This window comes from Ammospiza nelsoni, chromosome 16 (genome assembly GCF_027579445.1).
Source record: "Ammospiza nelsoni isolate bAmmNel1 chromosome 16, bAmmNel1.pri, whole genome shotgun sequence".
NCBI lineage: Eukaryota > Metazoa > Chordata > Aves > Passeriformes > Passerellidae > Ammospiza > Ammospiza nelsoni.
In genome coordinates this window covers 16,728,008-16,795,437 of record NC_080648.1, presented here as the reverse complement: position 1 = coordinate 16,795,437, position 67,430 = coordinate 16,728,008, and the positions used below count along the sequence as shown (strand labels likewise).

Here is a 67,430-nt window from a genome sequence, read left to right as displayed (position 1 = left end):
CCACCATGGTTAAAGATCATCCAGTGCCACCCCTGCCATAGCAGGGACACCTTCCACTGTCCCAGGTGCTCCCAGCCCTGTCCAGCCTGGCCTGGGGCACTGCCAGGGATCCAGGGGCAGCCACAGCTGCTCTGGGCACCTGTGCCAGGGCCTGCCCACCCTGCCAGGAAGGATTCCTTCCCAATATCCCATCTAACCCTGCTCTGTCAGTGGGAAGCCATTCCCTGTGTCCTGTCCCTCCATCCCTTGGAAAGGGTCTCTCTCCATCTTCCCTTCAGCTGCTGGAAGGCCACAGTTGGGTCAACCAAATCGTTCTCTTTTCCAGGCTGAACAGTCCCAGCTCCTTCAGCCAGAGAGAGACCAGAGACCACCGTGCAGTGGGACAGAGAGAGAACCAGAGTGGGGCCAGGGCAGAGCCCAGCAAGGCAGGGACAGGCTGGAATACTCTGTAATTGTCTCACACTTGTGATCTAACAGTAACACAGGGAAGGCATCTGACATTTTAGAGAACTTGCTTGTTTCAGCCTTTAATCTAAAATATTTAAACTTGAACTCTCTGGAAAGTCTCGTGAAGAGTTTCTAACTTACAGATCTGCTCTTCAAGGACTGTTCAACAGGTGCTTAACGAATGCCAGAGTTGTGCTGCTAATCTGGAGAGCCATCACTGAAAGAATTGTGGTGCAAATGCTCAGTGGATGGTGAGTCTCCTTCCTTTGTGTGGGTGCTCTGGGAATCGCAGGTCCTGCAGCTCTGATGGGATTAGTTCTGCCAGCGCTGATCCCTTCACTTTCTTTTGCCTTCACTTGGTGCACGTGGAGCAGCTCCTGCCTTTGGAAATGGGTTTTTGACAGAATTGCAAAGCTTTGCAGGTGGTTCCACACAGATATTCCCAATTCCTTGCCACGACTGAATAGAAAGCTGGGATCAGGAGTGGCTGGAGGTGCATTGCCTACCCAGTGAGTCAGGAATGCCTCGGTGCTCAGTGCCAGCCAGGCAGCACCAGACACCCTTGACCAGCTCCAGCTGTGACTTGGCTGGGAAACTTCATCCCTCTGTTCCCTGCACTGGGGTTGTTGGGAAATAGCCACAGTTCTTGACATTGTTTTCAAGTGCAAATGGTCTTTCAGACAACATGGGCTTATTTATGTGTTCATGTTTTTTCACAAGTGTGACAGGCTTGAAATCTGGTCCTGGAGTATGGAAGTTTGAGGCTTTGGATGCCGTGATGGTGGAACCAGCAATGTCCTTCACAAATGGGGCACTCCCTGCTTCACCCCAAAGTCCTGCAAACTTAGAGAGTTTTTCAGAATCCAACATTTCATTTACAGTTGGGGATTACAGTGTATATTCATTCTAGAATTCTCCTATTCTGAAGAATCCTTGGTGAATATTTTTTTATTACTAGGCAGAGTCTAAAACCTTGAAATCAATAAGGGAAAAGGTCTGGATCATTCAAAACTCCAGATAATCTGTTGGGAGTGATGGGCTGATTCTGAATTGCTGGTAAGTTTCTTTGGCAATGACACAACAAACCCATTTTGGCTTTCTTTTTGCACTGAAGCTGTAAGTAAATGCTACAGGCAGACTCCAGAAGATGGAGGTAAGCCCTGCTGGGAGAAATTCCAGAATTCCCAGTGTGTGATTCCCAGCTTTTTCCTTCCAGCACAGCTGCCCCCATCACAGTCCCCATGAGCCCTCTCAGGTGCCACTGGCACTGAAGGAGCTGCCACATTCCAGGCTGGTGCAGGAGTGGATGGACCCAATCTCCCTCTAATCCAGAGGCTGAGCTGATCTCCAGGAGGGCTCTGGGCTGTCAGGTTGTTGTGGGACAACTCCTGCCAGTCCTGACCCTCCAGCTGCCGCTCCCAAAGCGCTCAGTGCAGCTCCAGGGAATCTGGGACAAGCCATAGCCTCGGAAAGGGGAGATGAGGAGAAAAGCTGCCATCCCTTCCTCTGTGTGAAAAAAGCTGATTCAGTTTGTCAGAGTGAAAAACAGCCTGTGGGATAAGAATATCCTCACAGCTGTCTGTGCACTCAGAGGAACTGAAGGGAGTGAATCAGTGCTCTGAATACACCACTGAAAGTCTTCCTGCACCCCCATGCTCTGATTGATGCCATCAGATATCACCTGTTTTCATGGCACAGGAACTATAATTTCCTGACTTCTTGTGGGGCTTGTCAGAGAGACAATTTGATACTAAATGCTGGTTTGTTTGCATGCATCCCTCCTTAAGGGAAGCTGCCTCTGTCACTTTGTTTATGGAATGTGGGAGACCGTATTCTGGTAAGGTTCCTCCATGAAATTTGCTGGTCCAAAGTTCTCAGTCCTCCTGGTATACATAAAATATAGAGATGTATTAAGTCAGTGCTTGATTGCATTTTTCCTTCTGAAATTTAATTTGGTGAGTCATAAAAGCTGAGATTAAATCCTCTGAGCACAGCACAGGTCAAGGATGACTGTGAGGACACATTTTGAGTTTGTATTATTCTTAATGTTTAAAATGGATGTAGTTTTATTGCTGTCAGTCGTGGGGTATTTTTTTATCTCAAAACTTTGAGTTGCTTTGCTTTTCATGGGAGTGAAGAACATTGCTTTGAAATGGCAGTGATGGGGTAGATGCAGTGGACACACACTGTGTGCCTCAATAACTCAGACCAGATCTGAAATCCATGGAAGGAAAGCAATGCATTAAAAAAAAATATCTCTGCCCAAGGCTTGAAAAGAATGTTTGCTTGGTGTAAATCACCATCTGACATTGCTGCTGACTCACAGCCCAGGATCAGTTTGCTCAGGGATTGTTCAGGCCTTGCTGTGCATTAAGTTGTCACTTTGGCCAAGTGTCACTTTGTAAGGCAATGCTTGTGCCTTGAAGCTGCTGCCCAGGGTTGGGCTGGGTTGGGAGCACGTTCATGCCAAGTGTTTCTGAGTTTAAATGGGATTCCTCACGTTTCTGAGGCATTCTCCTGGAAGCAGCAGCAGCAGCCCCCAGCTCTGCTGCAGTGGGCCAGCTGTGCACGGACAGATGTTGCTCTGTACACACTGGCAAGATCAGCCCAGCTCTTCACTCAGTGCAAAGGGAATTTGCTCAGGCGTTGCTTTGGCGGGGGGTGTCTGTGGAGAAACAGAGAGCAGAACAAAGCAGTGACTGCTTCCATTTTGTCTGCAGAGGAGCGATCCAAGGAGACAGAGCCCTGCTCTGCTCCTCTCCTGGCAGCATCCTGATGTCTCTGGCGGAGAGAGGGAGGAGGGAATGCTCAGTGCCATTATGGGGTGGCCCTGCTGCTGAGAATCCCAGAACCTTTTGGGTTGGAAAAGACCTCAGTGTCCATTGAGTCCCAGCTGTGCCCCATCCCCACCTTGTCCCCAGCCCAGGGCACTGAGTGCCACCTCCAGGGATGGGCACTCCTGCAGCGAGGTGTGTTGGTGGTCACACTTTGGCCTAGATCCCATTGGATTTCAGAGGAGAAATAAGAAATTGTGAGCTTTCTGTGCCTGGTCTTGGGTTACCTACATTACTGGTGAATCTGGGGATGATTTAGTGATTTTTGCATTTTACATCCTGCATGAGCCAGGATTTTTTCAGCATCTGGAGGGTTATGGCAGGTAGGGCTGAACTTTCTCAGCTATGTATTCTCTCAGGATCTAACTGCACATTTCTCTGAATAGGAGACTTTTAATCTTTAATATCATAGTCTCTGCAGCCTAAAACTTGGAAAAGTTTCCCTGTCTCTAATTTGGAAACAAATACCGAGAACTTGCACATTTAGTTCATTTTTCATTTGGAAAAATGAAATCAGAGCAAGTGAAGTCCTCACCTGCCTTCTGCTTCATCCACTTGGCTACCAGCCTTTCCTGCAAATCAGGCTGTGCATTCTGGTGTAATCTCAGGGCTCATTTTTTCTCCCTGTCTTCCCCATAGTTTTATTTCCAGTTGGCAATCTGTTGAAATGCTGTAACACAAAGTTCTGCTAAGCCAGGGGTTTTGATCTCCTTGATGTGGGTTTTGTTGTAAAGCCCATGGATCTTCTCAGTGATTTGGAAATCTCTCCAGGGGAGGCTCAGGCTTTTATGTAACACAGTTTATACTCTGCTAAATATTTTTATGCACAGCATGAAGAGATGGGAGAACTGGCTTCTCCTTATGAGTGGTGTGGAGGAAGGGATCCCCATGTGTGGTTTGTAAAGCAGTGGGAGCTGGGCAGGTTCACTGCTGTGAAATGCAGGTGCTGTTCCATTTTCTCTCTCTGCTGCCCCATTACTGCTCACACAATTAACTGAGAGCCAGGCTAAATGATGAAAGAAGTAAGAAGAAGCTGAAAGCAAATTCATTGCTTTGACTTAGCAGAAGTCATGACTTTTGTTTTTATAATGATTCCTGGTTACACTAATAAATGGTCCCCAGTGCCTTTTGTGCAGTAACCACATACTAATGAAATCCCTCACTCCAGTGACTTATTAAATATTCTGTGAAAATGAAGGTGATAGAATAATTGTTTGTGCTACTGCTGAGGGTATAATTAACAAGGATTGAGTGTAGCTGTTGTCAGAATGAGCACACTTTTCCCTGTTCAGTGTCAGAGTCCCACCTCAGATGTATTCACCCTTTGCAGTTCATCAAGGTAATGTTACACTTAATGAGCATTGGCCTTGCCTGAGTTATGCTGAATTTTAGGATAAGTTTAGGTGAGATGTATGGAAGAAATTGTTCCCTGTGAGGGTGGGCAGGCCCTGGCACAGGTGCCCAGAGCAGCTGTGGCTGCCCCTGGATGCCTGGCAGTGCCCAAGGCCAGGCTGGATGGGGCTGGGAGCACCTGGGACAGTGGAGATGTCCCTGCCCATGGCAGAGCCAGACTGAGATGATCTTTAAAGGTCCCACCCAAGCCATTCTGTGGTTCCGTGAATTCTGTGGAATCATGTGAGTACTTTCCACTGCAAAGAATTCTCAGAGAACCCCAAATCTCCCCCAGCAGCAGAAGGGTGGGTTTTTTCAGGGAATCTCTGACCATGCTTGCAGCAATGTCCCAATGGCTCCTTCCTTCCTTCTCCCTGGCGTCAGCTGTAGGCACCAAAAGCTGCCTCATTTTAAAAGGACTGTCATGGATGGTGACACATCCTTGGCCAAAGCAAAACTGAAACAATGGAATTCAGGAACCAAGTTGTGAGATGGAGGAGCTGCCATGGGAGCACACAGCACACACACAATGAGGTGCAGGCTGAAAACTGGAATCTGGGCTATTTTTAACCAGACAGTTGCAGCTGTGGTGAAAAGCTGAGATGTTTGTTCAGGGTGATTAATACAGAGATAGTGGCCAGCTGGTAGTCAGTTCACACATGTGGAAAGGTGGGTGAAGAGCAGCGTGCAGCTAAAATAGCTGAACTTGACAGATCTGCAGAGAGATTTTAGGTGGCACTGATTTTTCTGGGTAGCAGCAGATCCTAAAAAGGATCTGAGCTGAATTTGCATTTGAGATCAAAGTGCTGGCAACGTGCTGTTTGGAAAAGTGGACAAAATGTGCCCCACGAGGTCTGTGTGTTTGCATTAGCAGGGTGGAAGCATTTCTGTGAGTACAGGTGCTGAGAAACCACTGCCTTGGCAGCCGTGGTGCCCCGAGGAGGCCGGAGGAAGGAAGCAGCTGCCAGCTGGCACCGGCAGCTCCTGCCCTGGCAGATACAGCAGCGAGTGTTCCTGCACAATGCCGAGACAGTCATGGAATGAACACGGGGCTCTTTGGGTTTGTGTGCCAGCATTCACTGGGGGGTTGTGGTGCGGGCAGCACTGCAGCTAAAGAAGGGATTTCTTTACCAGGCCTTTGGGATGGATGCACCTGGGGAAGTCTGTACACCAGGACCAGTTTTTAATGAAGCATTTGGGTTTAATATCCCAAATTGAACTCACTGGCTGCTGCCTCACTGGTACAGTTGGTTAGTGCAGGTTTTGACAGAGGAGGGAGTTTGGGTTTGTGGAGGAGTGGAATTGAGAATTGTAGAATCACAGAGTATCCTGAGTGGAAGGGACCCACAGGGATCATTGATCCAGCTCCTGTCCCTGCACAGGCCCAGAATTCCACCCTGGGCATCCCTGGAGCGCTGCCCAAACCCTCCTGGAGCTCGGGCAGCCTCGGGCTGTGCCCATTCCCTGGGGAGCCTGGGCAGTGCCAGCACCTCTGGGGGAAGAACCTTTCCCAAATATAGGAGATCACAGTTGATATTTGAGGTCACAGTTGATATACGAGGTCACAGTTGATCTCAAGCCTTCTGACCCGGTGGTTGTGTCACACCTACAACCTCCTTTTCAGTCCACACCCTTTGGACCCTGCAGCAGATGCCTAACTAACTACTCTGTCAGGCCGTGCCTCTGCGAGTTGTTTTCCCTCGTTTGCGGCTGCATACGCGGCATGCCTTTAGCGGGCAGTGTGTACAAGGGCCGGCGATCCAGGGATGCTGGGCAGGCCGCGTTCGCTGCCGGCCGGAGCGGCGGCCCCGGGCAGCGCCGGTTCCGCGGGAGCGGCCGCCACCTGGCGGGGCCCGCCCGCACTGCGCCCGCCGGGCCCGGCCGGGAACCGCTGAGGGGACAAGCAGCTCCGGGACCACCCGCGTCCAGCCGTGCCACATCCCCACCGTGTCCCCAGCCCAGAGCACCCAGTGCCACCTCCAGGGATAGGCTCCAGTGCCTGAGCACCCTTCCCATGGGGAAATTCCTGCTGATGTCCACCCTGAGCCTGCCCTGGCCCAGCCTGAGGCCGTTCCCTCATCCTGGGTGCCCACCTGGCTCCTGTCAGGGAGTTGTGCAGAGCCAGAAGTTCCCCCCGAGCCTCCTTTTCTTCAGGCTGAGTCCATTTCCCAGCTCCCCCAGCTCTGTTCCCTTCTGTGGACACACAGAGGGACCCTCAGCCTCTTCAAAGCCTGGGGAATGACCACGGTTGGCTTTGCATCCATTCCAGAGCGTAACACAATTCATGCTGCCAGTGCTGCTGAAACAATTAGGAAAAATAGGTATTTTCATAGAATTTATTATTTCTAATTTGCGACCCTGTGCAAACTGAACTCTGGGAAGTAATCTGGAGCAATATCTTAGTGACAAAGAAAACATCAGTGGGACTTGACGTAAATTCTTCCCTGTGAGGCCCTGGCACAGGGTACCCAGAGAAGCTGTGGCTGCCCCATCCCTGGAAGTGTTCAAGGCCAGGCTGGATGGGGCTTGGAGCAAGCTGGGATAGTGGGAGCTGTCCCTGCTCATGGCAGGGAATGGAACTGGATGGTATTTAAAGTTTCTTCCAACCCAAACCATTCCATGATTCTATGACTGGAGTCATAGTCATAGTCTTCAGTGCCTTGAGAATGCCAGTTGTCACCGTCCATACCCAACAAACCCATGGCTACAATGGGACCAAGAGCATCTGCATGGGCTGGACTGACCTGCCAGGCATCCTGTCAGCGTCACACATCTGTTGCTGCCTAAAGGACAAAAAGGTATTTGATGTTTCATTATTTTTCTGCACATGGCACGTGGCTGGAGCGGATATACTGCTTGGAGAAGAAATCCCTGTTATCAGTGCAGGTACTGCAGCAGCACCCACACCAAAGGGATGCCCAGGGTTCCCCTGCTGTGGAGACAAACAAGACATCAAATAACCTTTAGCCCGGAGCCCCCTTACCACTGGTATAAACAGATCAATACCTTGCATGAAATATATCAACACATGGCTTCGGGCAGCAGCAATGTGTGCTAAACTCTAGCACTGACCCAGGGACAGGGGGACATGCAGCCCCTCAGTCCCCGGCTCCCCTCAGTCCCCGGCTCCACTCACCGACCCAACTGTCTCCCGCTCCCCTCATCGACCTCCTCTGTCCCCCGCTCCCCTCGCCGCCCCCTCAGCTGCGGCTCCTCTCAGCCCCCGATTTCCCTCACTTAGTCTCAGACCCCGGTTCCCCTCAGCTCCCGCTCCCCTCACTGACCTTCGCCTCTCCTCACTAACCCTCAATCCCCGCTTACCCTCACAGCCCCCAGCCCCTGTTCTCCTCATGCCCGCGGCCCCGCCGCAGATGGAGAGCGGCCGCCGCGCCCGCCCGCCCGTGCCGCTGGTGTACGTGAACAGCTTCGGCTCGCACCGCTGCGGCACCGTGATCCGCCTGGGCTGGGGGCAGAGCCGCGGGCAGAGCCCCCCGGGCCGGGCTGGGGCTCCGAGGGCCGCCCCGGAGCCGCGGGCCGGGCGCAGTCCCAGGCCGGGCGGCAGCGGGAGGCGAGCGGGGAGCGGCGGCGAGGCGAGAGCCGGCAGCCGCACCAGCCGCGGTACGTGAGACCCCGGGACAGCCCCCTTGGTTCTCCGAGGGCTGGAGGTGGCTCAAGCGTTGTCTTAATTGTACTAGGAATAGCGGGAACAGCAAAACCCGGGGTGGGGGGTGATTCTTCCCCTGTTCTGGGCACTGGCACACCTCGATTGCCGTGCCCAGTTCTGGGAAAGAGAGGGAATTAAAAGCTCCCAGAAGCCTGTTGTCTGTGTGGGTGCTGTGTAGTTTTGCAATCTGTTTTGTGGTGTTTGAAAGACGCTCACTTGCCCCATGGTTATAATGGAGTAAAGAAGAAGGGAACAAGCTGCAGGGTGTAAGGATTGATACCCTGTACGGTGACCAGAAATAAGGATCTCTGTGGAATCATAGAGTAGCTTGGGCTGGGAGGAACCTTAAAGATCATCCAGTTCCACCCCCTTTCTAGGGACACCTTCTGCTAGATCAGGCTGTCCAGAGCTCCATCCAGCCTGTCTTGCACACTTCCACAGCTTTTCCGGACAGCCTGTGCCAGTGATCAACACCTTCCTTAGGAACATATTCTAAATACTCAAAAAATGCTTTCTAAACTCTTTCTAGGTGATGCTCGAGAGGCTAAGACTGACGCCTTTGACTTTCCCATCCCTTCAAGAAACGTTGATAAAGTCATTAAACGAAAGAAGAAAAAGGTATAAATTGTGGCAGCTCAATTAGCTGCCTTGGCATTTGAGAAAGCTGCTTGTTCTCTGTGTGTGAGAGCATGAGGGAGATGAAAAGATGGAATTGGTAGCCTGTTACTGAAAACCTTACTTACAGAAAAGAAAAAATGGTATTATCTTCCCCCTCTGGAGGCTTTAAAATTCTGGCTCTTATTCAATAAAGCACTTAAGTATGTGCTTACCTTGAAAAATGAGAGTATGCTGTTGACTTAAAAAGCCTGTACTGAAATGCTTTGCTGGATTTTGGCCAGGGTGCAGCACACCTTGGGGTGAAACCCAGCAGGGAAAAGCTCTGCAGCTCCTCTTCCTCTCATGTTTTAAACAAAGAAATCCCATGAGTTACAAATAAGCGAAGGCAGGAACCTGAGCTATTAACACCATCCTTGGAGCAATGCAGAATTACTTTCTGCTTCACAAATGTGTTTCTGTTCCTGTTCAGTAGTTCGACAAATGCCTGAAATTTTAACAGGAACATTTGTTAAGCAGTAACTCATTATGAGATCCTGTAATGTGTGAAGTACAAGTAATCAGCTGGACTAGAACAGAGCCATATCGTAGATACTTGATTTAAAAACAGCAAAATGCTACCAGCTGCAGAGGAACAGCTAATAACATCCTGGAATATGGCTCTCCTGGTGCATTGAATAGTCTTCAAAAACATGAGGAATATATAGAATGTTTTAGCAATAAATGTCCTCGAGAAAGGAATTATCTTTAGATTTAAACAAGTTTCTCAGATGAGGTCCAGCAATAGTCCAAACATCAGCGTGTCAACAGCCATTTCTATTTGTTAGGCCACCTCTGCCTGAATGCTTTTGCCCACAATTCCAATTTAATCTTTCCAATGCACAAATTTGAAACGCATCCACTATGGACAGAGCTTTATGCCTCTGAAATAAAGGCTTTCAACATCTCTAAACGAATTAATGTGGATTTGATATGAGATAGGCAAGAGCATTGCTATTCTGGAATCTGAGTTTGGGCCTCAGTTTTGCTGCTGTTTGGGTTGGAAGAAACCTTAAACACCATCTAGTTCCATTCCCTGCTATGTGCAGGGACACCTGTTTCTCACATGGGAAACATTTTGCTCCTGGAAAACTACACAGTCTTTTCTTGCCCACCATTTTGGATGACTTTGAAAAAGCTTAATGGCTCTACACATGTTTTCATGAGCTTTGCTCATCTAGAAGGGCACTTCTCAAGTCCTGGATAAACACAGGAGTTCTAGGCAAGAAAGGAGGTGGAGATCTCATGTGAAAAATCATGGAGGAATTTATGTTTCTGACTTCTAAATGGAGATGATTCTTCCATATGTCCCACATTCCTTCTTCCCTTCTTTCCCAGTCCTCAACAGAAAAACCCAGCTGCACTTCATAGTCATTGTGCGGAATTCAAAGTTCTGCCCTGTAGATGTTTTAATGCAAACTTTTTAGATGCTTCACATTTTATCTTTCAGTCCAAAGTCTGGCACAAGGTCTGGAAAGTGATTTCAAAAATGCTTGAGGAAAATGAAAGGTTCAGAAGTCGACTGTTGACCTGCAGCCAGTTGGATGGAGAAGGTAGGAAATTACCTGCTGATGTTTTATTTTACTAGAGAAAACAAATTGTTAATACAAGTGAAGATCCCAATGTTTAAGGTCCCTTCAGCTGGTTTTTTGGTAGTAGGTTTTACAACTCACAAATGGAATTCATTCCATACTTTAGGCACTTCCAGCTTTTTTGGAAAAAAACCTTTTGTTTCATGGAGGGTCTTGTACGTGTTAATTTGGAGGAAGGATGGTGGAAGTGTTTGCTGCAGTCTGACATTAAAGATATGCACATCAAACATCTGCAAGTTTTTCTGAACATGTGAAATACGTAATTAAACTTATTCACAGATGGGTCCAAGGCAGTAGTTGTATGAATAATAATTTATTTTTTCACGTAGGAAAATAGTGGTTGATTTCATACATACAATAAATAAATTAGATGCTCCCCAAAGGTTGCTGTGACACAATTTAACAAAACCATGGAACATGTTCTCACTCTGTGCCCTGAATGCAGCTCTTTCATTACTGGAAAATGACTTGGGAATTAAAACTGGTGTTCTGCATTCAGCCAATTTCAATTAGAGGCATTGTAGCTGCTGCACAATTTAAGATAATACAGTGTATGCTTACAAATGGAATTGGAATTTCTGGCTTCACAGTTGGATGAGTTATTAGGAAAAAGAATATACTAATCCATGAAGAGCTACCAGGCAAGTTTAAAATGCCACTTTCAGCCACAGCACTTTTTCTTCCCTTTCATTGGTGCTGATGGAAATTTTCCACATGGGGGCATGTTGGGGTGAATCCCAAAATGTAGGACCATTCCAGGCAGTGTCTTATTTGGTAAATGTTGGATTAGATTTCCACACACATGGCAAGAAAATAAACCCTCAAAAATCTTCTTCATGAGAAAAGAGGTCCAATTCTGGTTCAGAACAGAAATCTCTACCCCAGTGGATGTTATTGAATAGGAGAAATTCCACTGAAATATGCTTCAACAACTTCTGCAATTATTGTGCAAATATTTTGCATTGTGTGCAAAAACACTTCTTCTGTTGGCTTTAAACCCAATTCCTGATTAATTCTGGAATTATGACATGATATTAATTATTCATCATGTGCTATTCATATTCAAGGTTCCATTGGCCTCTGTCATATTGCTGTGCTAAGTTCCAATCTAATAAATCTCTCCTCCCATGGAAGCTGTTCCATGTGCTTTCTCCCAGAACTGAGATCATTGCAGAAGTGTGTGTGCAAAGCTATTAATTTATATGTTGGACATATATCTATGTGGAAGACACACATCCATGGATATGTAGGACAGTGAATTTTTTTTAAAAAAATCTTCCTGGATTTGTCTGTTTGATTTCAAGAAAAAGAAGAACAAGTATCAAGAAAAAAGGAGGAGAAACCTTTACTAGGTTATTAGATTTCAAGTAATTGTAAGAAAAAAACCCCCAAATTCTGTTTATATATGATTTCCTGGGTGGATTTGCCATCTTACCCTAATGGCTGCTTTTCTGTTTGTGATGGATCACCATGTGCTGTTTAACCTTGGATTTCTGGACAGGGCCTGTCCTCTTTTCAGCCACTCATTTCTTTTAGAGAAAGAGCATTTTCTTTATATATAATTGCAGTGACTTGAAAAATCTCACCAACCAACCAATCCCTTCTCCTCCCCTCTTACTCAATCCTTAATTGTAATTTTACCCTCTTTCTCAGGAGCTTTAACTGAGAATCTTCTATTGAGTCCTATTTCAGTGAAAACCCTCAATTCTAATACCTTCTTTCTAATTAGCTGATTTTGCACAACATCAAATCTAGGAGATAAGTCTCCTATTGATCTGAATTTTTCATTAATCAAGAAGCAAATGGAATAATTCTAGAAGTTATTTAGATAGGGATCAACAAGTCTGAATAAACTGGGTTCATTTTTATCTTCTTTTTTAATTTTCCCTAGATTAATAAATCTATAAAATTAATGCTGCATTTTATTGCCTCTATAAATAGGGTTTTTGAGAGAACAAAAGTCTACTTGAATTTTAATGCTACCTATTTACTCCTTGCACTGTTGCAATTAAGATTAGATTCCATGTGACTGCAAATGATGATTTTCCTCCACCTGATGTTCTCCTGCAGGCTCTGACAGGACCCAGAGGTCACAGAATGGGGCATACCTGGACAGGGTATGTAGACAGTCTATTATAGGTCAAAAAACCCCTAAAATATTAAATTAATAATATTAAAAGCATGCACTGGTCTTTTTTAATGTTACTATAATAAGTGGCAGTTATTTTTTAAAGTATTACTGACATGGAACTCAAATATTTTCAAGATTTCAGATTTGGGGCCAGAGAAGCTCCATCCTCACAGGGAGGGCTCTGTGCTTTGCCAAGGCAAAGGGAGGATTTTGCCTTCTTCTTGATCTAAATCCTTCCCTGGTGGTCTAAAGTACAAGCCTCACTTGATATAGAGACTTTTTTTTTAATATTAATGGGAATGTACCAACTCACTTTTATCACTTTTTTCCTCTAGGATGAGTCCATCTTTGGCTGGGTGTAGCAAGGAAATAAAGGAAGATCCAGCCCCAAAGGAAATATAAGCAAAGTGAAAGCTTTTATTTTGATCTAGTTCTTCCTGGAGTCAGTGCAAGACAGCAAAGTGACTTCAGGGAACACAGGTTCTCTGTTGTTTTCTTGGTGTTTGTGCTTCTGCTGTTTAGGAGGTTTGTTTTTACAGTGGCTTAAACAGCTCTGTTGCATGATATTTATCTCAAGCCATTAAGTCTAGTGTTTCACTGAGCTATTAGTTTTAGAAAGCTTTTTAATGAGCATAATATTGTGACAGTTTTCTTGCAAAAGAATAGATACACATTTACTGTTGTCTCCATATTTATATCTTTTATTTTTGTAGCCTGTCAGAATAATAAACACAAATTCAGTAAGGCAAAACTCCACACAAGACATAAACCCCATTTTCCTTTTTTCCTGGTTTGCATAAATTTGCCTTTATGATATTAAAATATTACACAATAACCCTCTCTGTTCTTTCATCCATTTATACATGAATCTCAGCAAGTATTTGGAATATGAAACCAGGTGAATGTTTTCTCTCTCTGTTCATCCTGAGGCACATAATGGTACCATCACAATCAGGAGGTGTTGTTTATCTACCTGACTTCAATAACACAATATAATTTTCTTCTGTTCTGCGGCTTAATACTTGAACCCTTGATTGACTGTTAAAGCCTTTTGAGCCAGCAAATTGTGTAAATGGAACATGAAAACTGCATAAAAATAGTTATGTATATGGGGTTCATCTTGGGAGTAAAACATTCACCTGTCACAATGAGACCTCCTTGCTTTCAATAAAAGGATTGTTTTCTCCTGCCATAATGTCTTGGTGTTTGCAGATAAAATGACTGCAGTGTCAGAGTGCTGAGCTTTAATAACACGCTGGTGATGGTGTCATTAGGCAGCAAAGCACTTGGAAAGGTTTCATCTCTGTTTTCTTCATGGTAAAACTGCAAGTGTGGGACTGGAATGCACCTTTGCAGGGACAGCTGCAGGTTCAAGGTTTTCTTCTGGTTTGTGGTTGGGTAATATTTGGATTTTACTTAAAATAGTTGACATTTCAGCTTGGAAAAGGAAATGAGAAGGCAAAGTATCCAATCAAGATGTAATCATTTTTCTGGCAGAACAAAAATGTCATAGTTCTTTGGTATTTTCAAAACACATGTTTAGAGTCACACGTGGGATTTTGGGGGGGGGGGGGGGGTTGAGGTTTTTTTTACTAAATGAGATGATCTCCCTGTCCCCACAGTTCTATCAATGAATTGTTTACATTGGGAATATTTAGTTTATAATCCTGGTTTGTAAATTGTAGAGTTGTTTCTCTAACTTTTCTTTTCTTGTAAATTGCAGCTGCAGTTGGTGCTTTACTGGCACAGACTTCAGGGGCCCTGGAAACCCTTTTCTTCCAGATGCATAATTGCTACTTTAACAGGATAGATGAGGTGCATTAACCTAAATCTCTGCCTGAAGTTTAGCCAACACATTAAGATTCTTTGGATAAATACAGACCTCTGTCTGTGGGGCTGTTTTAAAAGAAATTATAAAAGATAAGTATGGCCTTAAATCATCCCTATGTACCTCCTTCAGTCTAAAGGCTCTGTGTGGTGATGAGATAATTAATTAGTTGGGATCTACTAATCCAGAACTTTCATTTGGCAGTACTTTGAAAGGCTCTTACATTTTTCAAATCACTTTGGGCCAGAACAGCTGTTGCATTGGGGAGAAACTGCTGATTCAGGTTTGATTTTTGACTTTTTGGGTAAGAAAATCTGTCTTTCTGCTGTACTGACCAGATTTCAAAGGTACAGTTGGGAACAAAGGTCATGAGAGCAGTTAAATTGCTGAAAAAGGGGCCTGCAAACCAGATCACCAGCCCAATCCACTCAGACCTCTGTGCATTCCTTTAAGTGTAAAATGCAAAATAAATGTAATTACAGTGTTGCATTAAAATATCTCCAAGTAAGTAATGTGCTCTACAAAGACAAAAAGGGTTGGATAAACCTAAAAAAATTCATTGAAACCCTCTTTGGTAAAAGGGGTGAGAAGTAAATAAGGGACCTTCAGGGCACTGGATCACAGAGTAGAGATTCACTGATTCTTCTTTGAGGACTTTGATCTTCACTGCAGAGCCAAGAGCAAGTGTCACACTGTCCTGCTGTGGCTCCTGGGCACCACTGCTTCTCCTTCACATTCTTCAAAATGCAGATCAGTTACCTGAAGTTTTTAATAACAAATCTCCCTTGGAGTGTGAACTGAAGCAGATGTGCAAATACAGAGGTCACATTTTGTCTTTGCTTTGCCTTGCTCTCAGTGCATAATTTACCTTTCTATACAGAACAGAAACTGCAGCTTGTTCCCAAAGTTTGACATTTCTTCATCTCAACTCCGTGAACAGTTGCCAGGAGATCTGAGGAGGCTCCTTGGGATACAGAACTGGAAGGGAACAGTCAGGGCACACAGAGCAGCCAAAGGCATTGCTGCTGAATTTGTTATTTGTAAATAATGGTGTCAGACACTTATCTCATGATCCAAAAGCTGGTCTGGATAATCTGTTTTCCCTGTGTGCCATAAATACAAAAAACTTTGGATGAAGGTAAGCAGTGGAGAGTAAAGCCTTTGGGGTTTGTGTCACTTGTCCATGCTAGCTGGAGATCAGTTGGTCCAAGTTCAGCTGGAAATAGCACAAAACATCCTGACGTGTTTTGGTTGAAGTTATCCCATTTGAGGAGTTCTTGCCTGGTTCCTGGAGCAGCTCAAGCCAGGCAAGTCTGCCTTGGAGTTCTCTGCCTGGAGGCTCCAAACTCCAGCTGCTGGCTCTGGGCTGCCCCTTCCAAGGCTGTGAAGCTGAAAGCTGGGATGTGCTGGGAGCCTGAGCCCCACAGAGATTTCCATGGCTGGAAGCACTGAGAGCTTGGCTGAGGCTGGACTGCTGGAGCTCCTGCACTCCTGCACAGTGGGGCTGTGGCTCTGGGCAGCCTTGCCAGGGTGTCCTCAGCACCCTCTGCGCAGGAGCCAGGGAGCTTTGGGAGCTCCCTCAGCTGCTCTGTGCTGCTGCTGGGGATGATGTCACCGATCAGCTGCAGCCTTGGGAACTTGGCAATGGTGTGGTGATGTTTCTGAAGTGACCCTTCTGGGAATATCCAGTTTGTGGGCATTTTCAAAAGGGTTTGCTTCCTGCTTGATTTGGCCCGAAGCCACCAGTTGAGATAAAACCTCATTTCCTGCAGGCTGGAGGCTTGGCTTGCCCAGCAGCTCCTCTGCTCATGCCCCATCTGCTCTGGATGAATCTGATTCTCTGGGATGAATCAGATTCCTGTGTCCTACCAGCTGAGGCTCTGCTGAGAATCCCATGGCCTCTGAGGTTATCAGAACTTGGCCATTACAACATAATCAATCACCAAGGTTAATAATATTTCACTGCTGATTCCTTCCATGAAAAGATTTCAGCTCTGAAGCAAAACTTGAGAGCAGGATGTGGAGTTTCCAACATGGTTTGATTTTGGGAAAGTAGAAGGTGACCTTTATCTTCACTGAACATTTACATCCAGTAAATGTCTTTGTCTTTAGGGCCCTCCCTGGTAGTCAATGTTCATGTTTTAACTTCAAAGCTTCTAATACAATTTTGCGTGGACTCTGACTAAGGAATAGCCTTCAGCAGACAGCTGAATTGTAGTTTTCTTTTTCTTTGGGAGGAGGAAGTGAGTGAAAGCAAATTTTGGGCATATATGACATTTTGCCTGTGCTGTAGGCCCTTAAATATAAAGCAGAACAGAACTTTGATTTATAGCTCTTGTAAATAATGCTCAGTGACATGGGCAGGTTTGTGTATTATGTTTCTTTTCATTGCATAAGCACTTATATAACTCTGATTGTTGGAATTTGCATAAAAACCAAAGCAGCCATGGATGGGTTTAACATCATGGGCTTTCCAACAAACTGAAGCAGCAGGAGAACCTATGGTTTAAGAGGAGTTTTACTTTAGGAGGAAAAGAGCAAGTATATTAAGCCACAGTGGGTTTTTAATAAATATTCACTGGAAGTTTCTCACTCATTAGTGACGGCATCAGGCCCCTCTGATCTGAGGCAGAAAAATTCACATTTGAAAGCTTCAGCCTAGGGAAATTAATGTGAGTAGCTGCAGTTTCATTTTATTGAGGGAAAGTTATGGAGGTCTCTAAGGGAAAAAGGAGTATGCCTTCATTCAGGGAGTTGATCACCTCCTGGAAGATGCTGAGTGCTTTGACCTCCCAGTCACTGTGGCACCTCTTTTATCTGTTTCTTGAGCTGAAGATGTGGAGCAGATTAAGAGAGGATCTCTTCTTCTTTCTCTAAATTTGGACTCCACATTTGTGTCTCATCCAAGGCGCTCAGCTGAGCTGTGGATGTTGCTGGGCTGTGAACAAATCTGATCTGTGTCATCTCCCAGGGGTCAGGACAGGATCCCTTCATGCTGGGAATGTGTGAGATTTATTGCAGTCCTGCTTGAGGAGGAACAGAGGCAGATTGAAAGAAATGTGCAGGAAGGCTCAGGGTGGCACTGACAAATGTTCCCTCTCTTCCAGAGTCTTTGTAATCTCCTGGATTTTGAAATGAGTAATAAACTAACATGGCTTTTAGTTTTTTCCCCTGTTCTGTATGATTGCTTTCTGGTTCCTACTGTGTGTGACAGGAAGTCAATGGTGCTGGTGGAACTCTGTGGAATGGATGAACTCCTCACAACAGTGACTAGGAGAAGTTAAAACCAGCTCAGAAAATACGTGGTCACTTTTTACACCTCTTTGTATTTAAATTCCTTCAGCTACAGAAAGGGTAAAAAAATTTGAGTATGATACTAAGTTGTCTGTGATCTCCCAAGGACAAGAACACTGCACTGGTTTTCACTGCTAATTTTGACATGAACTCAGGTTAAAGTTTGAGAAACAAACACAATCTTTTGGTAGAACAGCCTGAGGTGGATGATGTTACTCCTAGGATTGCCCTGTCATGACTATTGTGACTTCCTGAAAACTTGTCCTCACTCAGTGCCTTTAAATTTTGTTGTTTCTCTTCTTAGTAACCTCTACTTCCTGTTCACACATTTTCCAGTGCTTTCATCGAAAGCCTGGTCCCAGATTTTCAATACATGAAACCAGATAAAATATTGTTCCTTCTACTAATGAGCAGGAACGTTATAGAGAAAAATGCTTGGTGTGCAGGAAATGTATTTTATGAAGTGAGACAATAAGTGTTTCATAGATCAAGGAGCAAGTGAGTAGAATAATATTCATTAACATTGAAGAGGAGTTAATTTATGTGTTCAGGCTTGAAGTGGGGAGAGGCTGAACTGTGCTGTGACTGATGTTTTGGTTACAAGCTGCAATGAAATGAAATGTTTGTACTCAGACCCTGTTACCCTCCTTTCTTCCTGGGCTCAGCTCTACTTGGGCTTCACCTTGGGCTTCAGGGGGATCTCAGCTTTGGCACCTGGAGCATCTCCTTCCCCTCATCCTGAATGTCTGCAGAGCTGTTCCTCTCTCACATTCTCACTCCTCTCTCCTGCCTGCAGCTATGCAGTTCTACCCCCATTCTTAAATCTGTTTTCCAGAGGTGTTACCCCCTTGGACCCACTCTGTGGGACATGGGGGAAGCTTCCAGCAGCTTCTCCCAGCAGCCACCCCTGCAGCCCCCCTGCTACACAAACCCAGAGCATTAATAATTGTGGGAGACTTATGAAAGGAATAAAGAGAGGCATATATTTTTGTTGACAGAAGAAATATATTGTTTATTCCTCTGGAGTCTCCTGTTGCTCATATTGCTGCTGTGTCTTATTGCCTGTCACTGAGCTGTGCTGTGTGGGCGGAAATGTCAGGCTCTGAATTGGCTCTGTAAGAAAATCTGTGTGTTACTCTGATTTCTCATACTCACTTGGGCTTGCTTTAATGTTGTCCCTACAGAATGTTCACTTTTAGCTTCTTGCTGGCAACTTCAGACACCTATTTCTGCCATGAAGCATCCTGCTAAGGAAATGTACTCCTGGTAGGTCTTTGTTTGTTTGTGTGTTTGTTTGTTTGTTTGTTTTTTGTGAGAGAGGGATTTTGCAAAGAAGTATTTTCAAACTGAAATGGGCCACACTGACCCAAAGTAGTCACAGGGCTGGTTCAGTCTCCTGGAGGAAATGGAAGTTACTGGATGTAATTCCAAGGGAGGCTTTGGAGATCTCTCTGCTCATCTCCCTCCACCATGCTGCCAAAATTCTCAGATGGTGCCAGTGAAAAAGGTTGCTCTGAGAAGTCAAAAGGTAAAAGCAGCATCTGCTCATTTTTCACAGGTTCTTGCTGCTGGCGCTCAGAAGTAGAAGGCTTTGGGGGAAAAGTGGTTCCTGGTGCCAGTGCTGGCCATGCTGAGCTGGGTTCTCTGGGTCACGTGGAATATCTCCAGCTGAGCTGAGCTCTGGTTTTAGTTTTCAGGAGATTTGCAGCTACAGGAAAGGTGTTTGTCAGTGGGAGCAATGCACAAGAAGGAAGGGGATTCCTCTCATTGCCCCTTAGGTTTGTTACCATGAAGAGTATTCAGGCATAACCAAAAAAAGTTAATATATTAAACTCAGTGAGTTCAACTGAGTAGAGGTGTGGAACAAGCAGGTAACCTTATTTGCAATCTTATTTTTTCATGATGCAAGCCCAGTTTCCATGGGTTTGCACAGGTGCCTCTGGAGATTTCACATCACAGTGTTTGTGAAGTGTTGCTTAAGATCTCTCTGAAGTCAGAGCACCAGCTTAGGTGTCATTAATGTAATATTTTGGCTAAGCAGGATATTCATTGCCAGTGTTGACGTGAATGAAAATTATTTGGCTTTTAGATCACAGGATGCATTTGAAAGCTATGAAAGACATCAATTTGCTTTTCAACAGAGCCCTCAAGTTGATAATTACCAGATAAAGGTGGAAAACCCCAATGCCATTTTCATGGAGCTGCAATGCAATGTTTCCTTTGCCAAAAATTTGTAACACTCCAAGCAAAAGTTGTTCAAGGTTAAGTTATATTTGTGGAACCCAGAAAAAACCTTTTGGGTGAAATTTACTGTAGAAGTTTGGCCTGATCCAGAAATGTGATGGAGAAAATTCCAACCCAAGCATGAAAAACTGGTGAAACTGTTGGAAATAGGATCTTTAATGGGCCATGTAAGGTGATGTTAGTAACAGGTAGTTTTACCTGCCCTTCTCTACTCCCTTCCTCTCAGCTCTTCCCTCTGTACTGTGAACAAGCTCTACCACTGCAGTCAGCACTTCCCCTCACTCTGCCAAAATACAGCTTGAAATGAGTTTTCACAAGTCAATTCTAAAAGGCTTTATTATGGAAACAGTTCACGCCTTCAAGGAGTATATTTAGGTCTCGTGAAAAATGCCAAGTTGCGAGCTCTGGAGGCAAATCTAAATTTATAAACAAATCAGGCTGAAGTCATCCCAAAGTATCCCATGTCTCCGAGAGGAGTGCTCAGCCTCCTGCTGCAGGAGATGGTGGCTGTGGTGCTGTCCCGCCATCCCAGCATTTGAGAATCACAGAATGCCTAAGGCTGAAAAAGACCTCCAAGATCATTGAGTCCAACCACTAACTCAGCACTGCCAGGTCTGTTAAACTCTAAATGCCACGTCAAATGGTTTTTGAACACCTCCAGGGATGGTGATTCCACTGCTGCTCTGAGCAGCCTCTCCCTGGCCACTCTTTCAGTGAAGAAATTCTTCCTAATATCCCATCTCTTCCTAATATCCCATCTCAACCTGCCTTGGTGCAACCTGAGGCTGTTTCCTCTCATCCTTGTTGTCTGGAAGAAGTGACTGACCCCAGCGGGCTCCAACCTCCTCTCAGGTAATGAGTGGGCACCAGGGAGAGTGCCTGAGTGCCAGGAAGCTGAAAAACGGATGGGGAAACCTTCCCTGTGGGGACAGGGTGAGAAAATTGGGATGTTCATCCTGAAGAAGGTTGTCTGGAAACCCCAGAGCACCTTCCAGGGTCTGAAGGGGCTGCAAGGAGAGGGGCTCTGCACCAGGAACTGGAGGGATGGCTTCACACCGAGAGAGGGGAAGTTTAGGTTCGGATATTGGGCAGAAATTGTTCCCTGTGAGGGTGCTTCTCCCTGGCAAAGGGTGCCCAGAGAGGCTGGGGCCGCCCCTGGATCCCTGGCAGTGCCCAAGACCAGGCTGGACACCGGGGCTTGAACCAGGTGATCTTTAAGGTCCCTTCCCACCCAAACCATTCCACAATCCCACATCATTGTGTGACACCCACACACAATGGGACACACTCCCATTGTGAAGGACACAGCGCTCAATGACCAGACGGTGACAGCAGGGCTCCTGTCACCGTGACGCCGCCTAGGATCCCCTCCGCCGCGGTGCTGTCGGTGCCCGGGCAGTGCCGTGGAGCTGTCGGTGCCCGGGCAGTGCCGTGGAGCTCTCCGTGCCCGGACAGTGCCAAGGAGGTGTCGCAGGTGCCGGTGTCCCCTCCCCGGCCGTGGCGGCTCGGCCGCTCCCTCACGCGTGCTGCCTGCAGGGGGCGCTGTGCGCTGTGCGTGCGGCGCGGCCGCCAGGGGGCGCACGGGGCCGCGGCCATGGCGCTGAGGGCGGAGGGGCGGTGTTGGGGGGGGAAGGAGCCGCCGCCCCGCCCGCCTCAGTCACCGGCGGAGCCGCAGCGAGCGCAGCGCTGTCCCTTCAGCACCGCTCCCCCCGCGGACACCGCGGGCTCCACACCGGCCCCGCCGCCGCCTCTCGCCGCCTGCTTGGCAGTAAGTAACGCAGCCGTGCCCGCAGAACCCCCGCCTTGACCGCCTGCGCTGCCGCTCCCGGGGAGATGGGATGGGGGACCCCCGAGCGCTCCGGGATGCGCAGGGGAGGGGGTTCCGAACGCCCAAGGGGGCTGCAAAAATGGAAGAGGAGCATTAAAAACCCTCCTGGGGTCAGTGGGAGACGCGCCGTGTCCTCGTGTCCCGCTGCGTGTCCGCGGTGGTGGCGGTGCTGGTGGCACTCCCGGTGATGCTGGTGATATGCCCGGTGATGCTGGTGGCTCTCCTGCCAGCACTGGTGATATTCCCCGTGGTGCTGGTGACATTCCCGGTGGTGCTGGTGACATTCCCAGTCGTGTTGGTGGCATTCCCACCAGTGCCGGTGGCTCTCCCGGCGCTTCGGGATGCGCCGTGTTTGGGCTGACAGCAAGGGGTTTAAAGGCTGATTGTGGGGTTTAGAAGCTGTTTGTGCGATTTAAAGGCTCTTTGTGGTGTTCAGAGGGTGTTTGTGGCGTTTAGAAGGTGCTTTTGGGGTTTGGAGGGTGTTTATGGGGTTTAGAGGCTGTTTGTGGGGTGTCTGTGTAAGGCAATTGCTTTGCTGTAGTGAAACGTCATTCCCTGTAACCCAGGCACCGACACCTGAACCCAAAGCGAGCAGGGCAAGGCAGGAATTGTCCCCTTCCCCTGCCCCGGTGACATTGCTCATCTCCCCCGGTTTCAGGTCTGGAAAGCCGGCTGCAAGGATGGTGAAGCTGGGGAGTAATTTGAACGACAAGAACAACAAACCACCATCCAACGAAGATGGTTTTCAGACAGTTCCTTTGATCACGCCTTTGGAAGTAAATCACCTGCAGTTCCCGGCTCCGGAAAAGGTAAAACAAAATCACAATGTGCTCCTGCATGGTTGCACTCACGGACGTGTCCCTTGCTTGTCACTGGGCTCTGGTGATGGGAATCGTGGCATGTTTATTCAATAAATAAACAGGGGTTATCTTTCACTGTGTGTTTATCTGTTTAAATGCGGCAAATAAGCACGCAGATATCCCCCAGTGCATTCCGTCCTCAAAAAGAACCCCAAATATTCCTAAATACAATGGGAGAAAAAACCTTGGTGTGTTTCTCTTGCAAAGCTGAGGAAACTGAGGAGCAGCGTGCAATATGTTATTATCAGTAAGATTAATGGCCTGCTTTGAGAGGAGGTAATGTGATAACTCTGCTGAAATAAGCAGCTGTTTTAATTATCTCAGTTAAGCTCTGTTTTCTTCTCCGTGGCTTTGAAAAGCTGCTTTGGGCACTGAGGATGCTGATTTCCCTGGGGACGGTGGCTGGAGGACAGCCCAGGGACTCATTTGGCCCCGAGCAGGGGACATTGTTCTCCCTTACCCTCTCAAGTCTCTCACACCTGAATGCAGCACTAAAACCCCCAGGAATGTGCAATTGGCTGCGGGTTGTGTTGGGATTTTTTGGCTGCGGCGTGAACTAGGAAATCTTTTGTCTACATCCCCGTGGGGATGATGCAAATCAGTATAACCTGGTGAGGACATGATGAGACTGTAAAAATCCATATTCCCCAACAGCCCTCACCAAAACAAAGCCTGTCTGCAATGTAGTTCCCAGATACCACAGAGGTGGAGCCAGCCCACCCCAAAGTACAGACAGAATGATTAGATCTTGCAGGATAATGGAATAACAGCAAAATTAACACTGATGGTTATTGAACATATATCCTGCTTTTACCATGGAACAAAATGAATTTTCCCTAAATACATTAGGAGAACATGGTGATGGATGGGATAAACCTGTCTAGGTAGACAAAGCGTATTTATTTTAGGATAGAGCTGAGTCAACTGCCTTGACATCCTGGGAGCCAGAGCTGTGCCAGACAAAGGAACTGGTCCCATTCTCCACGTGCCTCATGGCAAACAGGAGCAACTTGGCTGCATTCAGGAGAGTTGGACTTCTGTGAATTGTTGTGAAACAGAGGCTAAGCCGGCCCTTATCTGTGACTCTGATAAATAAGATTAATCAAAATAATTCGGGCAAAGCAATATGATTTGTTATAAATGTCTGAAAAGTTTAGGGGAACCGTAGGTGTGTAAAACCTCTGATGCCAATACAAAGGACTCGTTGAGATCACCCAGTGTCACATGGCAATGGGGAATTGAAATGACTTGTGGAGCAGGTGAGACATGGATTACCCAACAAAGATCTTTCCAAGCTGATCGAGTGGTAAGAGTGTGTTCCAGTTGTCTGATGGTGAGCAAACACTGGCGTGGATCAGTGTGGTGTGATTCCTTGCTGATTTTTCTGTTTAAACATGCCCACATCAATAATTCACGTGTTGTTAGGTTACATTACCTTCATTAGCATACATTACTGCCAATGCATCTACCAACATCCATATTTTTCTTTGCTGGAAGTGTGGGATGTATCTCCGGGCGTGCTGAGCGTGATTCAGAACTCATTAGAGTCAGAGCTATTGATTTCTGCAGGCTGTGGTTCATCTCCTCCTGCAGCAGGCCCGCAGTTAACGGGCTGGAAATCCCTTCACCAGGAGGAGAGGTTATTTATGATAAAAGCAAAATAATTCACGACCTGTTTCCTTTGCTCTCTGTAGAAGGGGTTCTGGTGGGGTGAGCTCACCCCGGGGCAGAGGGGCTGTGTAAAGAGCTGCTAATAAGGAGCTGAGCCTCAGGTGAAAAGCTTGGGCAGAGGTTAAGTGAGAGGGGCAAATTGCAGCTTTGTTCTTGAGAAAGCAAAGCTGCTGCTGGATTCAGGCAGACTGTCCCCTTGAGGAGGAGTGGACATGGACTTCGAGTCTTTCAGGGTATATTCTTGTTTGGACTTGCCTTGCTGTCAGGAGACTGGGTTAAAAAAAAAAACCTAAAATTGACTTTTCTCGTCGAGCAACTGATTTTTAGCCCCGGAGAATGAGACCATGAGGGTTCCTGTGCCTGGTGCATGGGATGCTGCAGGAGCCAGGAGAGCCCGATGGCTGTGAGGGACAGCTCCGGTGTCCCCTGTGGATGGACAGCTCCCGTGTCCCCTGTGGATGGACAGCTCCGGTGTCCCCCGTGAGGGACAGCTCCGGTGTCCCCTGTGGATGGACAGCTCCCGTGTCCCCTGTGGATGGACAGCTCCCGTGTCCCCCGTGAGGGACAGCTCCGGTGTCCCCTGTGAGGGACAGCTCCCGTGTCCCCTGTGGATGGACAGCTCCGGTGTCCCCTGTGAGGGACAGCTCCGGTGTCCCCTGTGGATGGACAGCTCCGGTGTCCCCTGTGAGGGACAGCTCCGGTGTCCCCTGTGAGGGACAGCTCCCGTGTCCCCTGTGGATGGACAGCTCCGGTGTCCCCCGTGAGGGACAGCTCCGGTGTCCCCTGTGAGGGACAGCTCCGGTGTCCCCTGTGGATGGACAGCTCCGGTGTCCCCTGTGAGGGACAGCTCCGGTGTCCCCTGTGAGGGACAGCTCCCGTGTCCCCTGTGGATGGACAGCTCCACGGGGCTCTACAGCCTCGGGGTTTTCCTGCCGTGCACAGGGAGGCAATGCTGCCGCCCAGCTCCTGCATCGCATCCTCGGCACTGCACAGACAGCCTGCATTGTCCTGGCAGCCCCTGTAAGTGAGACCTAAAAAAAACCCCTGCTAAAATATTCTCCTTTCTGGGCTTCTCTTTGCTGTCGGAAAGGATCTTCATTCAGGAAATTCTGAGTTTTTGACCCGCATCTAACCCTGGGGTCAGGGCAATCCAGGGTGCGTCAAAACCAGGGCAAGGAGGTTTGGGTGCAGCTCAGGGCTCTGTCTAGAGGAGGAGTAGTAACAGCTTTGGAGAGTGATCCAAGAGTGTACAAGGGCTTGTGCTGGGCAGCCTGGCTGCTGTCTCTACAATAATGCCCTCACCTGGTGTGTATCCTTTTTGTTTCAGTTGAGTATTAGATACCTGCATGCAAGTTGAAGAACATCAAACCTGTTTTTTGTTGGATCCCTGAAAGCACCCCACAAAGCCTGTGGAATCTACAGACTGTAAATGGTGGTTTAAGGACCTTAAATTGTCGACTTTTTTCTTTATTTTAAGGACATTTTTGTAGCTGAATCACTTTGAGAGTCACTCAAAGTGACTCTCAGCATTAACCTATGTAGGTGTTTCACCAGAGCTTTCATCATCTCTTGCCAAGTGTTTTTTGTGTCTGGTTCCTCTGTCACAGAAAGGATACAGAGATAGAATATAAAAATGAGGCTTTTACTGATGTGATGTAAACCCTGAAGTCCAGCTCTTTTCAGATAGTTCCTTGAAGGAATCATATTGGGGGTGAGAAAGGAAAACTCTTAAAGGTGTGCTTAAATTTCCTGTCTGTCCTTTTGAGGGTGCTTTCCTAACAGGCTTGTTCTCCAAAGCACTGAGAGCTGAGCAGCTCCCTCTGACTCCCACCTTGCTGCTGTTGGAAAAATGCAGGCAGGATTTCAGGAGGCTTCAGTTTGGCAAAATTCTTCTTTTTTAAAATTGCAGCCCACTGGAATGTCTTCTTCCTTCTCCCACCAAAGGAGGATGTCCCCTCCTTGTGCTGCTCCTCCGGCAGCATCAGCATTCTCACCCTTCTGTCAGCACTTGTGTGGCTGCAGGGAGACAAACAGGACAGGAATTGTCCCCCTGAGGTGCTAAGCCTGCTGTGCATTTATATTTATTGACAATCTTCAAGCATTTCCCTTGCCCCTGTTCCCTTGCTGGGGCAGAAGGCAAAGTCAGGTGCTCCTAAATCATTTTTGCATGGCCTTTTTGGTGAGATCCATCCATGTAACAGCAATAATAGCTCCATCAACAAGGACAAGCCCTTGACCTGGCTTTTTATGTCTCTGAATTTCATTTCTTCTGATTCAAAAAGCAAAAAAAAAAACAAAAAACCACCCAACAGAAATCTTTTATCTTTTAGGACCAAAGGGAAAAAGAGGAGCTGTTGCCTTGTGCCTTGTTTTCCAAGGCATAGACAAACAGCTTCAGCTGTGATTGTATCCTGGCAATGATAATGCTGAAAGATGTGCAGCTTTTCAGGGACCATTCTGTTCACTGAAATGTGAAATGAAACCGACAACTGGGGACCCCTTGGTCTCTTGGCTTGCTTCAGTGTAATCCATCAGGAAATACCTCTGCTCTGGCAGTAAAATCCTAATTTTACATAACACAAAAGTGCATGAAAGCTCTTGTCAGGCTGTAAAAAACATCCAGCACCTCTTTTGTGGTGAAGGCTGCAGAAGGCTTATCATGTGATCCATTGTTCTTTATTTTGAATGCATCAGGAGGCTCGAGAATTAATTTCTCTAGTGGTAAATTCCTGCCACAAGCCCAGGAAAACAAAAAGAAAATAGATGTAACAGCTCTCTTCAAATGCTCTCCCCACCCTCTGCTCCTGCCCCTGGCCACATCCCTCTCTGAGTGGCAGAGGCCATTCATTTACAGAGTTCCTGGAGATCAGGAGGCTCCCTGGTGTTCACAGCCTGTCCCTGTTGCTTTAACAGAAAATAACGTTTGGTCCTGGCCAGCTGAGCAGGAATAATTCAGAGTAGCTGGATGAGTGCTCCTGTACCTCGGGGACTGCTCGGTGCTGGGTAGCGGTGTCAGCCTGCCCTCTGTGCAGCCTGAAGGGGCTGCTTTTGGGGAGCTGGGGCTGCTTTTGGGGAGCTGCTGCTCCTCCTGGGGCTGCAGGCAGCTCAGCATCCCCAGCTGAGCATTCCTGGGAGCTCTGCAGGAGCCGGGGACAGGCAACTCCTGCTCCTCTGCTGGTGAGGCTGGTGGGATGCCACAAAATGCTGGGATAGTGATCAGGCAGGGAGAGGAAAGGATGGAGGAGGGAGGAGGAGGATGCAAAGGGAAAGAAAACATGGATAAAACAAAGGAAGGGAAGAACAAATAAAAAGGAACAGGCTGTCTTGCCTTTCCCCATCCTTTTTTCTCTCCACTTGGGATACTCTGCCTCATCCCCAAAAATAGCAAAGTCTGAACCTTCTTCTCCTGTTCCCCTCCTACACTGTGCAAATTCCTTTGTCCTCTGGATGTGTATTAGAACTGAGCACCACCCCTGCTCATTAGGCTGCAGTAAATCCTTGCAGCATCCCACTCGAGCAGGGCAGCATTTGGGGAACCTCCTTGATGTTGTTTGCACGTTTTGCACAGCCCTGCTCGTGTCCTTGGCAATTCCTGCTCCTGTTTGGATGTCACTGCGTGCTGGCCTTCCTCTCACACACCAACCCCTCCACTACACTTGTCCGCTAGGGACCTGGAGCAGCTTCCAGCAGCCTCCCATCATTCAGAGAATGTGCTGCTGCAGCAGAGCTTCACTCTGAACATCCCAGGATTTGTGTAGCCTGGGCAGAAATCTCTCTCCTTATCTGCTCTGCCATCAGTGCCGAATTAGGGGCTTTAAAGCTGCCTGGGTGTGTGAGCTCCATTACCTCCCTTAAGCCCAGCTCTGTCTGCACTGCAATTCCTGGAGCTGCATCCTGCAGAAACAGCAGGAATGGACTCAGGAATGGCTCTTGGGCTATGGAGGCTTGGCTGAAGCTGTTCTTTTTTCGTTTCCACGAAAACCCACTGCTGAGGGTGGAAGTGATTTCAGCAAGGCTGTTAGAGGAGCCCCACATACCAGTTCCTTACTGGTGTGGAAAGGAGAACTGGGCAGGAATCTTGGCTGCTGGAAATCAGTGAAGGGAAATCAGTGGAGCTCTGCTAATTCAGCCTGGCCAATTTGTGATTGATTCTTTTGTCTGCTTTGCTAAACCCTCTCCTGGATGAACCTACTTAAATCAGTTTTTCTCAGCCCACCTCCTGTGGGTTCCTGGTGGTTATGGGCACACAGGGGTTTGTAGGGAGACTTGGCTGAATAAATTCTGAGCCACTTTTGTTCTTGGGGCTGTGCCTTGCCCCTTCTCAGCTGCTTTCAGCTCCCAGTGCAGCCTTTGCATTCTGTGCTGCCTTTCGCTGGTGATGCCAGGGCTGATTACATTTGCTGTCTTTGTCCTTTTGCGATGTTCCTTATGCCTGGAATATCCTCCTGGCACTGAGTCAGGAGAGCACTTTTTTCCTACCACCCTCTGTGAAACTCATTTCCAGCACAACACCCATTAAATGAGCTGATAGGGGTAAAAAAATAGCAGAGTACTGACCCTGCCTTTCTCCGGGGACTATGGATTTGATCCAAGGCATCTTTTTCTTAATTTTTTTTTTTTACTTTGTTTGTTGCTTGATATTTCAGGCACTTTATGTATTCAAATAATGACTAGGATGCCATTACCTACATCCCAAATGCCAATTTTAATATCAGCCTTTGGGAAGCCTGCCTGCTGAGATGTGTCCATCCTGTAGATTTGGAAGCATAGCTGCCATTCCTGTAGGATGGGACATAGCCATAATCATTTCAGGAAGCTTTAAAGACTTAAATCTCTAAAAATCTGGGAATTTGCAGCATGGGGATTGCCAGGTAATCTGAGATCTGTCCACTTTATCCATTTTCTGGCAGTAGCCAGGGCAACAGTCAGGAGGAGGTACAGGAGGTGCTGCAGGGAGCTGCTCATGCCTATCAATGTTTCATCCTAAGCCTGCAAGGCCAGAGATTGTTTTAAGCCCTGGAACATGATTTTCCCATCTCTTGTCCTCTATTCTTGTAGTGCTAAGTATTTTAACTCAGCTGCTGTTGGCAATGTGCACATGTCATTTGCTCTGGAGCTGGCTCTGGGTGAGGATTAGGCTGCAGAACTGTGTGTGCAGGTGGTGGATTCTGGCCGTTGCTTGGCTTGGAGCACACAGGGGAGAACCTGCCCCAGTCCCAGCAGGTTTAGTGCCAGCTTTAGGCTGGGGACACCTTTTGCTGTCACCTGGCCCCTGCTGCACCCTGAGGTCCTGCTCAGCTGCTGGTGCTTTGTTGGGTAACAAAGGAAACCATGACATTGGTGCCAGTGAGAAGTTGATGTTTCCCCTTCTGTTTCTGCAAGAAATGGAGAAAGATGTGGAAGGGAAGGAAGCTGAGTCTCATTTTCATTTAAAAGTAAGCCTGACTAATCCGCCTGGAAACGGGTGGGGGTGTTACAACCATTTTGTGGGACTACAAAGTCCAGCTTTGAACTTGGAGGGAACCTTTCTCCTTGGTAGCAGCAACACATTTTGTTTATCACTTCTGTCAATCTGACAGCTACTCTAACTGAGAGACTCTTCATTATTAATAATCCCAGGAAGTAGTATTTTAAATTTTTATGGTTTGCGCTTTGCAGCACCTGAACCACAATATATTACATGCACCGAGGCAGTGGAGTGGGAATTACAGCAAGGCTGCATGTCCTTTTCCAAATGAATAATTTAAAGTTTTCACAATGCCAGTTATGTTAAATATTATTACTCATTTCTTCAGGGAAAACCATAGAGCTCAAATGCAAATATAAAGTGGCAATAAATGATGTTACGTTTAGCCAGTTGGAGACAAGGCTCAGAATTCATATCAGTTCATTTTCTGAAACACTTACTTCATCCCTTTGCTGGAAAATCCTTTTCAAGGTTCCATGCTTAATGGGATATTTTTCAATTTGTCACATTTCACATCTACTCTGCTCTTTCCTCCTTACAGCAAATGCTTTTAATATAGCCCACTTGGTTAGGAGCTTGCTTTCTTTTCCCTTTCAGCAGCCCAAATCCCTGGATTTCCCAGCACTCTCCCACTGTTTACCTTCTCAAGGTTGTGGATGATGGATTTCCTGCTGGTGTAGGCAGACTCTCATCTGTTGTTTCTCACCTCAGCACACCTATAATTTTCCAAAGCATCGCTACAGAGAGGGAGCATGGTCCTGCATCCATTAAAGCTGAGGAAAGATTTCCTATTGATCCCAGTCGTGGCACTGGCATTAAGCCTGGAATAATAAGAGCATTTAGGTTTGGAACTCAATAAATGTATTAACAAACAGCATCATTAGGAACATCTTGTGTGGAGCAGGGTGATGGATGTGGCTCGTGGTCCTGTTGAGGTGGGGTTTCACAATTTCCAGGCCATTCCCTGCAGGCTGCTCTCAGCTCTTCAGAAGTGTTTGAGGGACTGCAATGAGGAACCAGAAGATCCAAGGAAGAGAACAGAATGTCAAAACCTTTCCAGACATGGAATGTTGCTGCATCTGCTGGCCTGGGATGGCTGAGGGGAACAATTCTGCAGAGCTGCCATTTTCCATAGGTTGTCTGACTGCCTTCCCACCCCATCATCCCTTGCTAGCCCCTAATCCCAAAAATGTCACATTTATATGGAGAATCTGCTGGAGCTGCCATTCTCTCTCCTCAATGAAGGTCTGAGAAAACAGTGCATTGTGAGCAGTGAACCAAGCCTGGTGTGAACTCCTGACTCAGCCACCAAGTGGGACCCAGCACATCACTGAGATTCTTTTTTTGTTTTTTTTCCCTCCTCCTCCATGAGTAATATGGGATGCTGGGGTCGTGCTGTGTGCAGAGCCCCTGAGCCATCGATGTAGAATTCCCCAGGATCCCCAAGCATCCTGCTGGAAGTGGCTGTGGGAAGGAGCCTGGAGCCAGCTCCATAGGCCAAAGCCCTTAAATGCACACTTAACTTGAAATACCCGGCTCATCCTGCTGATGTTAATAGGACTACTTGCATGCTTAAGTGCTTTGCTGAATTGGTGGTTAATTAGCTCAAATTCTAAACAAACCTGGTTAAGGAGGAAGCTGCAAGGATTGCAGTGAGGGTTTCCATAATTAGATGTGACTTTTTGCTGGTCCACAACCCTTTTTTCTCTGCTCATATTCTCACAATCTGCAAACCCCATCTAGGAAGCAACTTTGAACAGCTTTCATTTGGATGTAAGATGAAGAAAGTCCCAGGTAATTTATTGGTGTCCCCTTTACTGCATATGCAAGAACAGCTCAGTTCCTGCAACTTGAAGGTGCTGTATCTCTGGGAAATGGTGTGAAAACTTTAAGAACAGATCACAGGAGCAAGATAATCTGCAGGGAGATTCCCTGAGCTAAATCCATCTGGAAGTTCCCCCTTAGAGCACATCATTTCCAACATCCCAGAGAAGGGAAGGAGATGAGATATCTTTCCAGGACCCCAATTTTCCCCTTTCTTTCCCTGATTTCAACCCAGAGCAATTCCCAAGCCAGCAGAGAGCAGCCGAGGAGAAGGCCTGGGGATGATTCTGGTGCTGTGGGCTGCATGAAGGGCAGCAGCTCTCCCAGGAAAGCTGTCCTGGTGTGAGGTGGATGCTCCCTGTTCCACGGGAGCAGCGGGATCCGGGCCGGCTGCAGCTGCTCGGGGGCAGCCGCCGATAAACGAGCGCTGAGCATCGCCCCGACTGCCGAGTTATTACAGCGACCTGTGTGGGTCGCTGCTGGTGAGAGAGAGACGGTGAATCTTGTTTCTTGAATCAGAAGGCTTGATTTATTAATATATGATATAATACATTATAATTATACTAAATAGAATATAGAGAGAGGTTTGCAGAGCTGCTAGCTAAGCTAAGAATAGATAGAAAAGAACCCCCAACAAAGTTGTGGCCAAGGACTCAGTCCCCTGGCTTGAACTGGTGATTGGCTCTTAATTATAAACATAGAAAATGAGCCAATCAAGGTGTTCCTGTTGCATTCCCCAGCAGCTGATAATAATTGTTTACCTTCTCTTCGGGGGCCTCTGGCCTCCCGAAGACGCAGAAATCTGAAAGAAAGGATTTCTGTGGAGAAATGTCTGCGACACCGAGTCGGGAGGCTTCGATTGCTCCACCTTCAGCAGCGATTTGGGTAGGATTTCTGCAAGACTTCACTGCCAGGAATTTTATTTTTTTTTTTTCTCTCGCTGACAAAATGGAAAAAGAAGGTGGAAAAGGAGTGATGGCAGGGAATGGGGAAAGGCAAATCTTTCCCACCCAACTCAAATCTGAAGGCTGGAAAATGAAAACGGATCAAGCAAAAAAAAAAAAAAAGACTTAAATTGCAGAAAGGTTTCTTTAGAAGATTGATTATTCCTTTTCTAAATTTGCACTTTTAACTCTGCAAGAGTGGGATCCATGCTCAGGATGATTTATTTGGCCTGTGGGGGACTGAACAAGAAGGAGCTCTGTTCTTCTCAATGTACACCCCATGCCCTCAGCAAAATTGCATTTTTATTGTTGCTGCCACGATACTGAATGGTCCCCCCCACTGCAGGTTTTCAGTTTTCTGTTTGACCTTTGTCATTTGATTTCTGTGCTCTCCTCTAAAAAGGAGACTTCACTGCCTGCCCTTTCTGCTGCTGAGTAATTCCAGTGGGTGTCTGACAAAGACACTTCTGGAGAGCAGGTTTTTAACTTGTGCCTGCTAAAAGCCCTTTAGCAAAGGGGCTTCTTCCCTCTTCCACCAAAGCTTTTTGATGCCTTTGCAAAACACTGCCCAGGGTGGCTCTGGCTCTGTGCACACTCACTTCACTGCTGGCACAGTCAGCAAATTGTCTTTCAAGTACCTTCTGATCTGGCTGGGGCCTGAGCTTGCTTATTTATTCCCATATGTGATAGAATTGCTGCAGGACCTGAATCTGATGCCTGCTGAAGGAAGGGCTGTGTGGGTTCGTTTTCAGACTCTGTATCCCTACAGCATGATTCAAACTTTCCTGCTTATTGGAGAAATGGAACAATTTAAAAATAGCCATAACAAAATTGGTGAAGAAGAAAAACAAATTATAGCTAGAAGCAATGAAAGTTTTAATTTTATTTTTTTTCTTATATTCTGCCTTTCATTAAGACCCAGGGTTACAATTTGTGGAAAAGCTCTAATATAAATTTTAAAAATTTTCTGCCGGTAAGATTTATATCAAGCAGGAAGCATGTATTTGGGAGAATTGGATATTGTCTGAAAAGAGAAAGAGAGCAATTTCTGAACACAGGCTGGCAGGTGCTGCTGGCTGATGCTCTGTAATTGACTGTCCTGGGTGTACAAAAGGCCGGGGAGCACTGAAGGCTGGCCAGCTGCACTGGGTGCATTTCCTCCTTTGGAGGGAGAAAATGAGGTCATGGCTTGTTGGGAGCTCAGGGCTGACCTGGGCCACTCTGTCCTGGCTGCAGAGGGAGCTTTGCTTTATTCTGCCCACACTGTGCTGGGCAAAGTGGGTAAAATGGGCTTTGATTCACCAGTGGGTTCAGAGCAGGGTCAGGATTCACCCCAAACCTGCCCAAACCTCTCCCTGTTGGTCATTTCCCCTCCTCTGTGTTGTTACAGTTTTTCATTAATAAGGTAATAAATGGTTAACTGTTTTTTGTTACAAGGTTTTTTAAGGCTAAACTATTTAATTAAGAAATGACATTTAAATTATTTTTTCTTTTAGCTCAGTAACTAATTACTTGAAGTCTGCACTGCAGACTTTCTGTCTAATTACAAAATATTACTTAAACTTATGAAAAAGAAGAAGGTAAAGAAGAACAACTTGCCTCCACCCTAAAATTTCTACCTTGTTTCATATATGTTAAAATTTATCAATTACTTTACAACAGTTTCTGACCTATTTTTAACAATTTATATTACTATATTCTAAAACTTCAAATTCTACATTTTTAACCTTGTGATATTACACATTTCTAATTAACTACACATTTGTAATTTTAGTGTTATCAATCAATTTTGGAAGTTTTTTTACAGCCTCAGGTTAAATGTAATGTTCTCTTGGGAGTCAAGTCTGTCAGTGCAAAAAGTTTAAATTTTTTAGTATCTAGAGCTCTAACATTGTGTCATCACAAATCCTGAGCTCCCAGCTGCTCACAGAAACACATTTGTGTGGCTTTTCATCCCTTCTTCTCACCAAATATTAATATTGCAAATGCTCCTGTAATAAATACTATTGAGAGGGATTTGCTGTAGGATGTAAATATTCATCAGTCTTTAATGATTTGCATTTGAATCCAGAAAATTGGCTTATGACTCCTCAGTGCTTTTCTCTCCCTCTGATTTCCACATGCATTAAATGCAGGAGGATTAAATACCTGGGGTTCTCTTTGGTCCAAAGCAGACTTTGCTGTCTCCATTTGGAAATAAGTCCTTGATTAGCTGGGAACTCAACCTTGTGCATCCCTTAATCTGTTCCAATCCTTCTCCACGGTTTTGTTTCTCACTAAGAGCTTTAGGGTCACTCTTGTCACTCTCATCTGGAGCAGCCTCCACTCCTGGAATTTTTCATTTCCACCAGGCTGCAGCTCAGAAGGGAGAGCCAGGAAGTGGAAGGGTTCTCTGCACTGCTGTAAACCACCTCATTTTATGAGATTAGTAGGACCTGGATCAATCAGATGCAGATCTTAGGGGAAAAGCCAAGGTGATAATACAAGATAAATATTGATAATCTGGAGCCTGAATGAATGAGACTCCAAATGGCCTAAATTTAAATTGGCTTCAGCCAATTGTTTGGACGGAGCTTTTAATTAGTGAGGCTCTTCTTTAGGATGGGCTGTTCTTCTGCCTGTTGAGCAGGATATAAAAATTAAATACTCCTAAACAAAAGTGGGTGTCAAACATTTTGCTGCCAGCTATTTTAGGGCTCAGTGTGATAAGCTCACTGTCCTAGTTCTGTGTATCTGCTGATTTATCTGCCTCTCTTATTCCTGAGGGGGTGATGCCTTGTGTTCATTTATGGTGCTTGTGTAGGTCCAAGGGATGGTTTCTATAGAAAAGCTTTGATAACAACTCAGAAATCTCTGCTGTGGGCAGAAGCCTCAAAAGTGTTGTTATTTTCCAGGTAATTGTGAAAACAAGAACAGAATATCAGCCTGACCAGAAGAACAAAGGAAAACTCAGAGTGCCCAAAATTGCTGAATTCACAGTCAGTTTCACTGATGGGGTAACAGAAAGACTAAAGGTAAGAAATGGTTGTTCTGCTGCCTTCTGATGCAAATTCCATTCGTTTTAAAATAACTGAATCAAAGTGACAGGAAAGACATAACAAATTTAACACTTCACTCATCAGGGTCAAAGAGAGGTTTATCTGCATGAGTGTAAAGAGTTTTTTTAGGACAGGCATGAAAATACCTTCTTAGCTACATCTCAAGTAGGAAATGCTTTTCTTTCCCAAGAAAATGATGAAAATATATTCCAGCCCAAACTGAAAATAAACCAAACTTGAATCCTTTTTCTTCTCACACACTGGTGTTTAAAAATATTTTTTTTTAAGAAAAGTGAAGATTGGTTGAAACATTTTGTTCAGCCTTTTAAAATTCCTTTTGTCTCATAGCCAGTCAACCCTTTTCATATTTAAAATACTTTGTTATAATTATTATATTACTACAGATTAAAACTACAGATTAAAAAACTACTTCAAAATGCATAGGAAAAATGGTATTAGAGAAGAATCCAAGCATATCCTGTCCTGTAAGCAGTTTTGCTGCACAGGAATTGGAACTTTCTGATGGAAAATGTTTCCTTGGGAAATTTTCAACAGGCTCTACTCAAACATGGCAAGAAACTCATGAATTATTGAGTGCTGTCGGTTCCTGTTGACTGCAGCACATTAGAATGGCTCAGTTCCTCCTAAAATTAGACTCCAAATGTGTAGCTGCCAGTTTTTCCTGCCTTTGCACTGGGAAGACCTGGTGCTTTTTCTAAACCACAGAGCATGGCAGTGGTAGAAATGGGAGCTCTGATTGCTCATTTTCAAAGTCAGAGGAAATATCAATGATTTTGAGTAGAAAACAGAGAAAGTGAGCAGTGCCCAGTGACATTCCTGCTCCTTCCAAAGCATCATTTACTCTTAAGAGTTGTGGGAATAAATGTTTATGGTTCTTGGCTGTTTTATTTTTCCATGGACATCACAATTTGGTCTAAAATTTCTTACCTGCTGTTGGTACTTACTGAATTCTGCCCTGACCTTATTGTGTGTAGTAACTATTAACCACCAGTGGTAACTCTCTCTTGTGCCAGAGTAAAGTGAATTAACCACGGTTAAATCCCAGTCTTGGCAACATTTCCAGCGTCCCACACAAACCAGAACAGGACACAATGTGCCTGAGAACCAGCAATAAATTGAGTCTCCTGCACTGATGTGTTGGCTTTAACCCACAGTAAATGGCTTTGTTGGTGTTGTAAATTCTGCTGCCTCACTGGGTATTTAACTCTCAATTCTGCAGCCCTGAAGGGTCTGAAAGGCAGAGTAAAACCAGGAAAGATCTTGTTATTTTAAAAAAAGAACAAGAACATCTCCTGCTTGCACACCTATAGCTCATGGATAAATCCTACTTCATCTGCTCCTTCTACTGAGTATCTTGTTTTTCCTATTCAAATTCCCAACTTGCTGTTGCATTCAAACCTTTCCTTTCATGCATTTTTCCTCTTCCCATCCTGTTTTTGGAAATGGATTTTCTCATTTCACAGCTTCAGCTGGGAGCCCTGGCAGAGGTGGGAGCTGGGCTTCTTCCTATAGAGCCTGGCAGCAACACAGTTTCATTTTTGAGCTGTTTCCTTTCCCTCAAATCCATATGATTTTCATTCTCTGCTGTTCAATGTCAACTTATTCATCAGGCAGTCTCTGCCCTAATACTGGAAAAGACTCTAAGCCTCTCCCTGCCTGCTTTTCATAAGGCTTCCATGTATCCCATTAAATTTGTAGTATTATTTCCTGACAAAATGAGCTGAGAGAATAGCTAATATTTATTACCTTTTGTACTTTTTATTGCACCACATTTTTGTCTCAGTGCATATTTTTAGTGAAGTTATTAAAAACCCTGCCCTCTGGTTATAAGCTGCCCCGTTATCTGCTACTGATGAAATCATCTTACGTTTGTTTTTTTGTAAGAGCAAATCACAGTAAATACTTAACTTTTATGATCTCACTTTGGCTATGTTTTTTAAAAAGCTTTAAAAAAGATGATATAACTGTGATCATCATATTCTCTGTTGTCCTTTTGAGGGTGGAAAAGCCCTCCAAGACCATGGAGTCCAAGCTGTGACCAATCCTTCAGAGCTGTGACTTTGTCCCCAGCCCAGAGCACCGAGTGCCACCTCCAGCCCTTCCTTGGACACTCCAGGGATGGGCACTCCAACCCCCCCGGGCAGTTCCAGTGCCTGAGCCCCCTTTCCATGGGGAAATTCCTGCTGTGCCCACCCTGAGCCTGCCCTGACCCAACCTGAGGCCATTTCCCCCTGTCCTGGGGCTGGCTGCCTGTTAAAAGAGGCTGCAATTCTGTGGTTTTGTACTACAGAAGATCAAGATATCTGGAAAAAGTTTTGAGACCATGTGAACCTGCCAGCCAAGTCCACAGATGCCCTTTTCCCTGCCTTTGGGGTATCTTTTATTGAAGAAACTAATGAATAATTAGACAACTTTCTCACATGAACAAGCCCGAGCCAGAATTTAAGCTTATGCTTGCATATTTTTCATCCATGCAGAATAGCCCAGATCTGAGCTCTTTAATTATCATAAAGAAGAGACTGTCCCTAGGCAACAGTTCTTATTTCACACCAGCTCTTCCAGGAATCTGAGCTAGCTCCTGCCCCTTGTCACATCTCCTAATAGATGAGATTATCATTCTCTCCAGCTCAGCACACACTGTCCTGTAAGTTTGACCAATTAGGCTGATTCTTCAGCTGCATGAGTCAGCCCATACCTCCTTTATAACACTGTTTAAATAGTTGTGTGTAGATGGGTTACGAGAAAATGATGTTAAAATAACCTCATGGCTGAGCCATCTATACAGAAAAGAAATTTCTTTTTTCATTTTACTCCTCCACAGTGAAGCAAAGGGAACATTTTTCTAAGCTGACAGGCAGTGATTTATAGACCTTGCCTTCTCCAGACTGTTCTTCCTTTGGAGTGGGTTCCTCCAGGAGGTTTTTGAGCTGCAGAGATCTTGTTCTGCAGCAGCTCTGTGAGCTGAGCTTTCCCAGCTGAGGGGGAAGGGTGGCTGCTCTTTGCCTTTCATTTGCAGTGCTTTGAAGGGAGCTCCTGCTCCTGGCCTTTGCCATCCTGTGACAACACCGAGGTGCCTCAGAGAGGGTTTGTAAATGTGGCTGTGATTGCTCTGTGGGGTGACAGCTCTAACCCTCTGCCTCTGAGGGTTCCTGCTCCTTCTCACCAGTGATGCCCCATTGTGCATCTTTAAAGAGCAATCTCTCATATGTGAGTAATCACTCTGCCCTTATTTGTATCAGTACTGAAAAGAGATGGAATCCCTTTTGCTTTTTAGGCAGATTCCCCACCAAATGAAGTCTTGTTACTTCTGGAGAACAGGGTTTCACTGACTCCTTTTCTCTTCCAACCAGCCCAGATAGCCCAGAAACTATCCAGCATTGATTTATTTGGATAGCATCAGAAGAGGTCGGGAGTGACACCTGGAATTGCTGGCCCCTCACTGGTTTTACACAAACTGGTCTCTTTGTCACACCAGTCTGAGCCCTTCCTCACCACTGCCACAGAACTATTAAAGATTTTCAGGAAGGTAATGATTTATTGACTGTTAGCTGGGTGATAGTTACCTCCATAGTTATCTGACTTCTCAAGTCTTCTATAGCTCTTCCCTCTTCATGGATCAGTTTCTTTAAAAAGTTTATGTTTTCAGAGTTGGAATAATTAAGCTCAGTACTTGTCTTTAACAGAGCAAGCTGGGAGTGGGTGTACGGGGGAGAAGTCGATATATTTAAGATGTTTTTTGCAAGCAATTTATCTACCTGGAGAAATCATCTGCCAGTATTGATGAAGACTGAGAACTTCATTCTTCTTGCTGCAATTTGGCAAGATGCATTTTCAGTCACTGGCTGTGTCATCTGTCCCTGTTGAGTGTGCAAGGACAATTATTTCTTATCATTAGATCACCCTTTCCTCCCTCCACCCCGAAACTGCTCTGGCACACGCAGATCCAGGGACCAGTGGATGTAATGTGTGGATGCCCACACTTTTCATCAGATCCTTAAAATGTAGTGGAACCCATTCAAGTGCTTCTGTTGTTGAAATGCTCATACTGGAACAATTCTTTTTCTCTGACTTAATGTGAAAGATTTAGAACAAAATGTCTTTGTCTCAAGCTGCACCCTACAAAACAATGATGCTAGAATTGTTTATGATCAAACCCAAGCCAATACCTGAAATGCTTGGCTCCTGATTAACAAAGATTTTTCTGGGCCAGGGAATAATTTCCTGTTGGTAACAGCTTTGCTAAATGGAAGGTGCTCCCCTGGTGCCCTCACTGGAAGGTGGGGCAACAAATCCCCAGGGAATCCACACTTTGCTGCACACACAGAGCCCCAAATGTGCCATTCCTGCTTCTCCTTCCCAAACATCTTATCCATGCCATGGATCCTTCAGACTCCTCCTGGGATGTTCTGCTTTCACCTCTGGGCTGTTGCTTTATGCTGACAGTTCTTCCTCTCACCTGCAAAGAAATCCCAGAGAAACTGGCTGGAGCTTTTCATTGTCCATTTATAGGAAAATAAATTCTAAACTCTCCTTTAATTGTTGAGTCCCCACGGGGCAGGAGTGACTCCTGGTGAAAGGACTCCCTCTGCTTCTCAATCCTATCAGTACCAGCGTTGCCATGGCAGCTGCCACATCGCATCGCTTATCAGAGCTGGAGCGGCCCTGGAGGATCCCATTACCCTGCTGATGGCAGCGGTGCCCGGGGCTGAACGCAGGGATTCCTCCCTCTGCTGGCAATTGCTGCTGGTGCTTTCAGGATCCAGGAGAACCAGGGACAAAGCAGAGATGGGGCAGGCACAGGGAGCAGGCACTGGGTTTTCTCTGGGACCTTGCACTCAGAGAGGGTCAGTAGGAAGGGATTGATTTGGAGGAATATCCAACCCTTTGGGAGCTCCCAGCTGTATCCAGCAATCTCCTCTCCCTGAGGCTGCAGTGGGTGAGTTCCTGCAGGGCTTCCAGGCAGCTCTCACTGCTCCTGAGTTGTCCAGACTGTGGTGGATGATCTGAGAGTGGAGCCAAAGCTGCCTCTGTGGAGGCTGAATATTTCCAGTGCATTCAGAAGGTCACAGGGTCTCTTTTCCCTTGATGCAAAGTCTCACCTGTGTGGTTCCAGGCTCTCAAGGTGTGCAGGTGAGAAATGGTGCTCCTCATCTTCCTGCCTGAGCTCAGCAATCCTTCTTCTGAGGATTTCTGAGGAGAGGACAGGTCACATCTGTCCCAGTGGCTCTCCCAGGCTGCGGGAGGCAGATTGATGGAGCCGTTTGTGATCATCACTGACAAGCAGGAGCTGTGAGGATGAGCTGACTGGGGATTTGTGGCTCAGCTGCCAGGGAACAGATCTGTCTGATCACAGCCCCAGGTACTGCTATAAACCCTGCAGGTTTGCTCTGTCTGGGTAGGAGTCTGGGGGTTTTGTAAGAACGCCCAGCTAATTCCTTAATTGCTTTGTACAGGCAAGGGCCCAAAAATGTCATGTCTGTGTCTAAAACACAGAAGAAAAATCTATTTTGATTTAACTGGAATGCTCTCTACTGGCTCAGGGACCACTTAGCAAAGGAAAAAAACCCAAATATGATTTTTTAATAGGAAATGGACCATTCCTTACAGTGCATTCTTGTTTTAGGTTAGTTTTACACACACAGATACTCCTTTACAAAGCCAGGAAAAGCCTTGACTCTATTTATTTTTGCCATCTGTAAGCATTAACAGAATAGTCAGCTGAATAGATTTGTTCAGTCTTGATTTGGGTTTTTTTCCATTTAATTAATTTTTGGAGAGAAGAAGAAAGTGAATTGTTCTGCAGAAAATCTCTAAAAGTGGAAGTCACAGAGAATATTCACATGCCTACATTTTTGTGGGGTACACTTGCTGAAAGTTCATTCTTCAAACCAGAATATATTGCAGGAAAATTATTTACAGAGCAGAAACCTCAACTGACTCTTGGCTTTGGAGCAAAATGCTTGAAAATATTTCCATAAGTGACCACATGGAGATACCCTTGGTGCTAATTCCAGGGTGTAATTGCAGTTCCCACTGGGCCTGGAGGATTTCTTACACTGCACCTCTGTCTCCAACACCACTCTGCACTTACCTCTGGCACCCCACAGGAAATCTGAGTGTTGGGCAATTTTCCTGTCAGCATTTGAGGTGAAATGAAAGATATTTAATGCTGGTGGGGCCACTGTAGCAGGATGGAGGAGCAGGAAAGAATTTTCAGCTGAGTGAAACCAGAGCAAAGTTTATTGCCTGTTGGGGAGTGCATTTGGAGTCTTGTAGCCAGACCACTGAATGCTGAAAAAAAAATAATAATCAAGGAAGTGCAAAGCTTCAGTGACACAAATTTCTCCATGCAATGTTTCACCCTCTCCAAAGCAGCACAGGCTGTGATTGAATGTTAAGCAGAGCTGAGCTGCCTCTTGTTGGTACTTGCAGATGTATTAAAGCCTGTTGGGTCGGATCCACAGCTAATGGAACTGGCCTGGTGCCTTTGGAGGCAGCATAATCACCTCGATTACTCATTTCTCTTGTTTGCTTTTAAAAGAGTAGCTCTTGTAAGTCATTTGCAGCAATAAAGCCTCATCTTTCTAATTCAAAATGGAAAGGCTTTTAATTCTTAAGTTACCCAGGGGACACTTTGCTCACCAAGTCCTCACTTTGTTCTCCTATAAAGCACCCACATAATAAGTTTTTAAGGAGAAATGGGTGTACTGAACCATGAATGCAGAAATATTATTTCCTGCTCACGATGGGAGACATAAATGCTGAAATACAGGTGAATTTGTTTCCCTTCTTGAAGGAACAAACTTCCAAGTGCTTGTTTTCTTCAGGCACAAGAGTTCACTGAACAGAGGTGCTGTAGTTCATGCAAGCTTGACCTTTGGCAGAAGGTAATTTCACAAAGCAAATGCACCTCAGCTTTTCCCTGGAGCCAGCCTGATCCTTGGCTGTGGTGTGGTGATGGTCTTTGGGTGGTTTTGCCTCAGGAAAAGCCAAGATTTGGGGAATTTGGATGTTTGCAGCTGTGGGTGGCTCTGGCTGGGGCTGTCTGGGTGGGGAGTGAGCTCTGGAGCTGGGTTTGGGGGGATGTCAGGTGTCAGGAAAAGGCAGGGGCAGAGCAGGGAACACAACTGCAGTTCCAGGTGTGTTCCATGAGCTGATCCCTGCATCCGCTCTTGCTCAGGGCTCCCAAAGCTTCCCCTGCACCAAATCCAGCACCAGGGAAGAGTGACAGGGACGATTTTGCATTCATGAGACTGTGCAGAGGTTGGGTCTTGGCAGGCAAAGGGCAGGCAAGGAGACAGTTTATTGATGACTTGATTTATCTTGTGTTCCTGTTAATGCATTTAAAAAGGGCCTGGGATGAACTGAGGCATCCATTGCCATGTCCCACGTGGAGTGACCAGAGGAAATGTCACAGCCAAGGCTGTGCCAGGGCAGCAGGGAAGGGCTGCACGTCAGGAAGCCTTGGAGAGGATGTTTCTGTCTGCTGCAGTCCCACTAATTGAAAAAACACCTCAAATTAGGGATCTGGAAGGAAGCCTCTTCCAGCATTGCTCCTGACATGGGCTGCCAGGTGTTCTCTGGATGTGGCTTTGGGAAGAAAAGCCCCTTTCTGAGCAGTTCTTGAGTCACCCCTTGTTCAATTTGGGGGCTCTGCTCCATTTCTTTTGGAGGTAACAGATACAGAATCCTTGAATGGCCTGAGCTGGGCAGGAGGGACCTGAAAGATCACCCAGTTCCAGTGGGAATGCTTCTGACAATTGAAAAAGAAGGAAAATATTCTTATAGGAGGAGGGGGAAAACACCTTTAAAAATCTGTCTGGTCTGCCAAAATGGCCATGTATTTATTTGGTGTTCCTAGAAACAACATCACCCCATCTCACTATATCTATATAATGAAGGAATTTTTTATTTCATTAAATAGCAGAAAAGAGAAACCCAACAGAGCTTTTTATTTACCTAAATGGAAATTCACTGATACTCATTGCTGAAGCAGCTTTATTTAAAATGGCATTTAGAACTTCCATAAGGAACGGGGGCTTGGAAACAGAGCCATGAATTTTCCATCCAAGGGGTTTGACTTGGCACAGGGAGATGTCACGCAGCCCACAGCTGGCACCAGACACTGTTAAAAAGATCTGAGGCTATTAGTGCCTAAACAGCCACTAGAAATTATATTACATGATGGAGACTGGCTAATATAATTGAGCCAGCTAGTTATTGTGTGCATAATTTAATTATTTGACAAATTGCTTAGAAACACAGTGTGCTCCTTCCACACTCGTGCTGCTCTCACAGCTTTAGGAGGTGCAGAGCAGAGGAATTGCTGCTGCCTATCCTGGAAAAGTGATGTTTCTTTTTAAGATTTACAGACTTGGAGAGGTTCTGTGTTGTCACAGTGGGCTGGTGTGTGCTGGGATGGGCAGAGCCCAGAGGACACAGCTGGGAGGGGAAGTTGGCTCAGAGACAGCCAGTGCTCTTTCAGGTGCACTCTTCTGAGGCTTTGGGGTATTTGGATCAATGAGCCTCTCTGTGAGTGTTTTGGGATTGCATTGCTGGGCTCTGCAGGCTGAAAGGAACACATGGAATAGTGGAGCAGAGACTCACAGACTGGTTTGGCTTGGAAGGGACCTTAAAAATCATCCAGTGCCACCAGGGACACCTTCCACTGTCCCACTGCTCCCAGCCCTGTCCAGCCTGGCCTTGGGCACTGCCAGGGATCCAGGGGCAGCCACAGCTGCTCTGGGCACCCTGTGCCAGGGCCTGCCCACCCTCACAATAATTTTTTTTCTCCTAATATCCAATCCAACCCTGCTCTCTGTTAGTGTGAAGCCATTCCCCCTTGTCCTGTCACTCCAGGCTCTTGTAAAGTCTCTCTCCATCTTCCTTGTAGCTTCTCCAGGTACAAAAAGGCCACAACTGCATCACCCCAAAGCTTCTCCTGTGCAGGTGAACAACCCCAGCTCTGCCAGCTCCATCCCTCTGATCCCTGGTGCCTCTCTGGATCTCTGCAGCAGCTCCAGGTCCTGCCTGTGCTGGGCCAGGGCACAATCCCAGCCCCTTCCTGCTGCCCTGGGATCAGCCCTGGAGCTGATGGGAGAATTCCTGGCCCCCAGGATGATCCCATCCTCACCTGTTCTCATGAGAACTGGGGCCAGATTGGTTTATGGTCATGAAATGTAAGTTAAAGGACCAAAAAAATCCCATCCACCTTCAAACTTGATTAAGATACCTCACAGCACTAAGGAGTATTTTCCTGTAGCCCTGAAAATGTAGAGACATGACCAAGGACATTTTCCTCTGACAAAGCATCTCCTAAACAATTCTTCTTAGGAATCTGGATACCATCTGGAATAAAGCTGTGCTGTAATAATAAAGAACAAATCCTACATCTCCTTGAGCAGTACTAAGCAAATCTGAAGACCCAATTGTGTCACTTTTTTGCAGTTAGCCTTTCAAAATTTCAGAGGCGAAGCTGTTGCCAGAAGATCAGCAAAATCAGCAACTTATTACAAAAATATTTTTAACAGTGGGGAGTGAAATGACATTTTTGAAGAAGTGCAGTCAGATCATTTTCACTGCCAGGGTAGATCAGGGTGTCTGGGTGCTGGGCAAGGCACCAAGAGTTCTTTGGCAGAGTTTGAACAGTGAGGTGAGTTTGGGGGGTCCCTCATCATGCCTGATCCATCTCAGTGTCAACCTGGATTTGGGTGTTTGTACTTTGATTCCAGGCTGGAATACACAGAAGCCACCAGGCTAGCTGGATCCAGGAGCTCCTGATCCTCTAGCTGTGCCTTCCACGTGATGGTATCAATCTTCCATCTCATTATCAGCTGAACAAGTTATGGCATGAAGGGGAAAAAATTGCCCTCCTGAATTTTTCATTGTCAAGCAGAAATCCTTATAATGGATTCAGGAGTGCATGGATGTGTTTGGATGCCCTTAGATGATTTTGTGATTTTTTTTTCTGCAAGTTAACTGGGTTGTCAGGGACTGATGGGTTTTTAGGTGTAATGGAATTGCCATAAACTACAGGAAAAGCTTTGCTGCCTCTCCAGGCACGGCTCTTAAGCTCCTCTCTGAAATAACCTTGACAGAATTTCTGCCAGTTTTGTTCATAACAAATTTTGCCTTGTTCTTTGCCTTTCTTCTTCTACAGAGAAAAATTAAAACCCAGAAAACTTCTTCAGCTGAATTGCCTATTAAAGGTCACAAAATTTCCCAATACCCAGCAACACTGAAGGTATCTTGTAGAACCAGACATGGAATCAGCAGAAGGATCCTTTCCTGAGAAACTGGAATTTTGTGAAGAGGCTGACAAGAGTGCAGGACCAAAAATAGGCAGCAGAAGCTTCTGAGATCCCTAATTCACATTACAGCTGTAGAGAGTAGGAAAATGGTGCCAAATTTTGTAGGAATTTTTCTGTGATAAATGATTTTTATCTCTTCTCTGAGCCTGGCTGCTTTTCCTGTAGGCAGCAAGGCTTTTCTTGGTTGGCATCTTCTTGGCTCTGCTCCTGCTTTAAGTGTATAAGCAGGGAGAAAAGTGTCCAGAGTCAAACACTGATTTGCCAGAAATTTAGAAGTAAAATCGTGCCTGGTATCTAAGAAGTGCCACCCACTCTGAAAGAGGGGAAATTTAGGTTGGATATTGCCAATAAATTCTTCCTTGTGAGGGTGGGCAGGCCCTGGCACAGGGTGCCCAGAGCAGCTGTGGCTGCCCCTGGATCCCTGGCAGTGCCCAAGGCCAGGCTGGGCAGGGCTGGCAGTGGAAGGGGTCCCTGCCCATGGAATGAGCTGATCTTTGAGGTCCCTTCCAAGCCAAGCCATTCCATGATGATAAATTATATGAATAAGGAATAAAACTGTAAAAACCTTGCAATGGAAAAAAGCTGTTAAATAAATGCCCTGCTGTTTGGATGTGCCATTGTTCTCTGGTTGCCTTTTAAATAAGGCTTTGTAGTGGAGTGAGAGAGGGAAAAAGGGAATTTTTGATGAAAAAGGAGATCCTGGGCAGCTGATGAATTGAAGAGAGCAGGGAGGATGCATCCATGGGCTGCATGAAAGCCAGGTTAGCTGGAACACCACTGCAATTAGGCATCCTCTGCCTGGCACAAAACCTGCTGGCACCTGATCTCCTGCTGCCTGATGAGGATGGAGCCTTTTATTCATCTGCGCTTGTGTGAAAATGCAAAAAATGTTCTTTATGTGTGGGAAAAGGGAGAGCCACCCCAAGTGTGCTGCTGTTGATGGGAGCTTGATCCTTCATGGATGTTAAGGGCCTCTCCCACATTTTTTGAGGGATGAGGGGAATGTTTTGGTGTGGTAATGATGTTCTCTGCTCCCTCTTAAAGGAACATTTGGGAATTATGTGAGATTTTGAGGAGAGGGCAGGCAAATCCCCCCCTTCTTTCACCCACTCGAGCAGTCACATGTGACAGATTCATGCCTGCAGCACTTCTAGGTTTTATCTGCTCACTAAATTTTATTTCCCCTCTGTGAGTGTTTATATTGCTTAGAGACTGCCAAGGTTCATGTTAATCATAAAAAAAAAAGTGGAGGTTTATTAGGTATTGCAGCTCTGTGATTCTTTGGTGTTTGAATGTTAATGAAGCTTTGTATGCTCTGGAATAGTTGGAGAGCTGGATCTTAGCTCTGGCATGCCAGGAATATCTGGGGGTGGATTTCTCTTCCCTTTCCTTTGGTCTTTAACATCTTACATGTCATTTCATCTGGAGCAATTTTCCACCATTTATCAGCAGGTGTAATATTGTCACAGCAATTCTGTGAGTGCAGGGAAGGCAGGAGGGTGAAAATGGGCTCAGTTGCAGCCTGCAGGGCCATGATCAACTGGGTGTCAGCACTTGGCCAGAACAGAGGGGAATTTGTTATTTTTAGGGACTCAGTGGGAGGACAGGAGGAAAGAACCCCTCAAATTGCAGTTCTAATGGTTATTTCCATAGGCTGTGCATGCACGTGGGATTTAGCAGAGGAGCCATGAAGAAACATTAATTCTCACTGCAGACAGCTCAGTTCTTTCTGCTTCTGGAGGCTGAGTTTCAAGCAACATTTCTTTTCTCATTTTACATTTAATTTGGGGCACAGTAGCCAGACTGGAGAGCTGAGCATTTCTTATTTCTGAATTTCTAGCCAGGGCTGCCCCTCAGTGTTGGCTTTGGTAGAACAAGATGAACATCTTGCTCTAGTGCCTTCAAATTAACCTCAAAGGACATTTGTGCCATTGCCATTGTGGCTTAGTACCTACACTGGAATTAGAGGGAATTCCAGGCCCATCAGGCTCCCCTTTAAATGGGGAGGAGGTGGTGGATCTGTGTTCTACAGGGGAAATGTTCCTCCACACTGACCTCTCATCACGATTGTGCTGTGGGGAGGGATCTGTTTTTCCCAGGTCTCCTGTTGGAAAAAGTAGAGTAGATTTAATCCAGGAAATCTCTCTTTTTTACCATTCCAAAGGGACTTAATTTTTTCTTTTTTTTTTTCCATGTGCAATGGAATTTGAACAGCTTCTTTTGGGGACACAGATCATGTCAAATTCCATTTGCATCTGTCTTGAATCCAGCTGAGCCTTTCTCACCATGAAAAGGGACAAAGGGACAGATTCTCCCGGGCTGGGAACCCAAGGGCTGCCATGAAGCTGCTCTGAAATATTTCTGTCCACCCCTCTGAGGGGGCTCTGAGAGGAGGTGGATGCCAAATTTTCTTGGTTGGATTGGTGCAATTCATACAACTGCACCCCTTTAGTGCCAGATCCCTCTGCAGCCCTCCAGGACTCCCTAACAGTGTTCTCCTAGCTCCAGCATTAAATTCTGCTCCCTCTGTTGCTGCCTTTGGCTTAAATGACCTATTTTGCAGCAGACGAGGCCCCAAGGAGAGGTTAATCCAAGCAGGAACATTAAAAGGCAGCTCTGGGCTTCAGTGAACTCTTTGTCCTCTTAGCCCCAGTCTTACCTTTTTACCTTTTATTCTAAAATATTCTGATCAAACAATGAATTCAGGAATCTCCTGCTAGATAAGGCTCCACAGCTCTCTCTTGCCTGAGTTTTGGACGTGATGGGTTTTTGTGGAATTGTGGGACCAAGAAAGATTTGGGAAAGGGAAGGATGGGAGTGTTTGACAGCTCCTGGCTCAGTCCTTGAGGAACAGACAGCCGAGCAAAAATCAGTGATCAGGACATGGAGTAGGGATGGAAAACTTGCTGTTGGATGAACTATTTAGGAGGGACCTGGAGAGAAGGGAGCTCCAGCAAAGGAACAGACAGGGTGACCTGCTGGGCAATGAGGAGAGGGGCAATATTTGAGCCCCAAAGAGGGAATTGTGTCTGGTACCTCCAGCACCAGCACCTGCTCTTGGACTTGCTGTGGGGTTTTGTCAGCAGTCAGGATATTTTCCTTGTACAGAGGAGGATCTCCTTTCTCCTGCAGGGCACAATTTATCCTGGTGGAGTTTCCCATGAGGCACAAAGGGATGTGAGCTACAAAGACCTCATTGCTCCTCCCTGCTCACTGCTCTGCTCCCAGGAAAGAGGGATCTGCCCGCAGGGCGCTTCATCCACCACATCACACCTGGAATGGGAATTCTGGCTGCTGCAGGGTCCTGCTGGGTCAGAGAGCACCAAATACTACAGCAAAATCTATAAATTTGCAAGGGGTTAAACGCAGGAATGTTGAAGGTCTGTGGGGGGGATGGGAATGCTGTGGGAATCCAGGATATTGGATCCAGCATTCAGTCAATTACCATGCTTAGTTAAGTACTGCACGGTGGAGTGAAGGCTGCAGTCTGTTAGAATGTCTGTTCCTATAAGTCATTTAATTATGAGGCTGCTCATATGCCATTTTAACATATGTACAGTAACATTATCCCTCTTTTCTAGGTCACCATTCTCATAAGCCTGGCTCTTGCATTCCTTGCCTGCATAGTGTTCCTTGTGGTGTACAAAGCCTTCACTTACGACCACAGTTGCCCAGATGGATTTGTTTATAAGGTAAGGAACTTCAGAAGGATGGATTGCCTGAGCTAATGACAGGCTCTAATTGCCTGCATGGTTACAGCCCAGGCTGCTTTTTTTTTTTTTTTTTTTTTGTATTTTGACCAGGCCAAACAGAACATTTGGCAGGAATGTGTTGAAATGGAAAAAGTGTTCTGGGAAATGTGGACATGCATCTGCCTCCATCAGCTACTGTTACAGTGTAATTGTTGGGATTAGCATTTGGTGAACACTACAGATAGATGTTCAGCAACAATCCCTCATATTTGTGAATGGATTTATTGCAGCTGGGATCCTGCATTTGCTTCCCACACTCCCAAGTAACTGATGTTTGCTGGCATACATTGTAATGCAAAGCAAACTGCTGCAGTGCTGACACTCTGTCCTTTGTCAAAGAAATCCAAATTTGCCCAAGTAGTTCACTTCTAGGTGCTCTTGAGCCTTTATTGAGAGCAAACCCATGTAACAATTGCTAAAACCCAGTGATTTTGAATTGAATATTCACAGAACTGTTTGCCTGGTCTGCTGAGATAAAAAAATACATTTTGCAAAATAATTCACTGACTTCTCACTGGGAATAAACTCATAAATTCACAGGAGTCTTGACCACACTGGGGATAATATGTGAGCTGGAAAATCAAGTAAGAAGTTGGTGTATTAATAATTGTGAATTATTCTCTTAGGTTATATAAAAAGGGAGAATTGGGATTGTTCAGACTGGAAAAGGCTTTGGGGTGACCTCATTGTGGCCTCCAGCACCTGAAGGAGCTACAAGAAAGATGGAGAGGGACTCTTAACAAGGGGGGACAAGGAGGAATGGCTTCAAAGTGACAGAGAAGGTTTAGTTGGATATTGGGAAGAAATCGTTCTTGGAGAGGGTGTGCAGGCCCTGGCACAGGTGCCCAGAGCAGCTGTGGCTGCCCCTGGATCCCTGGAAATGCCCAAGGCCAGGCTGGACAGGGCTTGGAGCAGCCTGAGAGAGTGGAAGGTGTCCCTGCCATGGCAGAGGCTTGGAATGAAATGAGCTTTGAGTTCCCTTCATATTTCAGAATTTCAGAATCAAACCCAAACCTGAACTTGTGAAAAGAGCTGCCCCATTGGGCTGTGCCTCCTGCCATCCCCAGCCAGGTGCTCACCCCACAGCTCAGGGTGACACTCTCTAACAGAGAGAGCAGCACAAAGCAGCTTTTGCTGCCTCTGCCTGTCTGGGGATGAATTCTGGCCTGGGACCCGCAGGTGAGCAGAGCTGCCCAGCCCAGTCTGCCCAGTTTGGTCCCTCCCTCATTCCCAGCCCGGATCTCTGAGATTGCTGCCATCTGTTACCAATAGCAGCAGGTTTGGAATGCCGGGCCCTGCAGGGTGCTCTGCAGGGCACTGCAGCAGTGTGGGTGCAAACAGGACCCTGAGAGCATCCCTGGTGCCATCCCTGGTGCCATTTGTCGGTGAGGGGAGACTCGGACACTCAATATGAGTGATAAGCAAGTTCTGTTTATTGAAGAGAGCATCAGACACTTATACAGCAAGTAATAAGCTTATGAATATTCTGTAAGCCAAGCGATCTATTGGTTAAACTGTACCATCAACTCTTCCTCATTCCTTTGGGCCTACATTCCCTATTTCCCACGTCTCTCTGTCCACTTGTTATCCTACCCAGCTAGGCCCAAGGACACGCTATGTTGCAGGTGCAGGACTTGGAATTAGCCACGGCCTTGTGCTTTTCCAGTCTCTAGTCAGCTAAATTCCCAACAATCACTGGTGCCCTGAGAGCGTCACTGGTGCCATCACCAGTACCATCACAGGTGCCATCCCTGGTGCCATCACCAGTACCATCACAGGTGCCATCCCTGGTGCCATCGTGGTGCCATCCCCGTGTTTCTCTCTGCTCTCCCCCCCAGCACAAGCGCTGCATCCCCGCCTCGCTGGACGCCTACTACTCGGCGCAGGACTCCAACTCGCGGGGCCGGTTCTACACCGTCATCAGCCACTACAGCATGGCCAAGCAGACCAGCTCCCGGGCCGTGTCCCCCTGGCTGCCCTCGGGCTCCGCCAGCCACGACAACAAGGCTGCCAAGACAGAGGGGCACTAAAGGCAACGAGCTGGAGCGGGAGGGCGGGGGGACAACACCTGAGCGGGGTGTTGGAGGGATCCGAGCCAGGGCAGGAGCAGCTTCGTGGGTATTTTTCTTTTTTTGTGCGTTGTTCTCGTTGATTTGTAACCGAGTCGAGCTCTTGTACAAAGGCATGTTTGATGTTGACTGTACCTTAACGATGTAAAAATATTTTTAAATCATTGCTTAACTATTTGTTAGAAAAATAAATTAAAAACCAAAAAAAGCAAATTAGGTAAACAGCCAGAGAGGATAAAAGCAGCAAAGAGAATGCCACCAAGTTTTGTCAGTGCTGGAAAGCTGCGACAGAGGCTCCACGTGCAGTGAAGGAAGAGCTGGAATCCTTTCAGGAGGGGTAGAGAGAACCTGGTACAAAGACATTGTGGTGCTGTTTCATTTGCCAAAGGGGAGATATTTTGCTGTCAGATTGAATCCAGTGTCAGTGTTCATTCGCTGATAGAGAAATACAAGCATCCCTTCCTTCCCCAGACATGCTCACGTGCAAACACAAACCCTGCACAGTGCCCCAAGGAAATCCAGAAAGTTCCTGGTGTTCCTAATGAGCCACCAGAGTGCTGCTGGTCCTGGCCAGGCTCTGAGGCTGAAATCCAGGCTGCTGATGGACATGGAGCAGGATGGGAGCAGGCAGAGGCTGCTGAAGTGAAATCTTGAATCAACTTTTGAGCACAGGACTCAGAGTCAGGAGTTCAGGATTCTGCTTCTGGCATTGATTCCCTGCATGAGCTTTGGCAATTTCCATGAGGCTTCATCCTTGGGGACCTCTCTCCTGAGGGTCACCCCAACTCAAAAAATGCCATTATGATCACAAGAGCATCTCAAAGGTTCTGATAGTATTGAGCCTCTAATTTTCTGCCCCTGATTTTCCCATGAAATGGGATGCTCCTGCTTCCCTCCTTCAGCTTCAGCTCCTTCAGCATTTCCTGGCATTCCAGGTCACTAGAGAGAGGTAAAAATCAAATCTCTGTGTCCAAACTCAGAGCAGACCCCAAGTTTAATCCAGTCCTGCCCAGAGTAACACATCCTCTCCCCACAAATGGCACTTGAGATCAGTGCAGGCTGGTGGGATTTAAAAAACCCCCAAGGATTCTCTTTTCCCAGAGCTGCAAGAGCAGAGTGCACAGGCAGGGCAAGGCTCACCTTGTCTCAGCTGCTTTTTCAGATTTTTGGCTAGACTGGGATGGAAATTAGGAACTGGCCCCTTCTTCCCTCGCATTGGGCAGTTGTGTCCTCCATGCCAGAGACCCTGGGCAGTGTGTGAGGGCAGAACTCCTCAGTCCTGCAGGCATCATGATAAATAACTGTATAGTGTAGCTAAAACTGTAGTGCCAAGCACCATTGTCTGACTCCCTCTCCTCCCTTCCCTTTCCACCTGTAAATTCATTTCTCACTCAAAATGTACAAACCACCCCCTCCACCCACAACCCCAACTCCAGCAAAACCGCTGAACAGTTTATAATTTTGTGGTGTATTTTTTGTCAGTAGGTAGCAGAGACTGAAGTATTTTTTGGTGTAATTCTTGAACTTTTCTGACGGGATTAAAATAAAGTTCGATGTGACTGAGAGTGGCTCCATGGGTTTCCTTGCAGGTGGTGGGTGGGATTTGTGTGGTACAGGCTGCACCTTGCACCAGCCCCAAGGTGACTCTGCATTTCAGGAGGCATTTCCAGAGATTCCCATTTCCCCTTTTAATGCCCGGATTTTATTCCCTATGTTCTCACCCATTTCCAATAGGAAAAAAGTAATTAAATTTCAGCTCATCTACTGCTTTACAGTGGAGCTCCATTCCATTTTAATGGGAATTCCTTCCCATTTTAAAACCAATGGCTTCCAGGAGCTTTTCCTGGCAGCAATGTCTCCTTTCCATCTTTTCCTGCTGCAGGCATTCCTTGGAATGGGGGGTTAAAGGAAACCCAGCTGGCAACCCAAGGGCCACAGCTGAACTTGGGGAAAGTTGAGCTCTGTACCCAAACTCCTCAGCTTGATTTGTAACAAACCCACAGCTGTATTCATCTCACACGCTTCAGCAAGCAGATTGTGTTGCCTCAAATCCTTGGGCTCTTTGAAATGGAATGATAGCCTGGCATTGAATTGACTCATTCCCTAAAGGCTAAAGAACATTTTGTAAAACCTTCGGATAGCTTTCCTTCAAAAAAAAAAAAAAAAAAGTGTATTCAGAGTTGTGAAATTGAGCTACCACGGGAGAGAAACCACTCTGGTGTTAGAGGTCAGCACTGAGGACTTGTGAAATATATTGAAAGGATCCAGGGCTGTGCAGGATTGAGTCAGGGGATAATTTAACCATGCAATTCTATTGCCAGTCTCCCAGTAATGCTCTGTGTGTTTACTTGAGTCAGAAAAACCCGGGAATCAAATCACTTGAATTAAAAGGGTTCTAGCTATTACTAGATAAGTGAGTCAGTGGGGATAACCATTCCTATTTAATAAGATCAAAATCTGTGTAGAGCAGAATAAAAAAAAACAACCAAGAAAGACTCAGGGGGAAAGTAAAAGAAACCAAACTCCTGCTGCAAGTGCCACCACTGTGAATATTGTTATTCCAGCTCCTGTGCAAGCTGCAGTTCAGCTTCCATGATTCAGCCACGTATTTTAATCACAGGAACAGCGAGAAAATTGGAATTGTAGTGCATCATCTTATTATTTCAGTCTTTAAAAGCCTCCTTCAAGGCTGATAGTGAGTTTTCAGCTCTGATTAAGGAGCGTGTTGGTGACAGCCCGGGCTCATCAGGGCTGTGGGCTCTCTGAGCAGCCTTGAGGGGCTCTGGAGAGCAATGTTCTCCTGAGCTGTGCCTGGGTGGGGGCTCAGCCTCAGCCTGGCTGATCTGAGGAATGAGAGCCTGTGATGGTGTTCACAGGGGTCTGAGGATGAGGGAAGAGACGAGGACCTGACTCCATGTTTCAGAAGGCTTGATTTATTATTTTATTATATATATTATAATAAAACTAGACTAAACGACTAGAAGAAAGGATTTCATCAGAAGGCTGGCTAAGAATAGAAAAAGAAAGAATGATAACAAAGGTTTGTGGCTCAAACTCTGTCCAAGCCAGCTGACTGTGAATGGCCATTAATTAGAAACAACCACATGAGACCAATCACAGATGCACCTGTTGCATTCCACAGCAGCAGATAATCAATGTTTACATTTTGTCCCTGAGGCCTCTCAGCTTCTCAGGAGGAAAAATCCTAAGGAAAGGATTTTCCATCAAAGGTGTCTGTGACAAGAGCCCTCCCTGTGCCTCTCTGTGCTGGCCAAGTCCACCAGCCCCAGCTTCCCACCCTGTGCCTGCCCCTGCTGCAGCAGGGATCTCTTTGGGTGATTTTCTCCCTTATGGCAGAGTTTGAACTGCCCCCAAAATTCCCCTGGCCTGGGAGAGCTGTCAGTGCTGCAGGGTGGGTGCTGGGCTGTGTCTGCCCCCTGGAGCAGTGGGAAGGGTGCAAGGAGAACTGGCAGCACAGGGCTGAGCTCAGCTGGCAGGACCAGGCACCCTGGGCAGGCAGAAATCCTGGGGAACAGCTGGCAGGCTGGAAAATAACTCCAAAGGTGTGGGGGTGGCACGGTGGGAACTCAGCTGAGCCCAGAAAGAGAAGGGAAGGGAGAAACTGCTGGAGTTGAGGAAGATGGAGAGCAAGAGCAAAGGACATTGGCGCCAGGCAAGGCGTGGAAGCAGAGCTGCTTCAGTGCTGCAACCCCATGACCCTGAGCCACTGCATCCTCCTCCCTGCTGGAAAAGCCTCTCCAGACATCTGCAGTGCCCTGAGGGGAATGGCTGACTCCAATCCTCCTGCAAAACCAGGGCAAAGAGGGAAAGAGGAGCCCCCAGGGCTGGCAGGGCGCAGTGGCACAAGCAGCTGAGCTGGAGGTGACTTTGTGCTCTGGGTTCCAGAGACAGCTCAAGGCGCTGCCTGAGATCAGAGAAGGAGCAGGCCCTGTCCCTTTGCATGTGATTTTTTATTCCCTTTATCCTCCCCCGTGCTTGCCAGCTGTTTCTGGTTTGTAATAATACCTCCAGTGATAAGTGTAAGGGTCGTGCACTGAGCTGTCTACAATCACATTTTATACGATTAGTCAGGGGTTTTAAAGCACCCTAATTATTACAGTCAGACCGGATTAAGCCATTCCTCTAATAGATTTTCAGTTCCTGTAAAATAGGCCAGGGAAAATGACTTACTGGAGGAGAGGGGGGAAGGAAAGGCTCTTTCCTTCCATCCCTTTGGCCTTTGGTTTTTTAAAATGCCAGCAGTGGCAGGGGCACTGCAGGGATCCCACTGGGAGCACTGGGGCAGGGCTGGGTCTCTGGCGCTCTGTTCTCCTTCTCACCTGCTCTGGTGCCCTTTGAGAGGCAAAAAAAAAAAAAAAAAAAAAAAAATCCTTTCGATTTAAAATGATAAAATGATTTTTTCACTGGGGAGGTGGATGACAAGCATGTGAGAGGCTGTGGGTTGCTTTCTCACAGGAAATAATCCCTGGGAAGCCCAGGAGGGTGGGAAGTGCAGCCCCACTGTGGCTGAGCTGCTGTTGCTGGGGAAGGCTGGGCAGGATTAGGGCAGGATTTGTCCTGCAGCAGGCAGATGGTGACGGGGAAAAACAGAGACACAGGACATGGAAAATCCTCTTAGCAACAGGGCACACAATTCATCCTGGCACAGCCAGTGCCCTGCCCTGCCTCAGTGGGATGGCCTGGTCCCAATCCCAATCCCAATCCCAATCCCAATCCCAATCCCACGGCAGGGATCTGTGTGCTGGCTGTGCTGCCTCCATCCAGGGGCAGGAATCCCTGCTCTGACACAGAGTGGGAGCCCCTGGGGGAGCAGGAGTGGGAACCTGGGGCAAACAGAGCTGCCCCTAAGAAACACTGACCCCCACACAGACAGGTTGGGAGAAATCGCCTGTGGAGGGTTCCTGTGGCATCAGGGAGGGATGGTGGCATTGTCCCTCACTCTCCTGCCCCTCCATCCTCACAGGCTGTGCAAGAACAGTGTTTTCCAATGGCCTTGGAGCCCCAAAATCCAAGCTCTCAAACCTTGCAATCACCAAATTTGTGTCCAGATGAGGCAACAAGGCTGGAGAGGGGCTGGGAACACAAACCCTGTGAGGAACCCCTGAGGGAGCTGGGGGTGCTCAGCCTGGAGAAAAGGAGACTCAGAGGTGATGTTATCACTCTATAACTCCCTGAAAGGTGCCTGTGCTCAGCTGGGGCTGGGCTCTTTCTCCAGCAGCACTGACAGAACCAGAGCACACAGCCTCGAGCTGCACCAAGGGAAACACAGGTTGGATAATGGGAAAAAGTTTTTTACAGAAAGGGTGATAAAGTTCTGGAATGGCTGCCCGGGGAGGTGGTGGAGTGCCCATCCCTGGGTGTGTTTAACAAAGCCTGGATGTGGCACTGGGTGCCAGGGTTCAGTTGAGGTGTTGGGGCTGGGTTGGACTCAATGATCTTGAAGGTCCCTTCCAACCCAGTGATTCTGGGAATTCTGTGATTCTGTGAATTCTGTGAATTCTGTGAATTCCTTCTCCACTCTCTGGGGGAGCAGAGCCAGGCTATCAGGACCTGTCCCTGTCACCTGGGTGGCAGCAGCAGCAGCTCAGGGCTCTGCTGGGCCCTCCCTGCCAGCCCCACCAGTCGTGGCCACATTTCAGTGCTGGGCAAATTGATTTCTGTGTATATTTTCCATGCCAGGTTATTACAATTACTCTTCAGGATCCTTTGGGATGAAAGGCTATTACAGAGATGAAAGCTCATTAACAATAAATATAAAGGGTCACAACTCCCCATAAAAATGTATTAGAAACAGATTTTAGTTTGGAAATGTAAATGTAGCATTTGGCAGCAGGCAGGACTGGCTGGTCTGGTGTGCAAGAGAGCTCAATCCACGGGGAAGATGGGGTTACTTGTATAGCAGAATTACTGGGTGAATTATGGAGTTTTGGCTTGCAGGAAAAACAACTTCTGCCTACCATCAATAAAATAAAAAAAGGAATTGTTGCAGTGGGGAGGAAGAAGATTTCTCCTGCTAAAAATAGGATTTTTGTGGTAGAGCCAAAAAATCTTTGGGAATTTACAAGTATAAATGCTGAGGAAAAAAATAAAAGATTAAGGGAATTTTGAAACGATAGTGGTAGGAATGAACGTACCTAAATAGTGAGAAAAAACACACCTTTTTTTTCAGATATGTTTTCATTAATTCATATAAGAAGGGGAAGCTGAACTTGGCTTTTCCCAAAAACATTTGAAGCACCAACATTCCCAACACTTTTTCCTCTTTACCTTTAGCAAATTCCAGCTGCCTCACCCAGCCAAAGGTGTAAATAAATGTCCTGGGTTGACTATATGATGTATTTATTTAAATTAAAAAATAAATATATTTATTTTATGAATAAAAATGTTTCATTTCATTTCATTTCATTTCATTTCATTTCATTTCATTTCATTTTCTATTATTTTATTTTATATTCTATTATTCTATTTATTTTACTTTCTTTTATTTTAATTTTTTTTATTTTATTCTATTTTATATTATATTATATTATTTTATTTTATTTCATTTAATTTCAAATTATATTATATTATATTATCGTATTTATTTTATTTTTAATTTAGTTTAATTTAATTTTATTTTATATTATAATATTTTATTCTGTATTATTTTATTTCATTTTATTTTCTATTATATTATTCTATTTATATTATATTATATTATATTATATTATAGTATAGTATAGTATAGTATAGTATAGTATATATTTTTTTATTTTTAATTTAATTGAATTTTATATTATTTTATATTATATTATTTTATTTTGTATTATTTTATTTCATTTTATTTTCTATTATATTATTCTATTTCTATTCTATTCTATTCTATTCTATTCTATTATATTGTATTATATTATATTATAGTATTTATTTTATTTTATTTTTAATTTAATTGAATTTTATATTATTTTCTATTATTTTATTTTGTATTATTTTATTTTATTTTCTATTATATTATTCTATTTATATTATATTATAGCATATTATATTATATTGTAGTATTTATTTTATTTTATTTTTAATTTAATTGAATTTTCTATTATTTTCTATTATTTTATTTTGTATTATTTTATTTTATTTTATTGACTACATAAAACCATCCCATAGCCAAGCCAGGACACTGAGCCGGGGGGTGCCAGGGCTGTCGCTGCCCTCCTGCCCTGGGCTGGATCCTTGGGGAACCTTGAGCAGCGATTTGGGGACGAGGCCTCAATCACAGCCTGCGCTGGCAGGGCCCAAAGGCTCTGGGCGGGTTTCAGGTGGCACAAAGCAGATTTTTAGTGCCTGGAGTGAAGGATATTCCTTTACAGGATTCCTTTTTCCCCATCTCCTCCTCGGGCTGCAGGAGCCCAGCATGGGCAGAGGCAGATTTGGGGTTTTGCAGAGGAAAAGGCTCCAGCCCGGCTGGCTCGGGCTCGGGTCATTGAGCTGCTGCAGCCCCCTCACGTTTGAAGATGCAGCATTCCCTCCCTGCTCTGCCAATCCTTGGGAAGGGATTTTTCTGGTGGATTTGATCAATCGGCACAATCACTGAGACCTTCAGATGAGTAATTAATACGGTGAAGTCTTTGGCTGGTACAAATTGCATTAATCTGTGTCAGCCCTCCCTGCAGCCCACCCCACGCTCTGCCCCCTCGGCCTGAAATGGGGACAAAAAGGTAAAAAGGGTCAATCTGTGAGTGAGACGCCAGCATCGCTGCTGACCCCACAGAATCTGCTGGATGGCTCTTGGGGTCAGGTTTGCTGGCTCCTCTGGGATTACAGACATTTAAATGACGTTGTACACATTTTTGGTGGTTTTTCCCCCTTTTTCTTCCCCTCAAAGGCAGGGAGCGGTCCCTGAGGACAGTGAGTGCACTGAAGTGCCACCAGCCCGAGCTTTGGTGCCTATTTAAAATCAAACAGCGCCAATAAACCCTCCAAACGCGCCGAGGCTTTCATCTGGCCGTGCCGAGGGTAATTTCAGCGCTCGCAGGAGGGAGGATCTCGCTGTAATCCCTTGAGCAGGGACTGCACAAGACAAGCTAATTACCTTCGGGGAGAGCGTTTCACAGGCTGTAATTGGGCAGGGGGTGGCAGGGGGGAGCTGGTGCCGGGATGCTGCTGCTCCTGCATCCCTGATTGCCCGGGATGCTCCTTGTGCTGGGAATTGCCTGCTCGGAGAAATAAACCCGATTTTGGGAAAGCAGCCTGGGGCCACAGCTCGAGGTTAAAGGGAAAGTTTGGGGCTCGGTGCCGCAGGGATTGTGGCTCCCAGGGGCTGAAGGAGCCTCGGAAGGGTTGGTTGGGAGCAGGAGAGGGTGGCTGGCACAGCCCCTGCGCCCACAGCAGCCTGCCTGCAGGGCATGGAAAATTTCATTTTCAATTCTATTTCTCTGGGCTGTTTGAAGACCACTCTCCTCAGCTTGCACTGGAAAGAAGAACTCTGGAATTGAGATTAAATGCTCCGTCTGTTTTGGTTTATTTTCTTTTCCTTCCTTTTCTTTCCAGTTTGTTTTCCTCCCCTGCTGCTGCACGGTTCCGCTTGCTCTGGCAGAAATCACTTCTGCCTTGTTCTGTCAGTCTGCTCTTCCTCCCCTCCTGGGATCAGGATTTAAAAACATCCCGAGGAATAGAACCAAAGAGCCCCTTTTGGTCCCAATCCTAATTCCTTTAGACACACGGGGATGAGAAATCACAAACTTGTGTCTGCCCCAGACCCATTCCCTCTGGGCTGGGTGCCCTGAGCAGGGATTTTCCTAAACCAGGCACAGCCTCACTTTTCCTTTCCCTGCTGAAAACCAGGCCCAGCCTGCTGAAAGCTCTCACCTGGCACTGGATTTTCTTCATTTTGACTGAACTTTTTAATATTTGTGAGACAGAATGACCATTTCCACCCCCATTTAACCCCAGGCCACCAGATGCATCCCTTTAGTTCTGAGCTGCTCACAGCAGGAAGCTGAAGGAGAGGAATATTTTCCTTTTCCTTTTCCTTTTCCTTTTCCTTTTCCTTTTCCTTTTCCTTTTCCTTTTCCTTTTCCTTTTCCTTTTCCTTTTATCCCAGGATCTCATCCACTTGGACTGGGAATGCCATAAAAACAATGTTTGGCTCCAGAATTAAAAAAAAAGAAAAAAAATCCCATTTTACCCCCATAATTTCACACTGACAGTCTGGCAAGAGGAGAGGGAAGTTTAGGGGAGATTTTGTCCTGCTCTAAGACAGAGAGGCAGCTCTTGGATGTGTTGAGATCAGCAGAAAATCCTCCATTGACTGAAACCCCCCAGATTTCCTCCTGCCTGATTTTCAGGTATAGAATTATTATTTTTAAGTAATTCCAGGTGTTTCAAATGCTTCTCTTTGGCTCCTGCCTGATGCTGAGAAACCTTGCTGCAGGCTTCGGTGGCAAATTGCACAAAGGATTTCTTTTTAGTTTTACAAAACATTTTTCAGGTTTGTTTTTGGTGCCACACACAATGCCTGTGATGAAGCAGAGTGGCTGAAGGAAATTTTCAGCTCCTTGTAAGAGTCAGGGTGATTTACTCCCAGCTTTCCTGCTAATGAATTCTGTGCTCATCCCAAACACAACAAGCCAGGTTTTTTACTCATTCCTGTATCCCCCTTCAACATTGGCTTGCTAAATCCCCTTGTAGCTCTCTGTGTATCCCAGCAATGCTGAGGACCAGGTGAATTCACATTAACAGAGGCACAGGCCCTCTGGTTTTTAATAATTCACACCATTGATTTTTCCCCCTGTCTGTATTCCTGCAGTCACCTGCAGCTTTTGCAAATTATAATGTAAACCCAAACTGGGCTGCACTCAGATCTATTTTCCTAATACAGCCCCATCATTTCTGCCCTCCAAGGTCCCTTTATGCCACCCATAACTCTCTTTAATAGTTTTGTCCATTTTCTGCAATCTTCCTGCTTGAGAGCTGAGGAAACTGAAAGGAAATGATATAACTTGGAGAGGTTTACAATAAAGAGCAATTATTCCTCCTGTTCATTAAAGTCTTTTTATTCTCTGCTCTCAACACCTGCATTTTGTGAAAATACCAACACAAGGTAGCAGAGCAAAAACGTTGATCCCGTATTAATTGCATTAATGCTCAAGGTTAAACCCAAGGCATTCCAGAGGGAAAAAACTGAAAGGATTTCTGATGAAATGACACATTTCCTCTGACCTTACTCTGTTTGCTGCAGTCTCCAACTGAGTTGAGAAAATTCCAAGTTTATGGAATTTTATGGGATCTCTCCCTCCTCTTTGCCACGGCAAACCAGGATGTGCAGTCCCAGCACTTTGGGAAATTCTGCAGGAAAACCTCCCACACCTTTTTTTTTTTTTTTTCCTCCTTTTTTAGAAGAACAGCTCATTTTTATTTTTTTTTAAAGTCTGAAAGTTCCCAGCGATTCCACAGCGGGAGGAGGCGGTGGAAGGGGGTACAGAGCCGGGGGAGGAGCTGGGGATGGAGAATGTTTCTCTGACACTTTCCTTTTCACATCACTCTTCTCCCTTTTCTCCCAGACCCGGAAAGTTTAGCGCTTCCACCCACTCCCAGAGGGGGGTTAGGGAAAAGAGAGGCTTTTTTGGGTTTTTTGGGGTTTTTTGAGAGTTTTGTTTTGTTTTTTTTTTTTTGTGGTTTCTTTTGTTTCAGCCTGTTCTGCCTTGTGTGAGCCCTGATAAATATCAGCATGAGCTCCAGGGGCTTTAAAAAGCATTACTGCTTCTCTTCAATGGGGGATGCCCCAAACATCCCTTAAATAAAAAGCATTTGTCCTTCTCTTAAATGAGGGATGCCCCAAAAATCCTCTGGTGTCTCTCATTTCACCCCATTGATGGAGAGGGATGGGCAGGAACAGCCTGGGCTTGGACTGGGGTGGGAAATCCTTCCTGGGACATCAGGGATGGGGATCCAACCCTCCCTGGGCAGTTCCAGTGCCTGAGCCCCCTTTCCATGGGGAAATTCCTGCTGTGCCCACCCTGAGCCTGCCCTGAGCCCCCTTTCCATGGGGAAATTCCTGCTGTGCCCACCCTGAGCCTGCCCTGGTCCAGCCTGAGGCCGTTCCCTCCTTGTTAGGAAAATTAATCCACAAACAGCAGAGGTTTATGTCCAAAAAGGAGACAGAGGAGAGTCCTTTCAGGCTTTACTCAAATAAATGGAGAGGCCATGGGGCATTCCCCTGGGATCTCTCCAATTTTTGGAGGGCTCACCCTCCTTTTTATCCCAATTTCCCACATTTTCCTCTCTCTTTCCCCATTTCTGAGCTACTTGAGAGGTTCAGACTTCCCAAAATGCCCTGATCCCAAAGATTCCCCTCCAATGTACAACCCTCCCTTTAATTTTTATTTCTTATGGAATTTCAGCGTTTTTCTTCCCCGTTGTTTCTTTCATCTCTCAATGTCTAATTTAGTTTATCAGCAACCCTGAAGTTTATTTGTAAAAGCAAATACCAACACCCCACAGAAAAGGGGACCCCAGATCCAACAATTCTTGCAGGGAAGCAGCCCCAGAGGGCTCTGCCTGCCTCGAGGTGAGGAACAGATCACAGAACCATTACAGACCCAGCAAACCAAAAGGGCTCTACATTCTGCCAAGGCTAATTCAGCCCTGCTGCATTAAAATAAAAAGGGAAAGAACAGAAATAAATAGGCCCAAAGTCTCTCACACAGCAGCTCTGAGCTATTGCTTTTTTCTACCATCTGAAATCTTATTAACCTGCAAGTTGTTGAGGGGTTTTTAATTATTTTTTCACTGCACTTTTTTTTTTCCTCTCCATTTCTTGGTTTGTACCACAGCCAAACGACTCTGGGGTGAATGAATTCCAAGCTTTTGAAGTAGTTTGTAAATGCAGCAGAAAATAGTTGTAAACTTAATTGGAAAAGGCAAGAAGAAAGCACTGTGTGCCTTTTTAAAAAGCATTGTTCCCTGGCAAGATCAAATGGACATTCAGCTCATTTTGCATGAAGGAATTAAAAAGAGGAAAGCAGAAACATCCTGGTCTTTGTTCTGCTGGCCCAGGTGAGGGGCAGACTCTGTTTTTGGGACAGAAATGCCTCCTGTCCCCTCTTCTGTCACCATTTCCCCTCTTCCCACCAGCTTATTTTACCTTATTTTACTTTAGGAAGTGTAAAATAACCCAGAGCATTTGCTGTTTGCAGCTCAGTGCTGCACAAAAACAACTTTTGGGTCACCAAGACCCCCCTGACCAGCCAGCAGCTGTTTAGGAGAAATTTTGCAGTGATGTTATCACAGAAATGTCAGGTAGCAGAAGCTTGAAAATGAAGGTTTTTAAGTGGTTAAAGGTCATTTTCAAAGATCCCCAGCAGCTACAGACCCCAGCCATGAATCTAGACCCAAATATCAACTTCTTTCACTTCTAAATTAACTTTTTCTAAGGACTAATGCCTCTATTTTCCAGCTCAAGTGCTTCCAGGAAAACCAGAGTCACAGAAAATTGCAGAAAACCTCAGGAGGAGATACACAGAACAGTCTTGTCATGTCAGAGCAGCACTGAAAAGAACATTTTTTGTTGTTGTTACTAAGAACTCCTTAGATTTGAAATAGGAAAAAAATGCAGCAGGGACAGGGAGGAATCATTTTGGCTCTTCCCCATCACTGAGCTGGGATCTTGTGTCTAGAGAGGCTTCAAAATTCAGGGCAGGAGAGGGAGAATTGTGGAGGCAGAAGGAAACATGGAAGGGTTTCCACTCTGTCACCCTGAACTCACACTGGAAAGGGCTGAGGAGCTCCTGGATCCTGGAATTTCCCAGGAAATTGAGGGGAAATGCTCTCAGATTAAAGGTTTAAGGTCCCTTCCAAGCCCAGCCATGCCCTGACTCTGTGATTAACCAGCAATGCCCTCCCAGCACTGTGGGAGCTGAATTTGGCCAATTTTCCCTGGGCTGCTCTCACTGCTGGCTCTACCTGAGCCAGAAAAACGAGTCCTTCTCTTCCATCACTCATCCCAGCTCCTCTTTTTTGGCCAATTCCTCTTTTGGCCACAAAAATCCTTCCCAAATGCCCCCAGAGCCTCCTGATGCCCTCAGGGGCTCCCTGGGGTGTGAGGAAAGGCCCTGAGGGTGTGGGAATTGTTAAAATTAGAGGGGTTTGGGATTATTGATAAAGAAGGAAGTTTAGGTTGAGGAGGTTTCATGTTTTTAATTATTTCATTGATCTTTTTTAGGCAATGAAGGCACACAGATCATTGGGAATTCAGGGCTTCCCTCCTGCTGGAGCATCCTCAGCACCTGCGGTCAAATGGGGGAAATGGATTTGTAGGGAATTTCAAATTTGATTTGAAAATTCTCAAAGCTCGATAGAAGGCTCACAAATACAAACACATACCATGTAAACCTTCCATTGAGCTTTTAAAATTCCCTACAAATCCATTTCCCACAGCCATATTTTATAATTTGTTATATTTTTTTTTCCCCCCTGATGCTGATCAAATCTATTTTTCCTGTTGGGGTTGCCTTTGGCAACATCAGCATTTGATGTCCCAAAAATGGGAGGTGGAAGAAGGGCCAATTGGCTGGAGAACAGCTGGGTGAGCTTAGAAATAAATGCAAAAGCAGAAATTTTGGCTTTCCAGGGATGCCATTCTGCACAGGACTTGCGTGCTGCAAGATGGAACAGGCAGAGCATTTTTAATCTGATAAATAATCTTATGTCCCAGATTCCTCCTGCAGAATGAAAATGAGTAAGACTTTTAGGATCCTTTCTAAATCAACATCTTCAGCTTTTCTAAGCCTCCCATCACTGAGCTGTCTGGATGCCAAAATAAATAATAATCCTTTCTCCAGAGCATCTTCATAAGACTTCAAACATTTGCTGAAATAAAGAAAATAAACCTGGTTATTGTCTGAGTAATCATTTGTTTATGGATGGAGACAAGTCTGCTCATTTTTCTTGCTCTCTGGTGATTAGATTATGATAAAATGTGACATTTAGTGATAAATTTGATATGGTTGGTTACATACAGTTTAAAAAAGGACTATCCAATTATTCTTTCCTGTGCTGGTGGAAGGCTTTGGCCACCTGTGCAGGAGATTGCCACAGCTCTGGAGCAAACAGCAGCCCCTTCTCCAAGCAGCTGTGACAAATGCAGAGCTCACAGATGCTCCCTGGCCCATGGATATCAGTGTTGGGGTCTCCCTTCTCATATTCCAGCAAAATCCAGAGCCCAAGCCAGAGCTGGAATGGGAGCTCTGCTCTGGCTGGGCAGGGATGAGTGTGGACACAGCCAGGACAGAGCTGGGAGGGTCAGAGGGAGCCAGGTCATACTAATGAGAATATTAGCTGGGAATAACCCACCCAAAGCATCACTTGGAAAGTGATCCCTAATGGATCCCTAAGGAAAATTCCCCAAGAGATCCCTAATGGATCCCTAAGGAAAATTCCCCAAGAGATCCCTAAAGGATCCCAAAGAAAAATTCCCAAAAAGATCCCTAATGGATGCCAAAGGAAAATTCCCAAAAATATCCCTAATGGATCCCTAAGGAAAATTCCCCAAGAGATCCCTAATGGATCCCAAAGGAAAATTCCCCAAGAGATTCCTAAAGGATCCCAAAGAAAAATTCCCAAAAAGATCCCTAATGGATGCCAAAGGAAAATTCCCCTTTCTTAGGGCAGAGCTGAAGTTTTTGCATTTTAACCAAATTTGAACCCAAAGCAAGGACAAAGATGCAGTGAGAATTGTGATTCTGTTATTCTGTGAATTCTGTGTGATTCTGTGATTTCTGTGATTCTCTGTGATTCTGTGTGAATTCTGTGATCCTGTGTGATTCTGTGATTCTGTGATTTTGTGATTCTGTGATTCTGTGAATTCTGTGTGATTCTGTGAATTCTGTGAATTCTGTGATTCTGTGATTCTGTGTGATTCTCTCTGAGCCACAAGGGATCAGCTGCTCAGCTGTGCAAGGACGAGAACAAATCCCCCCTAAAGGAAGGGAAACGCCCTGGACATCACTTTCTGCTTCACAACAACATTTTCCCTCTGGAAAAAGAGACATCCATGGCCAGGCCACCCTCCAAACCATCTGGCACTGCTCTTTTCTGTTGCTGGCTCCTCCTTGTTTCCCAATTGCTCTGGTCTATTGAGAAAAATCCTCTGTACACCAGGATTCTCCTGCTATGAACATGAATTTTAGGATGCAGCACCCTCTTGGCAGGAGCAGGAGGCACCTGGGCCAGCCAAGGAGCTCAACCATGCAAACAAAGTGATTGGGATTATTTTCAATGAGGAAAGAAACCAGCAAAGCCCTGAGGGTGCAGGGCACGGGACAGGCTCAAAAGATGGCATGTAATTAAATTCTTGGCTGAGAGCAGCATTTTCCTTGTCCTTCTCTGCTCCTTCCCCCGGGGCAAAGAGTAGATGGGAGTTTGCATGTCCTGAGTGGGGCTTCAGAGTTCTGGGTCAGCTCCTCATGCTTTGTTTGCTGTGTTTTGGTGTCCAGGAGGATCAGGTTGGTGCTGGAGGGAAGGTCCCTGGTGCTGCCTGTGTCCCTGTGTCCTTCTGTCCCTGTGTCCTT

General features: G+C 46.0%; 2 protein-coding genes across 2 annotated transcripts; both read left to right on the top strand.

Annotated features, from left to right (window-relative positions):
* Positions 1-8,023: 8,023 nt before the first annotated feature.
* Positions 8,024-13,239, top strand: C16H5orf47 (chromosome 16 C5orf47 homolog). Its single transcript, XM_059483274.1, has 5 exons — positions 8,024-8,291; positions 8,867-8,955; positions 10,442-10,544; positions 12,654-12,700; positions 13,050-13,239. Exons 1-5 carry the CDS (start codon positions 8,024-8,026, stop codon positions 13,074-13,076), a joined length of 534 nt encoding a protein of 177 aa, XP_059339257.1. The 3' UTR covers positions 13,077-13,239.
* An 8,475-nt stretch (positions 13,240-21,714) lies between these two features.
* NSG2 (neuronal vesicle trafficking associated 2) lies at positions 21,715-53,419 on the top strand. Its single transcript, XM_059483909.1, has 5 exons — positions 21,715-21,848; positions 22,567-22,717; positions 35,569-35,688; positions 49,625-49,735; positions 51,634-53,419. The coding sequence occupies exons 2-5, from the start codon at positions 22,589-22,591 to the stop codon at positions 51,823-51,825; spliced, it is 552 nt and encodes a 183-aa protein (XP_059339892.1). The 5' UTR covers positions 21,715-21,848; positions 22,567-22,588; the 3' UTR covers positions 51,826-53,419.
* The last annotated feature ends 14,011 nt before the right edge of the window (positions 53,420-67,430 follow it).

Coding starts and splice junctions, on each gene's coding strand:
- C16H5orf47 (XM_059483274.1), top strand. CDS start 8,024: ATGCCCGCGGCCCCGCCGCAGATGGAGAGCGGCCGCCGCGCCCGCCCG. Junction 10,545..12,653: donor CAGCCAGTTGGATGGAGAAG/GTAGGAAATTAC, acceptor GTTCTCCTGCAG/GCTCTGACAGGACCCAGAGG. Junction 12,701..13,049: donor ATGGGGCATACCTGGACAGG/GTATGTAGACAG, acceptor TTTTTCCTCTAG/GATGAGTCCATCTTTGGCTG.
- NSG2 (XM_059483909.1), top strand. CDS start 22,589: ATGGTGAAGCTGGGGAGTAATTTGAACGACAAGAACAACAAACCACCA. Junction 22,718..35,568: donor AGTTCCCGGCTCCGGAAAAG/GTAAAACAAAAT, acceptor GTTATTTTCCAG/GTAATTGTGAAAACAAGAAC. Junction 35,689..49,624: donor GGGTAACAGAAAGACTAAAG/GTAAGAAATGGT, acceptor CCTCTTTTCTAG/GTCACCATTCTCATAAGCCT.